Source organism: Gossypium hirsutum, chromosome A03 (genome assembly GCF_007990345.1).
Source record: "Gossypium hirsutum isolate 1008001.06 chromosome A03, Gossypium_hirsutum_v2.1, whole genome shotgun sequence".
Classification (NCBI taxonomy): Eukaryota; Viridiplantae; Streptophyta; class Magnoliopsida; order Malvales; family Malvaceae; genus Gossypium; species Gossypium hirsutum.
The window spans coordinates 12,813,647-12,885,735 of NC_053426.1; the positions used below are offsets into that span (position 1 = coordinate 12,813,647).

The following is a 72,089-nucleotide window of genomic DNA, read 5'->3' on the forward strand; positions in this document are numbered from 1 at the left end:
ATCGCTGTACACTACGAAGTCCTGACAGGCTTAGGCTGTACCAGAACTGGAGCCTAAGATAACACGGTTTTAAGCTTCTTAAAGCTCTCCTGCTGTGTATCAGTCCAAACAAAGGGAACTCCTTTACGCAGTGACTTAGTCAATGGCACTATGATCAAAGAAAACCCATGAAACATCGATAATATCCTGCCAGTCCCAGAAAACTACAGATCTCAGACTAATTCTTCGGCTGTTTCCAATCCAACACAGTCTCAATCTTACGAGGATCAACATGAATCCCCTCAGTAGACACCATATGCCCCAAAAAGGTTACTTCCTGAAGCCAAAACTCACACTTAGAGAACTTCGTATAGAGTTGTTTCTTATGAAGGATCTGCAGAACAACACTGAGATGCTCATCATGCTCGTCCTCAAGCTTAGAGTATATTAAGATATCATCGATGAACACCACTACAAACTGGTTTAAGTATGGCTGAAACACACGGTTCATGAAGTCCATGAACGTCGCTGATGCATTTTTCAACCCAAAGGGCATAACTAGGAACTCGTAATGCCCATAACGAGTCTTAAATGCCGTCTTATGCACATCAGCCTCCTTGACCCTTAACTGATGATAACCTGATCGCAGATCGATCTTTGAGAACACTGGCGCTTCTCTGAACTGGTCGAACAAGTTGTCATTTCTCGGAAGTGGGTATTTATTCTTGATCGTCAACCTATTCAACTGACGATAGTCGATATACATCCTCATCGTACCGTCCTTCTTCTTTACGAATAGAATCAATGATCCCCATGGAGACACACTAGGACGAATAAACCCACGATCCAACAGCTTCTGAATTTGAGCCTTAAGTTCTACCAGCTCCTTTGGCGCTATTCGATATGGGGCGATAGACACCGGAGCTGTACCAGAAATCAAATCGATACTAAAATTCTACCTCATGACTCGGAGGCAATCTTAGTAACTCCTTTGGAAAAATATTTGGAAAGTACATAATAGTACGGATGTTCTTAATCGAATAGTCCACAAAATTAGAAACATTGATGTAGGCCAAAAACGCCTCACCATCCTTTCTTCACCAGCTTCTCTGCCACTAACGCAGATATCACATTAGATAAATAATTCCGTCATTCCCCAATCAGGATTATCTTGTTATGCTCCTCGGTCCTCAAAAAAACCCTCTTTTCAGCACAATCCAGACTTACACGATGTTTCATCAACCAGTCCATGCCCAAAATTAGGTCGAACTCCCCAAACGAAAGTTCTACCAAATCAGCCAAAAATATCATCCCTTGGACTTCCAACGGAATGTCTCTAAACAATTTATTAACCCTAATAGACTGCTCCAACAGACTCACCACCAAAATTTCACTAGAAGTGCTATCGTGTGGAATTCCTAAAGTCTCAGACACAGAACATGCAACATAGGAATGTGTGGAGCCTATGTTTATCAATGCAACATAAGGTACATTAAGAATTAAAAATGTACCCGTGATGACGTCCAGAGCATTTCTATCCTCACGACGACGTGCAGCATAGATAAGTGCAGGCTGCCTCTCCTCAGTCGGCCCAGTACCTCTGCCTGGTGCTCTTTGGCCTCGACCAATATCGTTACCACCCCTAGCCTGTCCTCGACCCCTAGATGGTTGCTGAACTACCCTCGGCGACTGTGCAGTCTCAGTAGTCAGAACTTGCAGCCGATTAGTTCTCAATAGATAGTTTTTAACACGATGCTCATTAGACCCACATCTAAGACAGGCTCCAGTAGACCTCCAACACTCGCCCGGATGGCGTCTATTATAGAGCTGACAAATTGCTACCCTAGCTGGTGCAACAGTAGGCCCAACTCTCACGGGCCCATCAGATCTGGCCTTTTTCCTAGGCCTCTCCCCAGCATTCGAAGGCTTTACATCCCTCTTAGCCTTCCCTCGATCACGATTCTGGTGCTCAGTGCGCTTAACCTCTTCCCCTATCTTAGCTTTCTCGACCAAGGCAGAGAAATCTCGCTTCCTCTGTGGAGCTATTAGAACCCGCAGACTATCACGGAGACCATCCTCAAATTGAACACAGTGCTCACACTCGGTCACCACCATGCCCCTCGTATAATGGCTCAATCTAATAAACTTAGCCTCGTATTCAGCCACTGAACGGTCATCCTGATTGAGATTTAGGAACTCACGTCGTCTAGGATCAGTGCAGCTGGCTCCAACGTAATTACTTTGATAAATGGTCTTAAACATATAACAAGTCAGTTGATTGGGCTAAGTGCCCTCCTTAACGGTCAGCCACCACTGATACCCTCACCTCGCAGCAATGACACAGCCCCCTTGAGCTTCTGCTCATCAAAAAAGTCCAGATCATCCATGATACACTCCGTGGCCTCCATCCAATACTCGGCCACACTCGAAGCAACTCCAACGATGCCTCTGAATATCTCAGCCTCATTCGACCAGAGTTGTTCCGTAGTCGACCCACGGCCTTCAGACCCAGTATTAGCCCCAACAACCCTCTCCAGAATTCGCAGCATGGCCTAAGATAGTGCGTTGTCCCCAGCTGCACGATCTTGAGACTCAGCACCAGTCTCAGTAACAGATGACACCGGCGTCTCGCTAGTGTCCAGATTTGGGATCGTATCAGATGTGAAAGACTCAGCTCGAATCCCTCTATACCCTCTACATCGGCCACTAGTACTCCGTCCATGAGTACCACGTTTGCTCATCGTAACTATCGAATTAATCTGTATTTAGAATTTTTATGCACATCAGTTTACAGTTTCAATAATTATTAGCAGATATTTTATGCAATATAGTAATAGAGTTTCAGAGTCAGTTATCGCGAGCAGTAGTCTCACTACAGTTTCGGTCCACACTACCTATAGTATTTCAGTAAAGTACTACCTACAGTAGTCTCATAACACACAGTATTTTAGACAACATTTCAGGATGAACATGCTGTTAGACAGTACATACCAAAATTTTAGAGAACTTACAGGATCAGTGCTAAAGGCTTGGTGTACCACATACTTGTTATCAAAATTATTTCAAATAATTTTACAAAAACCAATTTTTTTTTAAACCCAAATCCACAGCCGAGTTTTACAACTTTACTCTGATACCACTAAATATAACACCCCAAACCCAACGTAGACGTTATGACCAAATCTAGCCAAGTCACACGAGAATGTATTCAAAACCGAATTTACTCTAAACCGTTTCAGTTATTATCTTTTACTTAACTCAGAAAACGTGTACTGACTGATTGATCTGCTTGAAACCATTTCATAATACGCGGAACATAAAAACAAATAAAATTATCGTTATGCATTGTAGTTTCAAAATCCATAAATAGTAGTTCAAAATCCCAAGTTAAAACCAAAAAGTTCAATTTCAGAAATTACATAAAAGCCCTCAAACATACCAGTTAAAACGGTAAATTCAATTAAACCTTAAAACCAGGGATATATGGCGGCAGTCACCGTCGAGCCCTCCTCTGCACCAATCCATCTATTGCTGGGGATTACCTGACAAATAAAACAGTAAAGGAGTGAGTTTTCGCAAACTCAGTGTGTACGTCCCTACAGTAAAGCATGCATGTAAACATATAATAGTTAAGTAGTTATAATCGAGCCTGAGCTCCTAACATAATCAGTGTAGGCTTTAGCCCACTCAGAACAGTATCAGATACATTCGGGCCTTAGCCCATGCAGATATACATGTATATCAAGCAGTATTGTACATGCCCACCAACCCTGTATACCATCTCCGTCCACTCCTACATACGATGTGGGGATAAAATCAACCCACCCAGCCCTACACACCAAGTATGGGGATAAATCAGCCCATCCAACCCTACACACCATAAGGTACCGTGTAACGGCACATATCGATAACTACAGCGAAGCTGTCAGATAAGCGGCTAAAGAGTCTTCCAGTCTTCCTTCTCTTTAATATCAAACCCAACCCAATACAATGCAACATAAATAATGTCATGGCATGCTTTCAACAGTAAACAGATTGTACATACTATACTCAGATCAGATCAATATTTATACACATGCTAAATATAACATGCTAGCATACATCTCAATATCATGTCACAGAACAGGGCCTAAGTAACGCTTACCGACCCCTTTAACAAGTCACAATCAAATAGTGCGACCCGAGCAACCTTCTAAAACAAATCAAATTATTGGGCTCACACGCCCATGTGGCCTGCCCGTGTGAGCCCACACGCTCGTGTAGCTCACACAACCCAAATTGGCTTTGCTCGTGTGGATCACACGGCTTGGTCCAGATTCCCACAAACCCGTGTGGTCCACACGGCCAAATTGTCTAGCCCGTGCCTCGCACACGACCTAGCCAGCCTCACATGCCTGTGTCCGTCGTACCCGTGTGGCACGCACACAGCCTGGATCGTCGATCACACGGTCGTGTATCGCCACACGGGCAGTCCACACGCTCGTTTGGCGTCGACAATTTCGATTTTGACTTTCGTTGAAACCCGTTTTCTGTGCAATCGAAGTACACACCTGGTTTCGATTGAAGCCTAACGTAATTTCGAACACTCCAAAACCTATTATTGTCAATCGTAGGCCAAATTTTCAGCCTCTTGATTCGAATAGTTCAGAATAGACAAATCTCGAAATGAGAGATCTATTTACCTTCAATGAATAACGATGATTATTCGCTGTTCTGAACCCTGATTAGTGATCCATAGAACCTTGATTGCCCCATAAACAGCAAATTAAATCCCTCTTAAATGATTTCCAAAAGAAACCACACAATTTAACAAAACCATACTTACCGAGCCGACGAAACCACTAGTAGCACGCTAAAACTAATCGAAAAAAAGAAAAACGGAGGAGAGGGGTAAAAGAAATAAAATTTTGGCAATAAGGAGTTTGGTAAAAGAAGAAAACGGCAGAGAGAGCAAAAAGAAAAAGGAAAACAGGTTAGGCAAACACCTGATAAACCCTACCTCCCCCCTTAGTGTTTTAGTCCAACTCAAACATCTGCACAACTTATCAGCAAAATAATGCCAGACTCATGACTCGAACTCGGGATCTCAAGTATAATCCCTTGCCACTTAACCACTAGACCAGCAGACCCATTCTGTTAAATTCCTACCAATAAATTCTTATAAGCCCATTAACCAAAAGTTAGGCTTAATTCAAATAAAAACCAAAACTTAACCCAAGTTAAGGCTCAAACTTGGGACCTCCCAAACACACCCCGGAGCACATAACCTCTTAAACCACATATATTTTATGTCAAAATGATTCAAAACAAAAGTCTCGATATCTCCAAGCTCAACAATCCCAAAAGTCGAAATTAGAGAAATTTGGGGCGTTACAGAAAAATCATGTTAAAGATAGAAATCAATAGGACAAGGTAAGAACTTTAAGACTTCAATATATTTTAAGTAGAGTTTCTCATGTAAGGTAATATCAAAAGCATGAAAATGATGTTAAGGTAGAGTTTTCCTATATAAGGTTCTATGTTCTTAATATACTAGTGAAGGGAAATAAGAGAAAATGATGGGAAATATTATAGAGAAGGGAAATAAGGGTGTTATAAACTTGGTAATCAATATGTTGCACTAAAATAGTTTTGGATAGCAGCAGTAGTTAAATTTTGAAAATTCACCAAAAATTATGAAAATCGAATTAGAGGTTGAATTGTAGATTGTGAGAAATAATAAATTTTATGAGACAAGGTCAGAATAATTTTGGGTTCCTCTGGTTTGACTTTGGAAAATCATAAAAAATTAGATAAAAATAATTAGGGGATTAAGTATATATTTTTAAATTCTTAACGAGTATATTTTCAAGAGAAACAAACAGAAACATCATCCAAATTCTGTTTAAAAGATAATTAATTTTTAGTAAGGAAAGGTCAAAGCTGTTAAACAGCAGAATAGAGGTAAGTTTGAAGATTTCCCTGTACTTATTGGATAAATTATAAATTCTAAAATTTTTATGGTAGAAATATATTTGAGTCTAGTTTCAGAAACATCAAGCGGTTCTTAATTTAGAATTCTGTAGCTTAAGATAGAAATAATTTAGTGACTATGACTCAAGTGGACAGCTTGATATGAACATATGAGAAAATAGTGGAATTATATATACATTAAGGATATGGAATGGAGAGGAGGAGGAAAATATATTTGAATATTTAGTTAGCATGGGTTACATTAAAGTTGTTAATTTGCATGTTTTAGGCTCGGGGACTAAATTGAATAAAAGTAAAACTTTAGGGGCAATAAAATTGAGTGAAATGAATTATTTTATTGTCTAAATTAATAAATTGAATGAAATTATTATTTAGATTAAGATTGGTTGAAAATCAAGGAAAATATAAAATTACCAAAATGCCCCTGAATCTTCGTATTTTTGCAATTTAGCCAGATAAGTTCTTGAAACCTAATTATGTGATATAAGGAAATATGAGTTGGTGGTACATGAAATATTGATATAATGAATTAACTGATTTATGTTTGTGAAGAAACGGTAAGAGAATGATATTTTATCATGACATGTAAATATGTGATTATTTTTGATACGTTGATACAAGAAAAATAAGTATGTTTAGGGGGCAATATGTTTGATTTTGATTGGTCCCAAATATGAATGCTAGATGAAATAAAATGTCTGATAAATAAATTTGTAACTCTGGTAATGCCTCGTACCCTGTTCCGGTAACGGATACAAGTAGGGGGTGTTACAATAAGTAAATTAACTAACAACCATGCATGTTGTTTAACAAAATATAAATCAAAATTCATCAAACATTAATGAAATGTCTTAAATAGATGTCAAGGAATACCAAAAATACTCAAACTACATAAATATCCAAAAATCAATGAGGAAAAGTATCTAAACACCTAGATATCTACCATTTATTATTCTAACATAAAAATTATTTATGTTTAATTATTGATATTAATTGCCTTTGATTTTTTCAGGTGAAGCTAGAGACATACTATTTAAATTAATAATGTTATACAAACAAAACCACAATAGTTTTTGACATAATTTTGTCCTATTTGAATAATAATATTTTCCTTTTTTTATTTTATTTTTACCAACTCTACTACCTTTTAATTTAGAAGTTACAAGTATTCAAAATTATTAATTTATGAAACTTTGATGGTTTTTGACCTTTTGTATTATATATAAATGAATAATGTTTTACAAACAAAACTTCTAACGGTTTTTTATTTTGATTTAAATAATGTTTTACGAACTAAACTCCGATATTCTATTTCTACCGACTCTCATCAAGAAGTCATCAACATCAGTATAATGGTGTGTTTGGTAAATAGAGTTTTGAGCTTTTTTAGTTGATTTGAGCATAGATGGAGGATTGGGTAGTCAAGCCCTCTAATTATAGTGTTTGGTGAGTGGAGATTTGCAAGAGCTTGTTGAGCTAAGACCTCTAAGTAAAAAACGTTAGGATGGACAACTTTTTCAACAGCTAGTTGGGAATGAGATATGTGGAATGACATATTTAACCATGCTTGCTCAAAATTTATTCCCTTTGCCATATGCTCTCAAACCTAATAGGGGCGCCAAGATATCAGTAGTTTATATTCTCTCGTTTTTACTTTCACCTCCAAAATGCAAAGTAAATATATATATAAAAATTCCATCGTGAATTTACAAAAATCAATATTGCCACAAGAAATTTTCAATTGAGCATATTCATCCTTGAATATTTATGTACTCTTAATTTATTTTCAATTTACTTGTGTAAAATAATTTCTTATGCAACTTTATATTAATTGAAATATGTTGTAGTGCCCTAATTTTTGCTTATGTATTTTATTTTGTTAAATTGTTTCAAGTAAGGTGATCTATCCTAGTGGGTGTTTGCTTTAGTGTGGAGGTTGGTGTTGAAGTTGTTGGTTCAAGTTACTGAAAGAGTATTTTGGGTATTTTTGTGATTTTCAGATAGAGGAGGTTAAGTTAAAATGTAACTCTTGGAAGGGTGTGGATATGAATGAGTTTTGGGGGTTAGTGGGTAGTTGGAGTTGGTTTAAATTTGAATTAGTGGCTAAATTGTAAGGGTTGACGGGATATAGGATTAGTTAATTGTTATTTTATTTTATTTTTTATTTTTTTTCCCAAAATTCCCTTCCCAATTTGCATGTTCCTCTTCTACTTTCCACTTCCTTCTTTCTCCATCTTTTCCTTTGTTTTCTTTTTCTTTTTCACCTACCCAAATTGCTCTACGTGAATCAAAACTTGGGATTTGGTTCTACTCTTTTTTGGGCAATTGAAATTCTCTAAGTATTCATAAGTAATGGTTTCTGTTGTTTTGGTAAGAGCTTTGTTGAATGTTTTGTTATTAGGTTTGAAGTGTAAGTTGACTCCGTGTATTATCGTTGCTAAGTGATATTCAAGAAATTTGGGATTCTCCTGTTGCGAGTTAAGTTGTTTAGGGGTTGCCATGGACGTGGGTAAGTGTTGGATAGTTACGAGTACAATCCTTTTTTTGTTGAAATTGCTTATGGATACATTGTAGTCAAGTGGTTACTCGATAAAAATTGAGGGTTTGAGATTGATTTTGGGTGTTTTATTGTTGATTTTTAGGTATTTACTCCGGGGGTGCAGTTTTAGCAAAATTGAATCAGGTCTGTAACGAGAAACTCAAAAAATGATGATCGGCGAAAGTTGAAATTGGGGCTTGTCGATGCCACACGACCGTGTGGCTGGCCGTGTGCGACCCACAACCTCAACTATTTTGGTCGTGTGGGCCACACGGGCAAGGCCAATTTGGGTCGTGTACGCCCACACAGGCAAGCCATTTTGGGGATGTGTTTAGACAAGCCTTAAAGTTTGTAATCTGATATTCTGTTTGTATGGAATTTGACGTAAACAACACCTAAATGCATGTAATGTAATGCGAAATGTCTGATCTACTATGTATCTGCATGTTTAATATCTGTTATACGAGCATGCTTGATATATTGATTCTGGTATCCGTTAATTCCGTCATATCTAGTATTCTGTTTGTATTTGACTATGGGGTGAGATATGTGTTATGTGGAGCAAGTATTCTGTGTGAGGCGATATCTCGCCAATATACTAGCAGCACTGCTGCGATTATTCTAAAAAGTGTCATATGGACACTATGCTGTGTGTTGGGCTGGGTGGGTGTTTTATACCCCACGTGGTGTGTTGGGATGGTCGGAGTTGGTGTGTAGAGGATGGGGGTAGGATTATGCATATCTGTATCTATACGATTCTGTTATAATTCTGATTCTATAAAAGTTTTATGTTTGTATCTGTTCTGCCATGTGATTGGATCTGAATTTATGTTTCTGTTGAGTTACACGTTAAGTTTTAAAACTCACTTTCTGTTTGTCTGTTACTTTCAGGTAACCCTCAGACTTAGGTGGGTTGATGCGATGAGAGCTCGGATATGCCACGATTCCATAAAACGATTTTTACATTAATTTGCTTATTAAGAATTATGTTTTGAGAGTTTTGTAGTTTTGGGATTATCTAGACTTTTGGGTTTTTATTTTGGATTTGGATTTTAATTCGAGATTTCTAGCATGACATTTGATAAAACGATATTCGAAAACAACCTTTTTTTTTCTACAATCAACTGTTTTCAAGAAAACAAACTCGGTTTTTCAAAATATAACGATTTAAGAACTTCCTTTGTAAATTATTTGGTTTATTTGAAAATGTAAATAATTGACTGTTTTTAACTAAAAAGTATGGCAACACGTTTTTAAATAAACTGGACGCGTTAGTAACAAAGATATATGATTCTTTCAAAAAGAGAAGGTTAGATTTATAACCTTCTTTAGTAACACTTCCAGATTTGGCCGTAACGTTTAGGTCGAGTTTGGGGTGTTACATATGCTACTTGATAAATTTATTTAGAGTATGACATAATTAGCACTAATTTACATACTAAGAACATGACATAATTATCACTAAGAATACAATTTACAATTACATTGATACACTATTAATATTTATCAATTTCTACAAGGTTAATATTTGCAAATATTGAACTTAAGAAATTCGTTTATTTAAATTTTCAAAAATATTTACTAATTAATTTCCATAATGGATATTTTAATTCCTTGGTAATAGTGTTTTATTCCAATAATTTCACCCAATAAAGACTAAAGTATTATAAACAAATAAATACTTAACAATAAAATGTGTCGTGCCTTTATTTGCCATTTTACACCTATTAGCTTTTAACTATCAGCTAAGTTTTACCAAACACTTTTAAATAAATAATTAATAAAATCGGTTGGTCAAACCGGCCATTACAATCAACTATCAACTATTAGCCAATTGCCAAACAGGTCCATTGCCATCCTCAGCAAATGAAACTTCAATCATATTAACTAGACGATATGATAAAGAAGAAAAAGAACAACAATTGAAACCCTTGATTTATTTATTAAATAAATTTTAAATAAAATGGAAATTTTACCATTAGTTAATTAATTATTATTCTATTTATTTTTTTATCCTTTTTAATTAAAAACTATAAAAAATTTAATTAGTTATAAAAAAATATTTTAAGCATTATTAAATTAAAATATAAAATATACTATATTCTAATATAATTATATCTTAAACATAATGTATTCAAGCCTAAGCTAATTCTTATAAAGCTCGAAAGAATATATTTAGACCTAAGTTAAAATAGATCTATATAGGACTTGTGCATGATAAATTAAAACAAATATGGGCTAAAACTCACACATTACTTACATAAAATGAGTCTCGAACCTAGGATCTTATAAGTTAATAAGGCCTTAACTTTGTCATTAAACTAATAAATTCTCATTCGCTATAAATTTATTTTTGTATGACTATTATCAATGATAATTAATCTTTTTCCCATTAAAACTGTCTAAATAATATAAATAATTAATTTTCATAAAAATAATTTAATAAATTCATCTCAATAGTAGTATATAATTGAATTAAATATAAATTTAAAATACTTAATTTTAGTTGAAATAAAATATTTTTCTAATGAAAGAAGTGAAATATATTTAATTTTATAGTACCTTCAATGTGTAATTAAATTTTTTATTATTTTTAATCATGAGGTGTAGTGTAATAGTTGTTCACCTTATCCCTTAACCATAAGATCGAGGGTTCGATCATCGCCCATGGGAATGGAGCACATTTCATGACCAGTTGTTTACCTCTTTCAAACACTACATAGGTATTGAAAACAACAAATATTTTGATTAATTACCCTATTTCGAACTGAATTAACCGATAACTGAAATTTCAAAAATTATTAACTGACTTCCAACCGAATTAAATTTAACCACTGACCGATTAACCGAATTAAATTAATTCAGTCGATTAATTCAGTTTTAAACGAACTATGAACACCTTTACTTTCAAAAACACCAATAATAAAAGAATTAATCACCGTTACGGACACTTACATTCCAACAAAATTTCATTTAATTAACAATTTACTTTTGGAAATAATATTTAGTTGTTCACGTTGAGTTAGCAATGATTTAAGGGCAATCACATTTATTAGAGTATCCAATGATATGTTAATTTATGGAATCCATCTTTCCTTGATGATTACTTGTAATCTAATTCGTATGAATTCAACTGAACTCGAATTAGTGTTTGATAATGAAAAAGCTATTTAGATTTAATATAAAATAATTTCATTTTTAATTGTTCATATACAACAAATTAATTATCGTAAAATCGAATTATAATATTTTTCTATTATCATTTTTATAAAATTACGTATTTAGCTTAATCATTAGTAGGTTTAATTATTGTAACGTCTTAATCTTACATTGAAAAACTGTGTTCACTTTACTACTATACTTTATCATAACACATGAAACTGTCAGTGACTAAAAAGCTGCCAAAAAAAGAATCTGCCAAGCTGGAGAAGCTGCGTCGCCGGCAGGAAGCCTCTCTCTCCGTCGAGGAGGGGGAAGATCCCCATTCCTCCAACTATGGCGATTACCTTTTTCATGTTCAAGGTCGATATTCGAGTTAGAAAATTGTATTGTGTGAATAAAGCCATGCCTACCTTACCCATTAACATTGAGGATGCGGCTCGAAGTGATGCTGAAATTGAAGCTGCTTTGCAAGTATGTAATAACTACCCATTGCCTTGCTTTGCAAGTATATGTGTATATGTTTATTATGAGTTTGCAAGTGTGTTCGTATGTATTTATTATCACTCATATGTCTATCATTTATTTACTACAGTGAAAAGATAAACTTCCTTGTGTGAATTAAGATATACAGTTGAACTTGAGAGTGCTTGATCTTCGAACCCCTGCTAATCGAGAGATTTTTCGCATCTAGTGCTAAGTTAGAACTGTAAGTATACGAGGCTTTTCTGTTTCCGTTGCTCTTCTTTTTTTTCTTTTTCTTTTACTATGGTTGTCACTGCCAGTGGCAAAGCTAGAGGTGCTAGCAGGCCCCGGCCCCCTTAAAATGAAAACTTTTTCATTTAAGTCCATTTATAATTTGTAAAATTTTAAATTAGTAATGACAAAATTACACTTTATCCTTTCTAAAAAATGATACAAATTTGATTTAATCCTTTAAAAATTATAGAGATATAAGCTATTAAAATAATGAAATTGCATCTTTACTATAATAAAACTATACAATTTAATTTCGACCAGAAAAAAAATTTATGACCACATGCTAATGTGCTTGCCCTTGCCTTTCACCTTTTGCTTGTTTATTAAAACTTCTAACTTAATGCATATTGATGTGTCTTGGCATTACATTTCTCACATCATATCACAAAATTGGTTTTCTTTCACTATTGTTTTATAATTATATGGTCTTTAATCGCCAAAGAATTTAACTGTTTTCTTACTTTCTCATTTCCATCTTATATCTAAACTGCTCAATGGTTTCTTAAACAAATCCACAAGTTTCACAGATATTTAGGCAATTCATGTTGTCTGAGGGTTTTGTTGAAATCCACACTCCTAAACTAATAGCAGGCTCTAGTGAGGGCGGTTCTGCTATTTTTAAGCTTGACTACAAAGGGCAACCTCAACTTGCCAAGCAGATGGCTATCTATAGGGATTTTGGACGGGTTTTCGAGATTGGCCTTAGAGTTGATAATTTTTACACAGGTATTTGTGTAAATTTACGGGTCTTGATGTTGAAATGGAGATCAAGAAGCACTACTTTGTTCTCTTGAGTCATGACTTCTAAATTTTCATTATGGTTTAATAGCTATTTCAGCCTCTATATACAAGTGATGGAAGTTGCGGACCGTGTAGAGGATATCAGCCAAAGTAAGAAAGAAATGAAGCAAAGAAAACAGATGCAAAAATTGATCAAAAATTGATCTACATAATTGATTTCATTAAGCCAAATATATGAGTTACAAAGCAATTACCTAATGTATAACTACTCCCATTAATTACATTGAAAATTACATAACTTATCTTGCACACATAGTGAAGTTGACTTATCAGCCAATATCATCACCTAAACATCACACCAATCAGCAAACTAGTCTTGGTGTTTCAGATCGACTAATTACAAAATGAACTAAGCTAGTTACAAGTTGAACAAAATAGAATTGATGCATTGGTTGAGCTTCAAAAAACTTCTCTACTGTTGCATTGCAAGCCAAAGTTCAACAGACCGACTATCTGTTACAATGTTTGAAAGTTTGAATGAGAGGTGTGGGAAGGAACTTGAAGCTGTAGAGAGGCAGTATCCCTTTGAACCTTTGAAGGTCTTTATCCATTTTTTTAGTTATGCAATACTTATATGGCTATTAAGCTTCTGTATTATTTTAGATCATTAAGTACTCTTATTGTAACACCCTTAACCCTTATCTATCACCAAAACAGGGTTACAGAGAATTACCAGACTTTTTTCGATCAAATTCAAACATTACATGTCATTTAGCATACTTATCAGAAATTAATCATAATTACTCATATTTTCCCTTATATGAGCCCTCAAGGCTCAAAATACACGTTAGAAATGCATTCAGACTAAACCAGACACTTAGAGAATTTTTTGCAAAATTTCAAAATTTTCCTAGGTGCAAGGGGCACATGCTTGTGTCTTAGGCCATGTGGGCATTCAAAATGAGGCACACGGTGTGTCCATGCTCGTGTAACTCTCTAACTTGGGTCACACGGCCAAGCCACACGTCCGCGTGCTAGGCCGTGTGCAAATGCCTAAGCATTCTATTTCTCAATTTTAAAGATGTAGGGGACACACGGCCAGACCACACGCCTATGTGCTAGGCCGTGTGTGACACACACCCGTGTGTCTGCCCGTGTAGACGAAAATAGGTCATTTTAAGGCCACATTTCTCACCCATTTTTTATTTCAACCTATACACAACATTTTGATACATCAATACATCCCAAACAAGCAATCAAAACAAGCCAAAAACATGTTGTAAACATAACATAACATAACATCACATATACTCAAATACTTAAACTTACCTATTTAATCCATCTCATTAATTTATTAAAATTTGTTACTAATTAAATACATACAAGCATATATCATTCACATCCACATTCAATTTACTTCATTTCCAAACCAACATATATATATTTAAGTTGATTAATTAGACAAAACTTCACTCCTAACATTTATATAAACCAATCTTTAGTCAAATCCATACCAACCCTATACATGCCATATAAACCATAGTATAGTTTCAAAGACTACCGGGATGAGCTGGATAGTGTGAATTGATGTGTTGATTTGATCTCCCGCCCTCACGATAATCTATAAGGACATTAAACAACACAAGTAAGCTTAATGAAATTTAGTAAGTCCAATAGGTTAAACATAAATCTTACCGAACCTAATATAACAAATCAAATAAGTAAATTATTCATGCAACCTCCCTGTCAATCACAACCTTAATCGATGAAAAAACTTATTTCAAATCAATACCAATAATAAATAATAAGTCTTTCGATTTCAATTACATAAGTCACTTACCAAATCTTACCAAATTGGAGAACGACTTACGGATAAGAGTACATCATTTTCAAAAGCCCAAAGGATGAACAGAAGCATATAAGTGCTAAACAGAAACCCATGAGGGTTAAACGGAAACTCATAAGAGCTGAACGGAAACCCATAAGAGTTAAATAGAAGCTTAAAAGAGCTAAATGGAAACTCATATAAGTTGAATAGAAGCTTGTGAGAGCTAAACGGAAAGTAAACATGAAAGTTCGTAACAAATGCTGAACCTCGGTCTACTTGGGTAATTTTTCGTCAATTCCTCATTTGCTGTCTTGCACCACACAACGATTGTACTCAAATCTCACGTTCCATTTAACTCGGATATTCACTTCAAATTTATAACTTAACAATAATTACATTTTCAAAAATATACTAAATATATAATACCATTCATCAATTTAATAGAAATATTAAAGTTTAGCCATACGAACTTACCTAGGTTAAATTGTAATATCGTAGAAGTTCAGGGACTATTCTGCTAATTTCTCTTTTTCACGAGTATCTACGAGCTCTTGATCTAAAATATAAAATTACTCATTCATTAGTATATATTCAGTTGCAATTCACTTCGCATTTAATATCCCTCAATTTTTTAAATTTATACATTACCCTAACTTTAACAACTTTTACAATTTAGTCCCTTATTAATTAGTCTATCAAATGAACTAATTTTTCTCAATTGACAATTTATCTAAATATCCTAGCTATCATACAGCCCTTGATAAACATAAATTTAATACAAAACCCTAATATTTAGTCTTTTCACAATTTAGTCTTAAAATTAATATCTATCAAAATCACTTTATAAAATCATCATACAATAAAATTAAAGCTCTAGATCCATGTTATTTCATCAAAAACATCCAGTATTCATCAATGGTAACTTTCAAAATTTCCAATAAAATAAAAAACTAATGAAATAGCTAGTTAGACCTAATTGTAAAAGTCTTAAAAACACAAAAATTTTAAGAAAAAATGCAAGAATTAAACTTACATGAAGCTAAAATATGAAAGCTAGCCTTAAAATCTCTTCAATGGTGTTTCTAGACAGAAAATTGGAGAAGAAATGGTCAAGAAACTCTTAAAATCTCATTTTAGATATTTTAATTTTATTTTATTTTCAATTTTGCCCTTAAATCACCTAATTTCATTATTTTTTTTCTGCTTATCCGCCTCAGCCATCCCATGTGTGTCTATTTGCCCTTTTAGTCTTCCTGTATTTATCATTTAGGCTATTTAATCACTATTTCTTTAATTAGCAAGCTTTTCACCTTTTTCAATTTAGTTCTTTTTGATCGATTAACTATTAAAACGTTAAAATTTTCTAACAAAGCTTTAATACTAACTTAATGACACTCCGTAAATATTTATAAAAATATTTACGGCTCGGTTTATAGAATCGAAGTCTCGATACCTCATTTTCTAAACCACTTAACCTAACGAATCCTTATCAAACACAAATTACTAATGCAAAAATCTTCTTAAAATCACATTTGACTCGTAAATACTAAATAATAAAATTTACGAGCTTATTCGTCGGATTTAGTGGTCCCAAACCACTGTTTCCGGCACCACTGAAAATCAGATTGTTACACTTGTATTTGGCTGTTAAATCTTGCTGGAATAGAAAGAAATATCCCAATTTGGAATAGTTATTGTTATCATTATTTTTTCTTGATCCATATACCCTACAGCTTACATTTGAGGAAGGAGTTCAGATGCTGAAGCTAATCTTAAAGCTTTTTTCTTATTTATATCTAAGTCACATGTTGTTGTATTTTTCCACTTTTTTCTTTTCTTTTCTAATCATGTTAAAGAGGAAATAGGTCAAATAAATGAGGTGAGTAGGAAAGAATATAAAGAGGCAAAGGAAGTAGCTTGCTTAAGTTATGCTTGGAAGGATTTCTCATAGATCCACTTTGTCCTATGAAATTGTTTTGTCATCTTTTAACTGATCTTGATTCTAGTTCACTTTCTCCCAAAGTTTATGTTTTGAACTTGTTTGATTGTTTCCTTATGTTTAGGCGAGGAGAAAATTTCAGAAGGCCAATGTGTCCATGTGTTGGGTTTTTGAACAATTTATCCGGAGGAAGTATGAAGCTCAGTGTATAACTTGAGCAACAACGTAATTAACCCGGATAAAATATGAAAGAAGCTTAAGCTTCAAAGACTTGAGACTTGAAAAAGGAAACTACCAACAAAACAGAAATTTTTGGAAGAAATGAATTTTTCTTACTTTCCATTTCATCCGGCTAAAGTATATATGTGTTACAATAAAATTGAAAGTTACCTAACATAACTGCTTCCATAAATGCTTATCAAAAGCTTAGCTAAAATTACAAACAAAATGTAGCTAACATACCAGCTATCACATTCAAATCTTGACCAAATCCTACTAACTTAAAAGTTAGATTACAAAGCAACCAAATCAAGTTACAAATAAACAAAATGATTCTGCTTCAATTAATTCAGCTCCAATGTTGGTTTGATGTTACATTTCAGGCCAAAGTTTAACACTCCTCCTTGGACTGTATGCAACAAACTCTAATTTTTCTTTTTAAAGCATCAAATCGTGTAGCACCGAGAGACTTGGTTAAAATATCAGCATACTGATTTTTTGAGCTGCAATGAACCAGATTTACCTTCCTCGATTGTTCAGCCTCTCGAACAAAATGGAATTTAATCTTAAAATGTTTTGTCTTGCCATGAAAAACAGGATTTTTAGCTATAGCAACTGCTGACTGATTATCAACCCTGATTTCAGTTGCTCCGACTTGTTCTTCATTCAAGTCACACAAAAGTTTCCTAAGCCAAATGGCTTGATTAACAGCTGCAGCAGCTGCAATGTATTCTGCTTCAGCTATAGATTAAGCAACAGTTTGTTGCTTCTTTAAACTCCAATAGAAAACTCCCAAGCCAAGAGTAAAAATGTCTCTAGAGGTGTTTTTCATGTCATCAATGGACCCTTCCCAATCACTATCTGAATACCCTATCAATTTGAGCTCTTTTGCCTTCTCAAAATTCACTCCATGATTCAAAGTTCCCTTCAAATATCTAAGAACTCTCTTTGCTGCTTTAAAATGGACAACATCACAGCAATGTATGAATCTGGACAGTAAGCTAACAACATACATAATATTAGGCCTAGTAGCTGTTAAGTAAAGCAAACAACCTACCAAGCTTCGATATTCCTTCTCATCAACCCTTTCTTGATTCCCACAACTAGTCAGCTTCTCACCTTAAGCCATAGGTTTGCTGACTGTTTTGCAATTGGACATGCAAAATCTGTTGAGAATCTTCAAAGCAAAGGTATGTTGGCTAATGAAGATGCCTTGATCAGATTGGTTCACTTCCATGCCAAGGAAGTATGTCATGACTCCCAAATCTGTCATCTCAAAAACTTCTTGTATTTGCACTTTGAACTCATCGATCAACTCTCCCTTGCTTCCAGTTACAAGTAAGTTATCCACATAAAGTGAGACAATCAGAAGAGTTTCATTTTTTGACTTCTTTATAAAAAGTGTAGGTTCACTAACACTTTTCTCGAACCCGAGCCTAGATAGGTACTCATCAACCCTATCATATTAGGCACTTGGTGCTTGCTTTAGATCATACAAGGCCTTTTTCAGCTTGTAAACTTTGTCCTCCTCACTAGGAACCTTGAACCCCTCAAGTTGTTCAATAAAAATCTCTTCCTTTAGGAAGCCATTTAAGAATGCTGACTTGACATTGAGCTGGTGAATTCTCCATTGCTTCTGTGCAGCCAACGTAAATAGAAGTTTAATTGTGTTTAGCCTTGCGACTGGAGCAAATGTTTCCATGAAATCAATGCCATATTGCTGACTATAGCCTTTCACCACAAGTCTTGCCTTGTGTTTTTTCAATGAGCCATCAGCATTGTACTTGGCTTTAACACCCACTTGACACCTATGACTTTCTTATGATCAGGTCTGTCAACCAAATCCCAAGTGTCATTTTTGTGGATCATTTCCAATTTAGCTTCCATGACCTTCTTCCAATATTTGTCCCTGGCAGCCTCTTCAATATCTGAAGGTTCAACTATTGCAACATCACATCTTTGGTAGATATCAGCAATAGTACTTGTCCCTCTCACAGTTGCTTCATCAAAATTATCATCAACTGGCCCTTCTTCAGCTAGTTCGAAGCTGCTGTCCAGTTGATCTTCTTCAATCAACCTTGCATCTGTATCATTCCAGCTCCAAACCTTCTCTTCAGCAAACCTCACATCCCTACTCACCAAAATCTTTTTAGTTGAGGGATCATACACCTTATAGACCTTATTGATGCTGCTGTAACCAACAAAGATCCCAGGCATAGATCTTTTGTCAAGTTTGGTTCTCTTTTCAGCTGGTATAAGAGTGTAGTAAACACAACCAAACACCTTTAAGTGTGACACTGTTGGTTTGAGATCATGCAAAACTTTAAAAGGAGTTTTGTCCTTGACATCAGTGGTAGGCAGCCTATTGAGCAGATACACTGAAGTGTTTGCTGCTTCAGCCCAAAATTTTCTTGGCAATTTGCTTTCAAATAACAAACATCTGGCCATATCGAGCACTGTTCGATTTTTTCTTTCACAAACTCCATTTTGCTGAAGAGTATAAATTGTTGTTAGTTGATGATGAATTCCAGCTTGCTCACACAGCTTCCGAAACTTATCTAACATGTATTCAACACCATTATCTAATCTTAGAGATTTAATCTTGCAGCCTGATTGGTTCTCAACTAGAGCTTTAAATTTGTTGAATGCTTTAAACACCTTTAATTTTTGCTTCAAAAAATAGATCCAACAGAATCTACTAAAATCGTCAATAAACAACACAAAGTATTTGTTGTCATTCAAAAAGGAAGTCTTCATTGGTCCATAAATGTCAGTGTGAACTAATTCGAGCTTGCCTCGAGCTCTCCATGCTTTATTAACTGGAAAAGGCAGTCTTGCCTGCTTACCAAGTTGGAAAACTTCACAAACATCATCACTGACCTCAATTTTGGACAAGTCTTCAACCAAATTCAATATATTCAGCAAACCAAGTGATTTGTAACTGACATGGCCTAACCTCTTGTGCCATAAACTAGCTAAGTCAGTAGTACTAGTATAGGCCTTCTTCTCTAGCTGATTTATATCCAGTGTGAAACACCTATCAGTCATAGGCACTGTAACCAGTGCTTGACCAAATGAATCCTCAACAACACAGGAGTTATTCTTGAAAACTAGTGAATAACCCTTCTCAATTAGCTGTCCAACACTAAGCAGGTTTTGGTCAATGTCAGGCACATAAAGTACATCAGAAATAACTTTGCTACCTGATTGTGTGCTGATCACTGCATCTCCTTTGCCTCTGGTCTCAATAAGGTTGCCATTTCCAACTATGACTTTGGAAGTAAACCTTTTGTTAAGATTCTTGAACAGTCTTTCATCTGAAGCCATACGGTGAGAACAACTACTGTCAACTAACCAGTTCTTACTGATTTTATTTGAGGTTTCATAACAAGATGCAGAAAAAACATGCTCTTCTTGAGCTTGAAGGTCTTCAGCAGCCTTAGCTTGCATTTTCTACTGACCTTGTACCTTCTTTTTGTTCTTGCACACTTTCTCAACATGTCCAAACTATTTACATCTCTAGCACTGAACATCTGGTCTGTGCCAACAGTTCTTCTCTAAATGTGTTGTCATTTTGTAGTGAATGCATGGTGGGAAGCTCTTTTTTTCAGCATCCCTTTTTGATTTCTCCCTTTTGTCAAGCCATGGTTTCTTGACTTTGTAGCTTGAACTTGAGCTTTCTTTAGCCTTTGCTTGGAAAGCTACTTCAAGGTGCTCTTCCTGCCTATTGGCCCTCCTTTGCTCAAGTGCATATGGGGAATTTACCAACTCAGACAATGAGATGGCTGATAAATCCCTCAAGTCCTCCAATGAAGAAATCTTTGACTCAAATTTTTCAGGGAGAGTTGTAATAACCTTTTCAACAACTCTGCTCTCACTGAAATCATCACCAAGGAGCCTAATGTTGTTGACTATGGCCATTATCCTACCAGAGTACTACTTGATGGTCTCTGACTCTTTCTTCTTCAAGTTTTCAAAATCCCTCCTAAGGTTGATAAGTTGTTACTGCCTTGTCTTGCTTGACCCCATAAACTCCTTCTTTAGCTTCTCTCATGCTTGCTTTGGTGAGTCACAAGCCATTATCCGAGTGAAGATCACATCATATACCCCATTCAGCAAGCAAGCCATTGCTTTATGCTTCTTGGCACACTCTTCACTGTGGTGCCTCATTTGAGCAATGGTTGGATTGGCCCTCAATAGAGGTGGTTTAGCATCATTCTCGATCACATTCTACAAATTATGTGCTTGAAGGTATGTCTTCATCTTAACTACCCAGATGTGGTAGTTCTCTCCAGCAAACACAGGTAGTGGTGGTGGTGGTGGTGGTGTAAAGCTCATCTTTGTAGCAAACAAACAGACCAACAAGAAAACTTCTTCTGCTTCTTTTCTCTCAAACACAAGTTACTCACAAACAGAATACAACCAAGGTCCTCAAAGACTTAGGCTCTTGATACCATTTGTTGGGTTTTTGAACAATTTATCCGGAGGAAGTATGAAGCTCAGTTTAAAACTTGAGCAACAATGTAATTAACCCGGATAAAATATGAAAGAAGCTTAAGCTTCAAAGACTTGAGGCTTGAAAAAGGAAACTACCAACAAAACAAAATTTTTTGGAAGAAATGATTTTTTCTTACTTTCCATTTCATCCGGCTAAAGTATATATGTGTTACAATAAAATTGAGAGTTACCAAACATAACTGCTCCCATAAATGCTTATCAAAAGCTTAGCTAAAATTACAAACAAAATATAGCTGACATACGAGCTATTACATTCAAATCTTGACCAAATCCTACTAACTTAAAAGTTAGATTACAAAGCAACCAAATCAAGTTACAAATAAACAAAATGATTCTGCTTCATTTGTTTCGGCTCCAATACTGGTTTGATGATTGCAGGCCAAAGTTTAACACCATGTACCAGAAATTTTGACAGAAGGTTCACAAGCATGTGGAATTGATGCCCATGCAATCTCAACCTATATTAATTCTTTCAGTTAGTAAAAAATCACATACTTGGACAGTTGTTACCTGTGATTCCGCTTTCACTCCTCCATTTGATCTAGTGGCCCCAGGAGCCTGTAACGATGACCAATGGCTTGATCCTTAACTTAAAGACTAGGGCATCAGAATATTTGTTTATAAATGTTTGTGCAACTAGTATCTACTACTGGCGAGGCATTTCTTGCTGTTAACAGGATTGAATTGCTTATAGTTAAATCTTTACAATTGTACAGATATGGTGGGTTTAGAGTAGGACTGGAGCGAGTGGTGATGCTCTTCTGCGGTCTGGGTAACATTCGAAAAAACTTCATTTTTCCCTCGTGACCCTCACAGATTGTAGCTCCGTGATGACATGATAAAGCCATTCTACTTTGAGATTATAAGTGTTATGTGGATAAAGAATCAATGGAATCTTAGTCCTGCTTTTATGTTTGGGAAATTCAACTTTTAAAATGTGAATGCATAAAATACTAATAACTATATATAATTTAGAAAAGAAGAAATGCTTTATGGAAGCATTCAATTTCCATTCTCAATTTTCGAGTTTTCCGCTCTTAATAATATTTAATTATTATTAATGAGATATAATAAGATGATTATAAATGAAGGAGAGGGTTTTATTGATAGTTGAGCTCCTTCAAATTTAACAGTACAAATTAAATTATATCAATAACGGTGATTAGTACCTATACAAAATGAGAGTATAAGAGATTTAAGTTCTATACATTTTTATCCCTTAAAATTTACAATAATTATCATGATAACTCTCTCTCTATATATAACATGTATCATATTTAGTTGTCTCATTTGGATTAAACGTAACTATTTGTCTTTCCAAGCCACTGGAACCTGGTCTTCGTGCTCCTCCCTTACCAATGGCAGGTCTATCTCATGATGCTCATCATTTCCATCTCTTGAATTAGATTTCAAGTATCCAAAGAACTCAAAGAAATTGCATTTTTCTCATCATTCCATGTGAGAAAAGTGGATACATAACATACGAAAAACTCCAATATTTTGTTTAAATTGTAAGAAGCTAACTGCAGGTGATGAACTCTCCAGCAAATGGTTATTGTAAACCCTCAACTACATGTATCACATCTTATCATAATATTGTAGAGTTAAGTGGTATTGGCATATGTTGTGTGTGCCACCTTTAAAATCCTATTGTATGCAATGAGAGTTATTTCTAGAATCCTAATAACTCCCATCCTATCCCATTCTCTTCTCTATTTCAGACCCCTGAATTTTTAATGGCTTCATTTCCAAATGTTTTTGAGTCACCAGAGGTGAACTTAGTTAAATTTCATAACAACTCTTTTTAAGCTTTTTTTTTTAATTTTATTTTTAATCTTATAATTAATATAAAAAATTATGTTTATTTTTAATTTTCTTTAATATAATTTACAAAATTTTACTATAAATTTAGTAATATTTTTAATAAAATTTAGTAAAATGTTATAAAGTAATATCTAAATATTATTTTTCTAGTGATAAAAATAATTTGGTAAAAAAAATCTAAATATTAATTTGAGTGGCTCTCATTATCCCAAATTTTAAAAAAAATCTAATTTATACAAGTATCCTATTCTTTTCATCAATATTTCTAATTCTGGCCATGCGAGTAAGGTTAAAAATTAATAAGAATTGGTTAATAAGAATTGGTTTCATTTACAAGACATAATAAGTTTAATAAAGGTAGTTAAAAGTACCATGGAAGCTCTTATACTAATAGTTGGATTGCATTTTCTCTCCTCTATTAAAAGAAATAGGCAAATTAATCCTTTTACATTATATCAAAGAGCAAGTTAATCTTGTTAAAAATTGATTATTGTACATTATATGTTGCACATTACATGTCATAGTCTAATTATTCCATTAGTCAAATCAGTTTTTAACAGTAGAAATGATTAATTTGCTCTTTGATTTAACATACAAGGACTAATTTACTCGATTTTTAAATAGAAAAGATAAAATACAATCTGACTTTTAATATGGGGAGGACATGGCACTTACGGTAAAGATATGATTAGGAAATGGTAGCTCAGTATTGGACATTCCGTATGAAAAGAAGGGCATGCTATTGCTATTGCTGCAATACTTGCTGAGATGAAATTACCTCATCTATATACTTTGAAACCTGGGATTAATTGGAACCAAACTATATTGTCTTAGATGCTTCAACATACACACATATATAGAAGATATTATACTTCATTGAACTACATATTTATAATCAGAGGCCAAGTGAGGAGAGAAATAGCAGCAACAATCCAGTAGGTTAAAGTGGTAATCCATCTTCAAACCTCCTTTGCCTGTTGACCCTGGCTATGAAATCATCAGCTCTTTTCTTCAATTCCTCACTAGCCAAAACATCCTCATTTTTTTCTTTCTTTCTGGATCCCTTCTTTACCTTTTCTTCATCACCTTTCATTTTCTTCTCTTTCTCCACTTCCAGAGTGGAACGATTGCCGAGTCTTTGACGACTCCGATCAACGTATTCATCGTAGTACATGTTCATATCACCAGAGGCTGAGGCAAAAAACTTGGATTCTCCAATCAAAACAACATCAATAAGGTTGCCTGCAATAAACAAAAGATTGGGGAGCTCATACATAAACAGAAAACATATTACAATGCAACTAAATGCTATGAACGTGTATATGAAAACCTTGTCCTGTTTCTTGGCTTTCTTTGATTTTTTGATGCCCTCAAACTCTTGCTTCAGCTTTGGATCCATGGGAGAGCATTATAGAGCTCACTCCAAAGGAAGAAAGAGTTCATATTAAGTGGATTTCCATATGAGACTGACCCCCTAAAGCATTGCAATCATATGATTATATAGCTGTGGAAAAGGTGGTAAATTTCGGCAAGATTTCCACATCTTGCTTTCATTTTCTATTTTATCATAATGGTAGATTACTTTGTGAAAAGCCATGGGAGATCCCCTAATCATTTTGAGTCTTTCTAACGCTTCTAAATTCTTAGAATAGAAGGAAATCTTATATACTATTAAAAGCTATATTTGAAGTTCATTAGTTAGTTTAAATGAATAAGTTGGTGTTTGAATAGTAGCACCAAAGGCACATTTGCAATAGTTTCTTATTTCATTTTAATATTGAGTGCCACAATAAAGAAATCACCCCCCCCCACTTAGAAAAAGCATTCATGTTTTCCTTTATATTATCAGTGGTTTTGGCTAGGTGATCTTTAGCTTTTTTTCCTTCAATAATTGTATTAGTCCACTACAGGTGGCGTAGGACATTGGGGAGTGGGTCATACATGATAAAAGAGTAGCCCCTGACTAAGCAGATGTGTTATATGATGGTCACTTAAACAATTAGCTGAATCTGAACAATGATGCTTTTAATTTGATGATAACAATTTCTCATAAAGTCTATTCATCTTTTTCAATGCAACTTTACCCACCATAAACTGAAAACCACTACTTTTAATTCACCTTATTTAAACTTTGCCATACATAATCTATCAAGATTATTTGAAGGGTTATTATTTCATTCCTTAATATTTAAATATCATATGGTAACTTCTTAAAACTCTACAGAATCCTACAAGGTCCATTCAATCAAGCACTCTCGAAGGATTTCTTGAGAATCACAAATTATGATTCATTAGCAACAGTGTTGGCTCCCAATTCTTCAAAAATGATTACAAGTTTTAAAGTTTTGCTTTTCTAGAATTTCAGTTTTAGGCAACAATAACATTAGATGATCCTATAAAAAGCTTTAACAGCATCAAAGCCTGCTCTGCTCAGCTTCTAGTGCTGGGCCCTGATATATCCTCTATCAAGCCCTTCCCATCCATGGCATCAAAGAAGAAGAAATTCTTGAGTGGATCCCCTTTGCCTGATATTGCTTTGATCACCTCCTACATCACTCAACACTCAATCACATTAAAGAAATATACTAATAACCCTGTACCTGAGTCAAATATGGATACCTCAAGAAAGATGAAGAATCAAAGCAACATAGGTATTTAATTGTTTCAAAAGAGGGACAAGAAAAAAACATCGAACCTGTCCAAGTATTCCTCCAATGATGGCACAAACTGGAGGGAACTCCCTTGTATCTGTTAGAAGTCTTTCTAGAAGTGCATCGGGTATTTGAGACTCGTCCAGTGACTGCATTAAATCAATATAGCATATGTATGAAAATGCAACACATTACTATACAAGTGTAGATTAAACTGCTCAATACTGTACATTTGTTTCACAAAGTTCCTTTCTGAGCTTCAAAACACCTGGAAGATCAGCAATGGTGGTTTCTCCGGGATTACGACCTTCAACATCTTCAAATTGCTCTATCACTGAAAGAACATAGAGAAATCATGTAATCAGTTGCACTACCAAGACAAGTTCAAAACAAAGCTAATAATAAGTAAACAAGGTCTCATGTAAAATTGGCCAAGTTTAACAAAAAAGGAAAATCGGTACAGTAAAATGGTTCATCAAGAGGCATGCCAGCATGAATGCAAAAAAAGGATACTATGTTTTGCCTAAATTCAACAGATTCAAATTTTAGTTGCTTGATTTCAACTCTGCCATTTACTCGAGTAAAAAGCAAGAACGGATTTAGCATACCTCTCATAGCAAAGTAAAGCTTTGACACTCTTCTCGGAAGTGCTCTCCAAGGTACCGAAATGGCTTCCTGCAGTGGAAAAGAATGTACACGGTTCAGATGGCACATCATTACATGATAAAATCGTAGCATATGAGGCAGCATGGCACAATATGTACTAAGGTTGATTATAAGAAAATGCCTTTAGGTGTACTTATACTTATCAACACAAATCATTGCTCGTAACAAGCATAAACCATTTCATACCTCAAAGCTCGGGTATTCTATCTGGCATTCAATGGTTTCCTCGAGCTTTTTCTGAAAAATTAAAAAGGGAAAAAGGGGAAATAAATACTTATAAACCGGAGTCCGATTAACATAGAATAAAAGTGGCTTACTAGCTTGTCTAGCAAGCATAAAAATTTACTAAAATTAGTTAAATGTTTAATATTATCACCTTTGAATATTTATAGTCCAGTAAATCGACGAACATTTCACCACATGAGCCTCTACACTCAACTGTATAAAATGCTACACGCTTTGATAATTTCCGACACTTTTGATTGATCAATTTCTGAGATAAAACTGAAGTTTCAGTAGCAAATTTGAAGCGCAAACACATCAAGGCATCAAATAATTTGAAAGATCTATTGAGAATCATTATCTAAGTACCTTTTTTCCAAGAGAGCAACAACTGATGATCACAGCATCAAACTTTTCAAAGAACTCGACACCAAATGTTGATATATCGCCTGCAGTCCTCCCAAAAGAAATAGATTTACTACTTGTAAAGGGACTGAAATCCAAAAACAAAATTTACAAGCACTGCTACTATTTTTTTTCACTGAACACTACATGAAACTACGAAGCATATGCAAAAAAAAAAACCAACGAATTAAGCGGCTAACCTGTTTCCACAGCAACATGAACCATGTGGTTGAATTCTTTCAAAGAATCACAGCAAACCTCGGCCAGAGTTTTCCCGTTGTAGTGATTTTCATGAGGCAATATCAAAAAATTCACAGATAAAGACTCATCGGTAACGATCCGATCATCCACCAATGTCACACTACCAACTCCTGCCAGTACAATGTTCTTGCAAAACTACCCATAACCACAAATTTAAATATAAGACATTGACTAAAAAATAACAAAAGACTTGTAGTAATAAAGCAAGTAAGACCCATTGTGTAAAATACCATAAAATGTTATACCTCAGCAACAGTTCCTTTCATTCCACAGATTAGAATGTGAGATTTGCTTAGTCTAAAACATAAATGGAAAACCAAAAAAAAAAAAAAAACTCATGAAGGTTAAAAGAAATTCAAAGAATAAAGAAAAATAAAGGCACGGTCAAAATAATAAATAAAATTACCTTCTTTGAGCATCAGCACCCCAAACCCTAATTTGCCTATCATAAAGAGCAGTCTCCTGCTCTGTCAACTCCTCTCCATCCATTTCAAGCTTTAAACTTTTAATCCCAAAGGCAAAAAGAATTACAAAAAGAAAAAAAAAACTAAGAACAATAAGAGAAGTGAGAACCCTAAAACCCTAAATTAAGTAAGAACTACTACAATTAGAGCTTTCAGAGCAAACCCAAGTTTTTTGCAGTGTCAAGAACATGAAAAGAGGCTACTTTTAAGAATAAGGGTCAACCTTTCATTCTTTCTCTGTTTGACTCAGCGCTAATGCGAGTTTGTGATTCGGAATTGATTGCTGTTTTTTTTTTCTTTTGGGCCATTAACTTGGCCCAAAAGAGCTGAAATATTGCTGACTTAAGATTTGAATGTATTTACAAGTAGGATGAATTTCTTATTCATCACCGTAAAGATACAGATGGACTTTTCATCAAATACCCATGATTATACAGGATTAAAACGATGAAGAACCCAATCATGAAATTCTACTGATATTAGAGTACGAATTTAAGATTATTTAATGTATGTTTGAAGGATCACTGCATTGATCAATTGTGTTAAGCTTCATGTTGTAATAAGGGAGTTTAATACTATATAGCAATAGTTTTGTTTCTCTAATCTAAGGAGCCTACACAAAGTTGCATCTGCAGGCATTAATGGCAGGTTGCAAAGAATTGAATTGTGAAAGAATATGTATGAAGGTCTTGCCTGGAAAATATTGGAATAAGAAGGTTTGTGTTCCAAAGAATCCACTGTTCTTTTGGTTGTTCAACAATCTTCAATAATTCCTTCAACCCTGCAAATTAAAAACAAGTATAAAAGTTGAAGGCAGTAGAAGAAACATGTAGGGGTTTGATTATGTTCAACACTGAAACTTAAATTACTACCATCTCCTTGATTATTCCGGTACTTGAAGTTTTCTGACATGGTGAAAAGCAGTTTGTTTGCCCCAACAATGGCTGCCAATCGAGTTTTAGAAATTGTTTCATCCAAAAGCTGGTGCTCTTCGGTTTCTACCCAAAAGAATGTGGACGGTCGGGGTCCATAAATGAATGCTAATATAATTAAGTTTCAAAGTTTTTATACTCGATGATCTTACTCAATATTTCACCCACGTTGATCGCCACTCCTGCATGTTGCCATATTATAGCTATTCATCCAAGTTTCGATCGCCTCCTAGTGCTACAATTTTGTCAATCATTTTGTCAATGTCAGCCTTTTTCTCCTTTGATTTATTTTACTAATGACAAGTGTTGAGTTCTTCCTTACATGACCTACATATAGGACATCTTTTAATTTGTCTTCATCCCACATCAAAATCTATTTAGTCATAAAAATTTATCCGTTATATTATTTTAGAATTTCGTAAAATTTAATATAAAAAATTTTGGAAGCATTACACTCTCTTGCTTCCCTAAACCAACTTGAGCTAGAAAGAAAAGAAAAGAAAATGAAAATTTTGATCCCAACCTTGTTTAATAAAAGAATTTTAACCATTAACACACTTGGAATTTGATTTGAATAGAAAATGCAAGAGAGAAAATTGGGAGGATTTTTTTTTTTTTGATTTTTGAAAAACAAACCGTGCAAAGGGAGAGAACTAACAACTAAATTTTCAAATTGGGAAATTTACCGCTTAAAAGACTCTCCACTTCTAAACTTTATTTCCTAATTTTCATACCTTTATCCCAACAATTTTACTATTCTTACAATCTAGTCCATAAGCTTAAAATTCTAAATTATCATTTTTAACTAATTAACACATCTAATTAATCAACTTCTAAACCAATACTTTATTCATTCTTGAAAATTTCCCAATTTAACTTCCTAAAATTATTTGATTTAAGAAAACCAGCTTAAAATTGAATTTTTTAAAAATCGAGGTGTTACACCTTCTTCTCTGCTTCGGTTTCCAAATAAGTAAAATAAACCACTTCATTCCTTAATGCCCAAGTTCAGAGGCGTAATCCTCACCCAGAATACCAACCAAGACAAGTTCATCCCTGGCAACATCGGCAAGATGAAAGAAAAGTTTTAAGGCATGATATTTAGGCTTTGAGACTTGATACTGAAAATATAGACTAAGCCTATTGTTTGATTAATCCTCTAGTGTCATGGGTTGCAAAGGGAAACTTGCAACTACGACGGACTTGTGCGATTTATCGCTTTTGAGGGAGGTCATTTGGCCCAATCAGACTGGTCCAGTGCTTGGAGAGATTGAAAGCCCATCTCCGGAGCTTGGCAAATATGGAAAGTAATCTTCAAAGATATGCTTGGAAAATATGGAATGGGATTTTCAAAGATATGCGATCCTAGACTTGAATGTAATCTTTAGAAGATACGATTATGTAATCTTAGAGATTTGATATCTTGATAGCTTTAGATCTTAGCCATTGATGTATTTCGATCTGTACCGTTGATATTGGGAAGGCTCAACTATAAATAGAGGCCTCTCCCCCTTATTGTATTCATTCAGTGATTAATAGAATTTTGAGAGCATTCACTCAAACTTTTCTCTCAACTTTTCTCTCAACTGTTCTTATTTTTCTGTTACTTTTGTTCATCTTTTGAGATCGTTCTTACTTCGTTCTTCTGTTGTTCTTCGTGGGTTCTTTAGAGGAGTTATATTGAATCCTCAATTGTTGCGAGATAGGCTGACTTAGGCGTTTTTGAGCGGAGAAACGCTTAAGGCCGCACGAATTGCTTGGGAAAACTTTAAGTCCGTGACACTAGTGCTTGAGATTGTAGGGTCGACCTCCTCACCACTTTTAAGTTCCCCAAAGGGTTTTTTACAAAAATAAGATAAAATAATAAAATAATATTTAAATAATACAACCAAAAAAGTATTACCAAAATGGTACATCCCAGGGTGGTGTCGCCTATGGCAGTGGCGTGACCACCCTGGTCTGACATTTTTCTGACATTTTTTGTTAATTTATGTAAATAATTTATTTATTTTAGGTGTTATTATTATTATTGTTGAATAATTTTAATTTAATTCAGATTTAATTTTTAAATTTATTTTTTTGCAAGGTGTTATTTGGTTAAAGAGAGATATTAAGGTATGTTTGTATTTATTTTATATTTTCATTCATTCCTAATTTATGTTTAATTTTTATTGAAGTAAAAAAGCATATATATGTTATGTGCAAAGAATGTTTTATTATTATTATTTTATGTAATTTATTTGTTAAGTGTGTTTTAGGTTGATTAGATATATTTTTTATAAAATTTATTTGGCATGTTATATTCTGATTATTTTAAATTTTTTCTTATGTGATGGGGTTTTAAACATTTTACAAAAATAGTATAAAAATAAAATACTAAAAAAATATCTTAATAAAAAAATAAAATACGAAAAAAAAATTTTGGGGAAAGTGGTGGTGGCGAGTTTTTTACTAAAATAATATAAAAATAAAATACGAAAATAATATATTTTAAAAAATAAAATCCAAAAATTTAAAAAATACAAACAAAGGGTCAAAATTAGGGTTATTTACTAAATTAATAAAAATACTAAAATAATACATTTGAAACATTTATGTACTAAAATAATATAAAAAATACGAAAATAGTATATTTTAAAAAATAAAATCTGAAAATAAAAAAATACCAACAAAGTGTCAAAATTAGGGTTATTTGTTAAATTAATATAAAAACACTTAAATAATACATTTGAAACATTATGTGCTAAAATAATATATAAAAAATAAAATACGAAAATAGTATATTTCAAAAAATAAAATCTAAAAATAAAAAAATATCAACAAAGTGTCAAAATTAGGGTTATTTATTAAATTAATATAAAAAACACTTAAATAATACATTTGAAACATTATGTACTAAAATAATATAAAAAATAAAAAACGAAAATAATATATTTTAAAAAATAAAATCCGAAAATAAAAAAAATACCAACAGAGTGTCAAAATCATGGTTATTTATTAAATTAATAAAAAAATTTAAATAATATATTTGAAATATTATGTACTAAAATAATATAAAAAATAAAATACGAAAATAGTATATTTTAAAAAATAAAATCCAAAAATAAAAAAATACAAATAAAGTATCAAAATCATGGTTATTTATTAAATTAATATAAAAAACACTTAAATAATATATTTAAAATATTATGTACCAAAATAATATAAAAAAATAAAATACGAAAATAAAAAAATATCAAAAAAGGGCAAAAATCATCGAACAAAAAAAATAAGAATATTGCAACATAACCCCTCCTTATTTTCCTATCTTTTTTATTTCCCAAGAAATTTAATTACATATTATAATATATTTTAAAATAATATTGAACAACTTATCATGTTATTTAATTATTATTGCATCACTCACATTATTATTAAATAAAAATTAATTTAAAATATTGAACTACATGCTGGATATATTATATATATATATTATATTTTAAACCAAAATACTTTAGTTATTATCATTTTAAAATAATAATAATATTTGTATTTAAATTGGATATATTTATTTTTTTAATGTAGCATAGCAAAAAATATGTTGTCGAAAAAATTGTTTGGTATTTTTTTGTAATTAGAAGTAATATATGAAATTTAGTTATTCTGATAAATATTTAAAATCTATCAAATATTAAAATTAATAACCGAAATTTATTTTGAAATTACAGGCATCGCAATGGCTTCATTGATTACGAAAGATCTTCACATATGTGACACAGTTAATAATATGGTAATATATTGTGATTTGTTAATCATGAGTTCCATTAAAAAAAGATCTACGTAATTTAAGGAAATAAATTATGTTATTATAACTATTTTCTGTAATTTAACACTGTCAAGACTCGTACCGCATATTAAGGGGCTGGGTGAATGGTTTAGGATATTCCACGGATGCACGACTGATGCCCTACTTGGAACTAGCTGGATTCGGGTCAACAGCATTGACTGGGACGTTTAATTTGCGGTACGATTTAATATCCGCATTGGTCGAGCATTGGCGCCCGGAGACCCACACTTTTCATTTGTCGTGTGGGGAGTGCACTGTCACTCTGGAGGATGTTGCATTGCATTTGGGTTCCTAATCGACAGGAATGTCGTAACGAGCGTAAGTGCGATAGCTGAGCCGGTTGCACTTTGTTATAGCCTACTAGGAGCCTCGCCCGACGATAATGAGTCCAATTTTTTGGAGTTGAAATTTACATGGTTGAAAGCTAATTTTGAGCATTTATCAGTTAATGCCACTGAAGAAGAGTTGATGTGCGCAGCTCGAGCGTACATTATGCATATTATAGGGGGTGCACTGATGCCCAATGCGAACAACAACAAGGTTCATCTCCAGTATTTACCTCTATCAACTGATTTGCGTAATGTTCGCTCATATAGTTGGGGTTCCACAATTCTGGCTATGTTATATCGTGAGCTTTGTCAGACGACAAAGCTTGATGCCACAGACATAAGCAGATGCCTTTTATTGTTGCAGTCATGGGCTCTTTATCGGATGCCATTCTTGGCATCGGTTAGTCACCAACAATACGTATTTCACTAGTTAACAGGTGATAAAATTTAACTTATTATTAATTGACAATTTCTTTATAATGATACTATTCTAACGATACTATATTTACTTGAAAATTATTTTTGTAGATGGAGTATTTATCCGAGTATCGGGAGGTCGTACACTGTCCAGATATATCGTTTGATGATTGAACAACATGTCAGGGAAGAGGTAAACTATTCAAATATTCGTGACATGTAATTACCTTGTATATCTTACGCGAACCGTGTTAAATTTTAACCATGGTATTAATCGTGTAGTTTATATAGATGCCATATCGTAAACCAGAAATTGTGGCTATTATACCCTCGTCTGCCTATATTCATTCTCAATTGTGGTGCACTAACGCACCAATTATTAGTTTCAATATAGTAAAGTGGTACCACGGGGATCGAGTACTACGACAGGTTGGTTGCATCCAGTATATCCCGGATCTGCCAATGCAAGTGGGGAAGGTTCACGGCATCAACAAGAAAGGGAAACATGGAATGCATTGGGGGTTGTGCACCGAAAATTTGTCGCGGTGTAGGATAATCGGATGGGTCGAAGACCTCAAATGGATATGTCTTTCGATTTGCAACCATCGTTAGAGTACATACAATGGTACTCTAGTATGGGAAAGCCATATTTATTTGGTGGGCAATCGACTGTAGTCCCCCCGCACGTGCAGCGACCTAGGGCATACGAGCTAGTGGCCAATATAGAGCCTGATCCACAGCCAGATCTCGAGCCCGAACCAAAGCTGGAGCCCGAGCCACTGCAGGAGATCGAGTCCAAGCGATCGCATTTACATTCGGCTGATACTTCTTATCATCCGAATTTGTTGGGCAATAATTATTTCTCGGGCTCGTCAGGGGGCAAATACCATTACGGGTTTGATATCTTTGGGTCGTATCCAACGCAGCACAGCACTTCTCCCGACCCATATTCGCCGCAGTATAGCACTACCTTCGGCCTGTATCCACCGCAGTATAGCACTACCCCCGGCCCGTATCCACCGCAGTACTCTACTCCTCTTAGGTTGTATCCTCCGCAGCATGGCACTCCTCCCGGCTCAAGTTCATCGATGCTATTCGAGCCATATGATTTTTCTTCCATGTATCAGACACCCTCACCTGCGACTAAAGAGGATGTTGGTCGTCGCAGTCACCCACAATGTGAACGTCGACCTCTACAGAAATATACCCCTAGGACTACACCATCGAACCATCAATTTTAGGGGTTTTTTGGGTTTTGATATTAAAAATGTTTGTATTTTTTTGTATATATTTAATTAGATTAATTGAAACTTTGAAATGTTGAACAAAATTTGACCATAACATAAATTAGATTAATTTGGACATTTTGAACATTAAAACACTAAATCTTATAACAAACTTAGTCTTGTAATATAAATTGGAACAAACTCTAAATACATTACAACATTAATCTAATTAAACACATTAATCTAATTGGAACATTAATTAAATTCATTACAACATAAATCTAATTAAATACATTAATCTAATTGGAACATTAATTAAATACATTACAACATTAATCTAATTGGAACAAACTTTGCAATATAATTTTTTTATATAAATTAAATACATTACAACATAAGCTCAATTCCTACCCGATCGTGACGATTGTCCAACATGATAGTTTCGCTGCGGGTATTTACTCCGATTATGACCAGCTAACCTGCATAATCCACAACGCGTACCGTCAGATTTCTTCGTAATGTCCATTTTATTACGTATTCTGGTTGATTGCAGATGACCTCTTGGATTCTTGCGTAACCCTCTGTCTGGGATAAACTCGAAAGTCGTCGAAGGCACCTCCTACGTAGACAGGTCAGGCAGGATAGGGAACTCATTTTTCCAGACACGTAACGTGTGCTTGAGTGTGTACACATCACCGATAAATTGTTCAACATTAAGGTTCACTTTAGCACACGCTGCCATGACATGCGCACACGAATAATGAAGTGTTTGGAATCTCCTGCAATCGCACTGTCTATTCCGGAGATCAACTCCATAGGACCTAGGTGGTATACCGGGTCGACGATCAATGGTCTCTGTAACTCGAAATGTTTCAAGGCGTCGTAAATATATTTCTACATTCATCGACCTCGCCATCCAACGGTTTGTAACCATTACATCCCTGACATCTTCGACAAACAAGTGTCCTGCCTCCATCTGGTTGACCTGTTACTGACCCATTCTTGGCATCAAAGTAGCCAACTTGTAAAATGTAGCCGAGAAGACAGATGAAATTGAAAGATGTCGTATTTTCAACAACACAGCGTTGACCTCCTCCACTAAGTTTGTGGTCATTTGACCATAATGAAAGCCCTCATCAAAACTTTGAGTCCATTGCCATGGCTCCATAGTACCCAACCACTGTCGGAAAGATATGTTCATTTGACTCTCTATGTCACTCTCAAGTCGAGTCATTCTTTGGCGAAAAATGTGTGGCTCTAGCTCGTGCGCTGTATATGTATTAAGAAAAGATAAGTTACAGTATTGCCCTAAAACATTAAAACTTATATTGAAACGATAAGGTAATCATTTACCCATTTTCACAACTTGTCTCTTCCAATCTGCATTCTTATAATCTAGATGGAAGTTAGTCATGATGTGTCGTATGTAGTAAATGGATCTCCATGGTACACCAGAACGCCTAATGGCGACAATTAATCATTTTCCTTTATCGAAGATAATGCAAAAATTATCGTTGCTAATAACATACCTCCGCAGGTTGGTAAGGAAGAATTCCCACGATTCCATATTCTCTTTATCTACGATGAAAAATGCTATCAGGAGCACGTTCCTGTTGCCGTCTTAAGCGACCGCAAGAAGTAAGATCTGTGTATATTTTCCATATAGCCAGGTCCCATCCACTTGCACAAACAATTTGCAGTGGGAAAATGCGCGCACACATAGATCAAAGGTCCAGAACATCTGATGGAATCTTTTCCCCGCCTGTAGTTGGTCATCCGGGCCATAATAAGGTCGTGTCTGTAACTCAATAATAGTCCTCTGAATGTACTTCCGCATAGTGGCTATCCATCCCTGTAGCTCGTTATACAACGCATCGAAATCCCCATACAATTGCTCCATTGCCATCTATTTAGCTATTCATGCCTTTCGATATGATACTCGATATTGAAATCGTGCCTGTATTTCGGCAATCAGTACCGAAACTTTAATGATCGGCATGTCATTCACCATTGGCATGATACACATACAGATAGTTTTAGAATCAAGTTTTTGATGATCTTTTGTCATACGTTGATGTGCATGTGTGAGGCCCAACAAATATGCGTATCTCCCACATTTGTGAATTTTGAATAAATGCAGCTCATACCCACCAATTGCAGCCTTCCATCGACTTCTAACACTCTCCAATATATAATGTCGATTTAGACACTGCAACTTTGTAATCTACTGATATATTCATGCTATACCGCTTAATAGCAAATACGCACTCTTCTTTATTTTCGAATCTCTAGCCGATGAACAACTCATCGGGGTCGAAATTTAAGGCCTGTAATAACTCAAATTTTACGGTTATCGGAAAAAGTGTATTTTCGAGTCTCCGTTACTGAAAAATGGATCCGTAAATAATTATAATTTTTTTTAAAAAAAGTTAATTGAGTGGTTAATTAGAGTTTAATTAAGTGAATTTAGCTTAATTAAGGATAATTGATAAAAGGATTAAATTGAATAAAGTGTGAAAGTTTAATTATAGATTAAAAGAAAATAAAAAGGACCAAAATGAAAATTATGCCATTTAGCATAAGTGAGGCAGCATATAAAGTAAAAATCTAAGATTTTTACTTAGATTTCAAATTATAATATATATATATTTATTAGTAATAAATGATATTAAATTAATTTATTATAATTATATTATAAGATATTTATATGATACATAAATTAGTACAAAGACAAATGTATAGTAAATAAAATATACAAGTGTATGGATGAAAATACATACATTTGTAAAACATGTATTGGATATTAAATAGATATTTATTATATTATAAAAGATATTTATTAATTAAATAATTATATTATAAGATTTTATATGATAAATATATTAAATAATGACAAATGTATGGTTATAAATGAATACAAATGTACTAATAATATACACATGAATAAATAAATAATACTTATTATTTAAGTATAAATACATATGTGTGTATATATATATGAAAAAGAAAGAAAGAAAAAAGATAGAAATGAAGAAAACAAAGCAAACGAAACAGAGAGCAGGGGAAGGAAAGAAAGAAAAAGAGAAAAGAAAGAAAAAAAGGGGAAAATTCAAGGTGTGATGCTTGGAAGTTTAATAGGTGAGCCAATTTAGCCCTTTTTACTTAATTTTGATGTTTTATAAGCTTTGGAACAAGATTATGATAAAATTCAGTTGATATTTTGAAAGTTAATAGATTTCTAGATAATGTTCATGTTGAGTAAAATGATGAAATAAGGGTTTAATTGATAGAAATTCAAGCTAGAAATGAAATAAGGATTGAATTGTAAAGTAATTCATAAGTTTTATGTTGAAGGGCTAATTTTTAAAGTTATTATGGATGAGTTCTGGAAGCATATGATGAATAAACATAGAATTGAAGCTTTAATTTTGATATATGATAATTTTATCAAGTAAAATTAATGGAAATTGATTTTAGGACCTAATTGTGAAAATGTTTGAAATTAAAGTCTAGTGCTGAAATTATGATTTCCAAAAGTTGTAAAGTAGTTTAAAGTGATATAATAAAGTGTTAATTGAGAAAAATCAGCTCAATTGAGAGGCTAATTGAGTAGGGACGAAATTGTTATTTATTAAAGCTTAAGGAAAAAATGGTAATAAATAGCTTGCACTAAAACAATATTGGACAGCAGCAGTAGAGTAACTTTGAAAAATCACCATAAATTGTATAAATATAATTAGAATATGAAAAAAATATGAAATTAAATCTTATTGAGTCTAGTTTCTCATAGAAGAAACGTGTAAGCAATGGATTTGTAAATCATGAGATATAATGAATTTTGTGAGACAAAGTCAGAATAAATTCGGGTTCCCCTGTTCTGACTTTGGAAAATCATCAAAAATTGGATAGAAATATTATGGGCTTAAATTTATAGGTTTATAATCCTTAATGAGTCTATTTTCAAGAGAAATAAACGAGAATATCATTCGAATTCTGTACAAGGAGATAATTAGTTTTTAGTGAAGAAGGTTCAGAACTGTCAGACATCAGAACATGAGTAACTTTAAAGAATAAACTGTACTTATTGGCTAAACCAAAAATTCTGAAAATTTTATGGTAAAAATATATATGATTCTAGTTTCATAGAAAATTTGCGGATCTTAATTTTGAGTTCTATAGCTCCAGATATAAATATAGATAAAAGTAAATAATAAAAATTATAGATGATGTTACTTACAAGTGTGTTATATACATTAAGGATGTGGAATGGAGAGGAAAAGGGGAGGAAAATATATATGAATATCCAGCTAGCATGGCTAATTTGCATGTTTTAGGCTTAAGGACTAAATTGAATAAAGGTAAAACTTCAGGGGTAATTTTGTAAAAATGTCAAAAATGACCAAATTGAAGGGAATGAATTGTTTTATTATCCAAATTAATAAATTGAATGAAATTGTCAATTTAAGATCAAGTGAAAATCGAAAAAATGGTAAATTACCAAAATGCCCCTGAATCTTGATATTTCTGCAATTTCGCTAGGTAAGTTCGTGTAACTTGAATTATATTCTTAAATGCTTGAAATGTATGTTTTTGATATGAATATGATTTGAATGTTTATTATATGAAAATTGATAAAACATTGATATATTTGATAAAAAAAGGGGGAAGAAATCCCGGTTGAATGAAAGGAAAATTCGATGTGTAGACACTCAATTTTGCCTGGGCCCAGAAATAATTTCAAAAAAAAAAGGTCCAAGTCTAATACAAAATTACAAACATATAATTTGGCCCAATCGAAATGGCCCATTACTTGAAAAGATTGAAGGTTCATCTATGAGCTTGACTTATATGGAAATATAATCTTTAAGGATATGCAATCTTAGATATGATATGCAATCTTAGATATGATACAATCTTAGATATGATATGCAATCTTAGATATGATGTGCAATCTTGAAGATATGATCTTGTAATCTTGGAGATTTAATTTGTAGATATCCTTTAATCTTAACCGTTGATGTAATTGATCTGTACCGTTGGATTTGGGGAGGCTCAACTATAAATAGAGGCCTCTCCCTTCGTTGTAACGGACTGAAGTTTTGGGAAGCAATAAGAATTCTTGAGAGCATTCACTCAAATTTCTCTCCCTCTTGCGTTCTTACTCTCTGTGGTTTGTTCTTATTTTATTCTTCGTCTATCTTAGTTTTTCAACCTTTTTTTATTTTAATTTCTTCATTTTTCAAATACGTATATTTATTTCTATCTTTTATACATTTGATTATGTATTTTATATATTATAATATTTAACCTTTTTATATAGTTTATTTTCAAATATATATTTTCTATGCATGTATATATATTATATTATACTACTTCATGTTTTTCTATTGTTATATTAATATATATTTTAGCATATATCATTACTTATTATTTATTATAGTATATTTTTATCACATAATGTTTATATATCTTTATACTATAATATTATTTTTACATTTTAACAATATATTATTTCATATTATTATTATTTATTATATATTATTTTTCACAAATTATTAATATTTTACATTATTATCTATATTTTTTTACTTGTATTGTATACTGATTAATTATTTATACATATTGTATATTATTTTTACATATATACACTTTCATATTATAAATTATAATTATTTTATATTATGTCATTTTTTTATACCATTATAAATTTTTTATCCATATGTTATTATCATTAAAAGTTTTAACTTGTATTATATACTTATTTTTTATTCATATGTTAATGATTACTTTACTTATATTTTATTATTATATATTTTGAAGATATTATAATATTATAATTTGTATAATACGTATATTTCATCATTAATTACTTATTTTATACTTATATTTATATATATATATATATTATATAATTATTTTATTATAAATATAAATTCTTTTACATATTTGGTATTTTATACATTATTTTTCTAAACCAATATATTTTTTATTTTTATATAATTATTATCCTTTTATAAATTTTTGTTATTATATATTATATATTGTATATTAAATACTATTTTTATTATTAAATATCATATTTTATGTGTATTATATGTATATCTTGTTAAACAATCATTCACTTTATTTTATATATAATAACTCTTTTATATTTTGATATTGTATATATCATTTGGGTATTAAATGTCATTTTTTAATTATTACTTTGTATGTTTTGCTTATTTATCTTCAATATATGCTATGTATATCTTTGTACGTATGTTGTTAAGATTTGCTATATCTATTATTTTTTTATATGTATGTATCTAATGCATGATCTTTATATTATTGCTATCATATTGTTTAAATTCATGCTTTTACTTACCTATTATGATAATATGCCATATTGTATGCCATTCCATAATGTTAATATGCTCCTTCATGCATCGGTTTTAAAAAAAAGGACTACAAAGTTTTTGAAAATAAAAAAGCAATGCTTGGTGTTTGGAAGCTTCGAGAAAAGTAGTGCCCTAACTTATTGGGTTTCAACTTTTCTCGTTGAGTTCGAATAGTCAAGCACCCTTCTAAGTTTTAAAAAGTTTTCAAAGTGCAAGCGACTGTCTTGGAATTGCAAGGCAATGTGTCCTAACTTACTGGATATGGCGCTTTGTTGTTTCAAGATAGGGATTTCCAAAAAGGCTAACTCAGTATCAATATACGAGTGAACCCCAATTTTCAAAATCAAAATATTTTAAAGAGGATTGCATCTTAAAATTTTCAAATTTCCGACATTAAAGACACTTGATAATCAATTAGGTACCAATTTTTGGGCGTTACGAGGGTGCTAATCCTTCCTCGTATGTAACCGACTCCCAAATCCGTTTTCTCGACTTTCGTAGACCAAAATTAATGTTTTAAAAGAAAAATTTTATAAGGTGATCCAATCACACCTAAAAAGATTGGTGGCGACTCCCGTTTTTGTTTTTCTTAAAGTCGATTCTCATTTTCCAAAATTCGATTTAGAAATGGTTTCGACACGATGGATCTCTGAAAAGGAATTAACGGTAAAAAGGATCTAGCCCGGACTGGTGATCCTATCCTGATATAGCCCTCCCGAAGAATATGTGGAAAATGGATTTAGCCCGGACGGGTAATCCGAATTAGGGTCTAAATTTAGCCTGGACTGGTAATTCAGATCTAAGCTCATTAGAGTAATTGTCGTTACAGGGGATTTAGCCTGGACTGGTAATCCCGACAATACTCTATGAGTTTATATTACAGGGGATTTAGCCTGGACTGGTAATCCCACTGTAAGGATGAGGTTCGCGGGAGTGTGCTCTCTGATATGAAATGTGTAAGACCATGGTTGAAAGATACCATGGCAACCTGATATGAAATGTGTAAGACCATGGTTGAAAGATACCATGGCAACCTAATATGAAATGTGTAAGACCATGGTTGGAAGATACCATGGTAACATGATAGAAAATGAATAAGACCATGGTTGAAAGATACCATGGCAGCGTGACATGAAATGAATAAGACCATGGTTGAAAGATACCATGGCAACATGACGGGAAAATGAATAAGAACATGGTTGAAAGATACCATGGCAACATGACAGAAAATGAGTAAGACCATAGTTGAAAGACACTATGGCATCATGTCAAAGATAAATAAGACCGTATATGGGAGATGCTATGACATCTATTGAACAATTGATATTCAGGTAATATATACCGGATGATGAATGGTTATATGAAATGGTTGTGTGAAATGCTTACAAGAACTGGTCATATGGAAATATATGTACAAAATAGTTGTATGAAATAATTATGAAGATAGATAAACGAAATAAGAATAAGTACATGGAATATAATTTATGTTAAGTTTGATATAAACTTTACCGGAATAAATATACATAAAATATATGGAAATGATGGAGTATGAAATATTGATATAATGAAATGATTGATATATATACTTATGAAAAAAAACAGTAAGAGAATGATATGTTTCATGACATGTACATACATGATTGTCTTTGATATGTTGATACAAGGAAATTATGTAAGTAAAGACAATTATTAAACTCAAGTGTGACATGTCGAGAAAATAAGTATATCAATGTTGAATTTATATGAAATATGTGCAAGCATACTAACAATAATGTTGTTTGACGCTTAGACAAGTACCAAGCTATTGATTGAATGGTAACATGTTTAATTATAAGGAGCATTGAAATGGTAAGTACTTAGATGAAAATAAAATTTAAGATTTTGCGAATTTTTTTTTATAATCCCGATTTAATTCCAGTTGGTTTCTAGTGTATGTTTGGGGCTTCGAGGGCCCAATAGAGAGACGTTATGATTATTTTCAAAATCTGAATAATAAATGACTCAAAATTATCTGAAAATATTCAGTAAACTCCGGTAATGCCTCGTACCCTATTCCGGCAATGGATACAGGTAGGGGGTGTTACAAGGCCAGTCGGTGAGCAAGGAGTATTTCAGGATACTCTGAGAACTCAGCTACATGTGCCGCGTCGGGGTCTATGAGTGACATGTGTGGCATAGTATTATTGTGTATCACAATACGTCGCATCTGGTTCTCGACCGAAGACGCGTTAATGTTTCCATCGTTATTCACATCTTCATCGTCAATATCATCAAGGACATCGTCCACATCGGGATCACTATCACTATCGACCTCTTGACCACAAGGATCACTACTATCGTAACCATTATCACCAACCACAATAATATCGGGTGTAACATTAAGATCGATATCGATCCCACGTATAGTTGATTCACTATCAACGTACGATATTGGAGCCATCATGCATGGTTCTTGAGATCTATGTTCTTCACCATATGTATTGAGATCTTCATTTTACTCCATACCGGCTAACTCAGCAAATAAGTGAATCGGTGCATTTTGTCACTCCCATTCCCATAGTAAAGAGCGATCATTGTCTCCACGTCTTCGTCGTCTACAAGTTCCATTTCGGTGAATTTGATTGGATCTGTCGAAACTGGAAACTTGTAGAAAAGTTTCGAGATCCTTCTTCCACAACGTTTAACAATTTTTGTGTTAATCATTCCTTTCATATCATCCAACAAGACATTTCTATTAAATCTCATTGCTATTTGTTGCCGACATTCAAATATGCATCCAATGGTTATTGTCAAGATGATTCCATTGAAATAAACGCATACGAAAAACTAATTATCCATTTTCAATGCTCAATCTGTTAAAAAATAAACAAAATTTCTCAAAATAATTTTGAATAGCAAATAAATTACTTAAATAAAAATTTTAATTAATCAATATGCAATTTTTTTCATTCATAAGCTCATACTTTTTCAGTTCTCATTTTGTACATAAACAACATTTATCTTTATATTTAACCATTTAAATTCAGTTCTACGTTTTCTTCCATCTCCGACCCTGTATCTTCCTCTGGGAAATACTATACAATCCAATTTAGATATTCTTGATTCTCTTCATATTCATCTTCTACAATCCAATTTGTTAATTCCTTGGGATCTTCTTCCTCTTCAATCTTTATAACGGGTATTAAAATTAGAAATTCTCTTGGTAATTTCCTAACATCTAATTTATCCATCCATGGTATATCAATCATGTTTTGCTTCCCAGTCAACTTTCGTGAACCTATACTTTGTCTCGCTATTTTCCTTACTCCATAAGCGATTATAGACTTTATGAAGCATATAACTAGATTCCAATAGGTTCGTGGTATCAATGTTTTCCAAAGTTGGTCTAAAATGATTTGATGATCCCGTTCTATTAATGTCCCTCTAAGGGTTAAGTATTGCACTTTATTCTTTCTAATCATTTCATGACCCTTCCACAACACTTCTTGCTTCTTTTTATTTACTGTGATAACGTGTTGAACAATGTCTTGTTCTGGTTTCATTCTGTAATCTTGCACTTCTCTCATCATCTTATCAACTTTCTCTCTTTGTGCTAAAATTATTATCTCATCAAGCAATACCAAATATGTTGTCATTTCTAACAATATCGATAACATGCCAAATAAATTTTATAAATATTATCTAATCAACCTAAAACACATATAACAAATAAATTACATAAAAGAATAAAACATCTAATCAACCTAAAACACATATAACAAATAAATTACATAAAAGAATAAAACATTCTTTACATAACATAAATAGGCTTTTTTAAGGTTTTTTTTACAAAATTAATATAAATCACCAATAATAATAACTAACAATAATTAATGTTTTTTACTAACAATAATAACCAACAATCCTAATAATAGTTTTTTTACTAACAATAATAATAACTAACAATAATGATAAGGGTTTTTTACCAACAATAATAATAAGGATTTTTTACTAACAATAATAATAAGGTTTTTTACTAATAATAATAATTACTAACAACAATAAACAATAAAAATCAACAATAATAATAACAGCAAAAACACAATAACAATATAAAATTCCATTATTTAAAAATAATAATACATTCTGTTTTCTATTTTTTCCTTCTCCTTCTTCCTCTTCTCTTCTCCTTTTTTTTCTTTTTCAATCTTCTCCTTGCTGTTGCTTCTAGTTTTCGGAGTTACTGGTTCGATATTTATACTTCTTAGGTGTCGCCTTTGCTAGAGGCATAACCGGTGCCGCCTCTGGCACCCCCTCCACCCTTTTTTTCAGATTTTTTTTTATTTTTACTTTTTTTAACAGAAAAAGTCAGAAAAATGTCAGACCAGAGTGGTCACGCTGTAGAGGCCCAAATTTGCCCGGCCCAACAAATTAAAATCAAACCTAAATCCTACCCAATTCACAAACCCAATTATAAAATCAGACCCAAAACTAAGCCCAAATAATAAAAACCCTAGCTCAATACAACCTAAACTTATTTTTTTTAAAAAAAAAAGACAAAACCCTAGCCACCTTGCTTCCCACTTGCACCTACTCCACCACCTTGTCTCCCACTTACACCTACACCATCAAATGGAGAAGAGACATAGAATGATAAGAAATGTATGTAAGATGGCTATAAAAGCAAAACCAAAAGTCCATTGTAAAAAAAAAAAGAAAGAAGAGGAAAGAATTGTATTTTTGAAAGGTTTTTTTGATACAAAAAAAGAGAAGAATGTAAAAGCAAAAGGTTTGCAAGCAAATCTGAAATAAAAAAAAGCGAGTATTGAAGAAGAAAAGATTCAAACACGTTAAGGTTTTTATTTCTTTTTTCCTTTTTATTTTCACTTTTTTTGTACATATAAACATTTTTTCTTTTTTTCTTTTCTTTCAAAAATAGTATACATATATTTAGATATAAAAATAAAAAAAAAAGAAAACAAAAATAATACATTTTTTAAATTCCGGCCACCGTGCGACGACGGCAAAGACGGCGGACGGCACCGGTCCAGCGCCTGGGTACTGATCGGACCATGGCCGGAATGGGGAAAGAGGGAGAGAGTTGAGAGCTTTGTTTTATTTTTTTTATTTTTTTTACTATTATTTATATTATTACTATTATTTCTCATGTATATATTATTATTTATATTATTATTATATTATATATACCCTCTCCATATTTATTTATATTATTACTATCATTATTGTTACTTCTATTATTTTTTATTTCTGACTATTATTATTATTATATATATATGTATGTATTATTGTTTGTATTATTATTATTATTATTATTATTATTATTATTATTATTATCACCCCTATTGTTATTACTTTACTTTTGTATTCTAATATATTATTAATATTACTCATATTTTCATTATTTTTGCTATTACTATTATTATTATATATTAGTGTATATTTTTATGTATATATATATTTATATATAGTATTATTTTTTATTACTTTAATTTAATATTTTCATTATATTTGCTTTTTGTATTTCTATATTTATTATTATTATTATTATTATTATTATATAGTAGTGTGTATTTCTATTATATACATATATATATTTTTATATATAGTATTATTATTTACTTTACTTTAATATTATTATTATCATTATATCCAACCCAATAATAATTCTTTTATAAAAGTAATATTCCGTATTTGGTAATTCGAGACAATCGTGTCCTAACTTACTGGGTTTCGATTTTTCTCCTTTAACCTAAATAACGGAATACTCTTTTAAATCGCGACATGAGTTTTGAAAAATGCTTATTCTCGAAGATACGAGATGTTGTGCCCTAACTTACCGGGTATGGCATTTTGTTACCTCGAAATAAGATTTTTGCAAGTAAAGTCAATATTCGGTGTTCAGAAATTCGAGGAAACGTGCCCTAACTTATTGGGTTTCGGTTTTCCTCGTTCACCTTAACTAACTGAATAACCTTTTGAAATACACAAATTTTTATATAAAAGGCAAGCTCGCTCTCGAAAATTCAAGATGTCGTGTCCTAACTTACTGGATGTGACATTTTATATTGTGAGACGAGAAGGTCTTTAACATTTGAGCATTTTCTTTACAAAGAGTGGTCGTATTTTAAATTTTTTCAAGTTTTCAAATTTTCGACACTAAGACACTAATTAATCAACTAGGTACCAATTTTGGGCGTATTGAGGGTGCTAATCCTTCCTCGTGCGTAACCGACTACCGAACTCATTTTCTGATTTTCGTAGACCAAAAATTATCGTTTTAGTAAATCTTAACTTTTATTAAAATAATTAATTTAAGGTGATCCGATCACACCTCATCAAAAAAGATTGGTGGCGGCTCCTCTATTCATTTTCATTTCCAAAAATCTAAGTCGATTCCCGTTTTTTCAAAAAAAATGGTTACGACAGCTTGGCGACTCTACTGGGGACACCAAATAAGAGAGTTAAGCCACAAGTTGATTAACTTTTGTCTTTTTGTCGAAAATTGAGAATTTGGTTTTGATATATGATCCCTTCATTGTATTTCACCCGTTTTACGTACGGTTTTCATCATTTTATTCCCATTTTCTTTAATCGCTTCAAGTTTTTATGCATATATCCTCGCACATTGTATTGTATGACCGTTGTGGTCATACCTTTTAAGTGGGAGTGAGAAACTATTCCTTCGTGAGGTTTTCACCTCCGTGCAGGATAGCGGATCGCTTTCGGGATACATCCGTACCTATGTTTTCGTGAGATTTTCATCTCCGTGCAGCCATAGGGAAATGTATTCCCCTGAACTGAACTCGGTCCATAAGAACCTATAATGGGTGAGGATCGAGGAATCTGCTGGTTCACGTACCCTTACTCTAGAACCAAACCACATATAGAAAGACCTAGGAGCCCACCCTAGGTAGAGCCACTTTAAACCCTTAGTGGTCACCCGAATTGCTTTATTTGTTATTTATTTATCTTGTACTAACATGTTTTATTTTTGTTTTGTTTTACAATTGCATTGCATTACATCATCATAGGAAGGAGGTGTTGATTCATATTTGATTGCTAAATAGAACAGTTTTTCATAAGAAAACGAATTTTTTTGATAAAGTGGATTATAACACGGTTATCTAAGTATGGTCCAAGTAAACACAATGAAAGAAGGCTGATAGTCTGTGAAGAAATACAAGACTTTGCTTCATTGCCTGAGGATACAAGCCGTCAAAGATTGTTCAAGAGTCGTCACGTCTTAAAGGAGCTGACGAGTATCGCAGGGACAAGTGATCAATGAGTCGCGGCCTAGATCAAGCAAAAAGGAGTTAATATAGACATCTCTTAGGGAATTTGCAAGACTCGACCATAAGATCCGGATGTGAAGAGGAAGATAGGTGTCTTCGCTTGGAATATGAGAGAAAGGTCGTATATGTAGTCCATTTTATGTAAAGGAATTTGTTTTCTAGAAAAGTTGTTCTAATGAAATTGAATTCAGAATCAATGCCTTCCTTTCTTTTGCATTCATTTCCTGCATTTGCATTGCATTATTTGCATTAGGCTTTCCCTAAAAAAACCTAAAAATCAAGGCAGTTACCCTGGAACATCGTTATGGTACAAGGGGAAGAACAAGAGCAATGGATCAAAGGTTAGAGAGATTGGAACAAATGAAAAAAGAGATGCAGGATCAATTACAAACACGTATGCAAGAACAGCTTGCCAAAATCCAGCAAGATATGAGGGACCAGATGCTGGAGTCCCAGAAAAGCATGATGGACCAACTAACGCGTTTATTGGCTGGCGGGTTAGAAAATGGAAAAAGCCCCTTGATCAATGCGAGAGATGATAATGAAGATCCTACCTACCCTCCGGGTTTTGCCCCAACGGACGTTCAGACACAACCTGATATGTACCCAAGAAGGCCATCGGTCACAATTAGGCCCCAACCATTTCAGGCCAGTGTTTCGGCATCGATGAATTATCAGGCCGGCTCGGGCTCTAATCCGGGGGACAACCCAACCAACCCTATGGTCCTCAATCTCGATGAAGTAACAGAAGCTGAAAAGACAAGGGTAGAACTCCCGAGAGAGCTTGAAGAAAGGTGTAGATGGTTGGAAGAAAAATTTAAAGAAATGGAAAGCACAGATTATCGCGGTGGAATCAACGCTAAGGAATTAAGTTTGGTTCCAGATCTGGTACTCCCTCTCAAGTTCAAAACTCCGGAATTTGAGAAATACAACGGGACTAGCTGTCCCGAAGCTCACATTACTATGTTCTGCAGACGAATGGCAGGCCATGTCAATAATGACCAACTATTAATTCACTACTTCTAAGAAAGTCTGGTTGGGGCCACTTCTAGATGGTACAACCAGCTGAGTCGCGCCCAGATCAGTTCATGGAAAGATTTAGCACAAGCCTTCATGAAGCAGTACGGTCATGTGGCAGACATAGCCATTGATAGAATCACTTTACAGAATATGGAGAAAAAGCATAATGAGAGCTTTAGGCAATACGCCCAGCGATGGAGAGAAGTGGCCACACAGGTCCAACCCCCTCTATTGGAAAAGGAAACCACTATGCTCTTCATCAATACCCTGAAGGCACCTTTTATTAACCACATGCTGGGTAGCGCAACCAAGAGTTTTTCAGACATAGTAATGTCTGGAGAAATGATAGAAAATGCCATAAGATATGGGAAATAGAGGCTGGGGAAAACACTAAGAGGTCAGGGCTGAGAAAGAAAGAGCACGAGGTGAATAATGTGAGCTTATATTCGAAATCGATCACCGTAAGCCAACCAAGGTCGACAACTACTGGACAACAAGGCCCACCCAAACAAGAGCCCAGCACAAAACAAAATAGGGAGAAACTTTAATTTACGCCTATTCCAATGACGTACAAGAAGTTATACCAGATTTTATTTGATGCACATGTCGTGTCTCCCTTCTATCTGAAGCCAATGCAACCTTCATACTCCAAATGGTATGACGCAAATGCCCAATGTGAATACCATGCGGGAGCCACAGGATACTCGATAGAAAATTGCACCACTTTCAAGAAATTGGTTGAAAAACTCATCAACATGAGGATTGTGAAATTTGATGAAGCATCCAATACAGAGAACCCATTACCTAACCATGGGGATAAGGGAATAAATGCGATAATCGAGAGTTCGAGGAAAGAAATTAAGATGAGTATTGCAGAAGTGAATACCCCGTTGCAGGAAGTTTGGAAGAAAATGGTGGAAAGAGGGTTGATAGCATAGAATTCAAGGGTCAGACCTCGAGAAGCGAAGAATTATTGTGAGTTCCACGATCAAGATCACGAGATTCAGAAATGCATCCAATTTAGGGATTTAGTACAAGGATTGATGGATAATAAGGAGCTGGAATTCTTTGAATATGTCGGGAGCCCGGAAGAAGCAGATGTGTGTGCCTCCAAAGAGGGGTCGATGAAAGATGTTTACAAAGTCAACCACCCAGTGGTTATCATATCACGTCCGAGAATGAATGAAGCCGGGGCACAAGTTGCGCCAAAGGTCGTAATCCGGAAGCCTATTGCTTTCTCTTACAATGATAGCAAAAGAGTACCATGGAACTATAGCTACAATGTGACATTCCCGGGAGAGGAGACCCTGATTAATACATCAGAGGAAGTTTAAGACAAAGGTTTTTATACGCGCAGCGGAAGGCGTTATACCCCAAATACAAAAGTCGAGCAGGTTAAAGAAAAATGATTAGCAATTGATCAAAAGAAAGAGAAGCCAGCGGGGTCTGAACCAACTGTTAATGAATCAGTGACTAAAAAAGAAGCCAAGGAATTCTTAAAATTTCTAAAGCACAGCGAATATAGTGTCGTAGAACAGTTGCACAAATAGCTAGCACGTATATCGGTACTAGCCTTACTTTTAAGCTCCGAAACCCATCGCAGTGCATTGATGAAGGTGCTGAATGAAACTTATGTTGCTAACGATATCTCTGTAAACAAACTAGACCGCTTAGTCAATAATATAAGTGCCGGCAACTTTCTATTCTTCAATGACGATGAGGTTCTGCCAGGGGGCCGAGGATCGACTAAAGCTTTACACATCACGACTCGCTGTAAAGGATACACATTACCGGGGTATTGATTGACAATGGGTCTGCACTGAATGTCCTACCCCTATCTACGCTGAGTAGGTTGCCAATGGATAGTTCTCATATGAAGACATGCCAAAGTGTAGTGAGAGCATTTGATGGCACGGAAAGGAAGGTAATGGGGAGAATTGAAGTACCCCTCTTAATCGGGCCGAGCACGTACGAAGTAGATTTCCTGGTCATGGACATTAAGCCTTCGTATAATTGCCTATTGGGGAGGCCATGGATACACTCAGCAGGGGCAGTCCCTTCATCGCTACATCAGAAGTTGAAATTAGTGACCGAAGGTCGGTTAGTAACGATCAATGCTTAAGAGGACATCATCGCGGCAATAACCAGTGACGCCCCATATCTAGAGGCAAATGATGAAGCAACCGAGTGCTCTTTTCGATCTTTGGAGTTTGTGAACGTGACGTTCATCACCGAAGGAAATAAGATTCCAATGCCCAGGTTATCTGAGACTACAAGAATGGGACTACGGCTAACTGTTAGAAAAGGGACTCTACTAGGAAAAGGACTCAGGAGATACCTCCAGGGAAGGATTAATGCACCAATGGTGAAGGACAAACAAGACCATTTTGGGTTAGGATTTAAGCCAGACACGAAACAAAGAAAGAAAGAGCTAGAAAATAAGCAAGAAAGAAGGATAGCGCGATTGAGCAGGGGAGAAATCGAATGGGAACCAATGATCTTCCCCCATATATCAAAGACTTTTGTATCTAGAGGGGTCATTCACTCCGAACGGAAGATGTCCAGAAAAGAAATCGTGGAAGGATTGATGGAGAGTTTGGACATCAACGCCACATATGAAGAAGGAACTAGGGTAGAGAATTTATCGGGCATTCGCCCCTATGAGCCGGGAAGCGTTCTGAATAATTGGACTGTGGAAGAGATTCCTGTAGTCTTTAGAACTAACTCAGAGTCTCCAGATATCAATGATGTGAGTGACGTTGCTACTAATTCAGAATCTCCTTTTGAGCAGGATATGTGTCTAGAGGGATCTCAGGACTTTGAGGATAACGAAGACTGTAACTTATCCCCTGATTTGTTAAGGATGATAGAACACGATGAGAAATAGATTCTACTTACAAAGAGACCGTAGAAGTCGTGAACTTAGGAGATGAACTAGAAAGGAAAGAAGTAAAGATCGGAGCTTGCATTACCACGGAGACAAAGCGAGACCTTATTGAGTTACTCTAAGAGTTCAAGGATGTCTTTGCATGGTCATATCAAGATATGCCTGGGCTAAGTACTGACATTGTAGTACACAGGCTCCCCATCAAAGAAGAATGCAAGCCAGTTCAGCAAAAGCTTCGAAGGATGCGGCCCGATGTTTTGTTGAAAATAAAAGAGGAGGTCAAGAAGCAATTTGATGCTGGCTTCTTACAAGTAGTTAAGTACTCGGAATGGGTAGCCAACATCGTCCCCATCCCTAAAAAAGATGGAAAGGTACGGATGTCTGTGGACTATAGAGACTTAAACAAAGCTAGCCCAAAGGATAATTTCTCGTTGCCTCATATTGACACCTTAGTGGATAACGCGGTAGGCTACTCACTCTTCTCCTTCATGGATGGTTTCTCGGGGTACAATCAGATCAAGATGCATCCTGAAGACATGAAGAAAACCATATTCGTGACCATGTGGGGAACCTTTTGCTATAAGGTGATGCCGTTCGGATTGAAAAATGCGGGAGCAACATATCAGAGAGCCATGGTAACCCTATTTCATGATATGATGCATAAAGAAATTGAAGTCTACGTCGATGACATGATCGCCAAATCTCGGACCGAAGAAGAGCATGTGCAAGTCTTGAGGAAATTATTTTTGAGATTGAGGAAATTCCAGCTGAAACTTAATCTAGCAAAATGTACCTTCGGGGCCAGGTTAGGAAAACTGCTAGGATTCATGGTCAGTGAAAAAGGGGTTGAGATTGACCCAGATAAAGTCAAAACCATACAAGAGTTACCTCCACCACGTACTCAGAAGGAAGTTCGGAGATTCCTAGGAAGACTAAATTATATCGCTCGGTTTATTTCACAACTAACCGAGAAATGTGACCCCATATTCCGTCTTCTTAAGAAATACAACCCTGGTGTTTGGGATGACGAATGCCAGAAAACTTTCGACAAAGTTAAACAATATTTGTCTAATGCCTCAGTGTTAACACCACCTAGTCCAGATAAGCCACGGATACTGTATTTGACGGTATTTAAAAATTCTATGGGATGCGTGCTTGGCCAACACGATGAATCGGGAAGGAAAGAAAGAGCGATATATTACCTCAGTAAAAAGCTCACTGAGTGCAAGACGAGATACTCGTTCATTGAAAAGTTGTGTTGTGCCTTAATCTGGACAACCCGAAGACTGAGACAATAAATGTTGTATTACACAACTTGGCTAATCTCTAAAATAGACCCTCTGAAGTATTTGATGGAGTCGACTGCCTAGAATAGGAGAATGGCCCGATGGTAAATTCTACTTTCTGAATTCGATATAGTCTATGTGAACCAGAAGGCCGTAAAAGGGAGTGCGATAGTAGATTTTCTAGCCAACAGAGCCCTAGAGAACTACGAGCCTCTAAACTTTAACTTTCCAAATGAAGATCTAATGTACATAGCAATCACTGAAGAAGACCCTCAAGAAGGTCATCCTTGGAAGCTAAACTTTGACGGAGCATCTAATGCCGTGGGCAATGGAATCGAGGCAGCCTGGTATCCCCGAACGGAGATCATTATCCCTTCACTAGTAAATTGGATTTTGACTGTACGAACAATATGGCAGAATACGAAGCATGCATCATGAGAATACGTGCGGCCATAGAACGTAAAATCAAGGTGTTAGAGGTATATGGAGATTCTGCCCTAGTGATTTATCAACTCAAAGGTTAATGAGAGACGAGAGACTCCAAGTTGATCAATTATCGAAGGCTGATCCTTAAATTAATTAAAGAGTTTGATGATATTGTCTTCTGCTACCTCCCGCGAGAGAAAAATCAGATGGCTGACGCCCTAGCAACTTTAGCTTTTATGATTAAGGTGAACCAACCAGAGGATGTGAAACCACTCCAAATGAGCATTTACGAGTCCCCAGCTCATTGTTACAACCTCGAAGAAGAAGAAGAAAATGATGATCACCCTTGGTACCACGATATCTTGCTATATGTGAAGAATTGTGAGTACCCCGACCAAGCTACTGAGAACGACAAAAGAACGTTGAGAAGACTGGCCCATGACTATATCTTAGATAGGGAGATCCTATACAAAAGAAGGAAGAATCAAGTACTGTTGAGATGTGTAGATGCTATAGAGGCTAAGAAAATCTTAGAGGAAGTCCATGAGGGCGTCTGCGGGACACATGCTAATGGTTTTACAATGGCCAGGCAAATTATGAGGTTCAGTTATTATTGGTCCACCATGGAAGGAGACTATATTAACTACGCCAAAAGATGTCATAAGTGCCAAATCTATGGAGACAAGATTAATGTACCTCCCTCACCTCTGCATGTCATGACTTCGCCATGGCCTTTCTCGATGTGGAGCATGGATGTGATTGGGCCAATTTCGCCAAAATCTTCAAATGGGCATCGTTTCATCTTTGTGGTCATCAATTATTTCACCAAATGGGTGGAGGCCGCTTTATATGCCAGTGTCACTAAATCAGTAGTTAGCAAGTTCCTGAAAAAGGAAATCATCTGTCGATATGGAATACCGGAAAGGATTATATCTGACAACACATTGAATTTGAACAATAGCACGATAGCGGATGTCTGCAGTCAGTTCAAGATCAGACACCACAACTCGTCACCGTATCGCCCGAAGATGAACGGTGCAGTCGAAGCAGCCAATAAGAACATCAAGAAGATTGTAGGAAAGATGACAGAAACTTATAAAGATTGGCATGAGAAGCTACCATTCGCCCTCTATGCTTATCGAACGTCTATCAGAACTTCTACTGGGGTAACGCCTTTCTCATTAGTCTATGGAATAGAGGTAGTTTTACCTATCGAGGTCGAGATTCCTTCCCTCAGAATTTTGTCAGAAGTAAAGTTGGATGAAGCAGAATGGATCCAGTCCCGATACGATCAGTTGAATTTGATTGAAGAAAAGAGGCTACGGGTTATTCGCCATGGTCAGATGTACCAAAAGCGAATGATGCGAGCTTACAACAAAAAGGTCCGTCCCAGAGAGTTCCACGAGGGAGACCTAGTACTGAAAAAGATCCTGCCCATACAAAAGGACTTCAGAGGAAAATGGATCCGAATTGGGAAGGGCCTTATGTGGTGAAGAAAGCCTTTTCTAGTGGAGCATTGATATTGGCTGAAATGGATGGCAAGATTTTACCCAATCCTGTGAATTCAGATTTGGTTAAGAAATACTTCGCCTAAAAAAAAGGGAGAGGCCAGGGTGAAAACTCGCAAAGAGCACCTTGAAACCAAAGGGATTTTGAATTGAAAACCCGTAAAGGACGATTCAAATTTTGATCGAAGATGATGGGCCTTAAACCAGGCTGAATTTATAGATCTTAACCCCCTAAGCAGTAGGGAAACAGATCAAAGACGATAAGCCTTAAACCCCTAAGCAGTAGGGTAACAGGTTAAATTTACAGACCCTAAACAGTAGGGAAACAGATCAAATGTGACAAGCCTTAAACCCCTAAGCAGTAGGATAACAGGCTGAAGATTTACAGATCTTAAACCCCCTAAGCAGTAGGGAAACAGATCGAAGGTGACAAGCCTTAACCCCTAAACAGTAGGGTAACGGGCTAAATTTATAGATCTTAACACCCTAAGCAGTAGGGAAACAGATCAAAGACGATGGGCCTTAAACCCCTATGCAGTAGGGTACCAAGCTGAAAATTACAACTTTTTTCTCCCTGAAATGGCATTGGAGAGGCTCGAAGCCACTATTCGTACCCCCTTGAAGTTTCAGTGGATCTCTTCTCCTTGAAATGGCTTGGAGCGGTTAAAAGCCACAGCAGATCTCCTTGAAGTTTCGGCGGAGAAGATTGAAGTCACAAGTCTTATTTTTCTGAAGTTACAGTGGAATGGATCGGAGCATCAAGATGTAATAGACTGAAGTGAGGCTACATGAAGAAGTGGAGCACAGAAGAAGTTGAGACCGGGTGAGACCAGACAAATTTGGCCCTTTTTAAGTCTTTGCTCCATTCTCGTTACGCGACAATGAGCAAAGAGCGGCAGCTGTAGAGGCCCAAATTTGCTCGGCCCAACAAATTAAAATCAAACCTAAATCCTACCCAATTCACAAACCCAATTATAAAATCAGACCCAAAACTAAGCCCAAATAATAAAAACCCTAGCCCAATACAACCTAAACTTATTTAAAAAAAAAAAAGACAAAACCCTAGCCGCCTTGCTTCCCACTTGCACCTACTCCACCACTTTGCCTCCCACTTGCACCTACTCCACCACCTTGTCTCCCACTTGCACCTACACCATCAAATGGAGAAGAGACATAGAATGATAATAAATATATGTAAGATGGCTATAAAAGCAAAACCAAAAGTCCATTATAAAAAAAAAAAGAAAGAGGAGGAAAGAATTGTATTTTTGAAAGGTTTTTTTGATACAAAAAAAAGAGAAGAATGTAAAAGCAAAAGGTTTGCAAGCAAATCTGAAATAAAAAAAAAGCGAGTATTGAAGAAGAAAAGATTCAAACGCGTTAAGGTTTTTATTTATTTTTTCCTTTTTATTTTCACTTTTTTTGTACATATAAACATTTTTCTTTTTTTCTTTTCTTTCAAATAGTATACATATATTTAGATATAAAAATAAAAAAGAAAACAAAAAATAATACATTTTTTAAATTCCGGCCACCGCACACGGTGGCCGGTGACGATGACAAAGACGGCGGACGGCGCCGGTCTGGCGCCTGGGTACTGACCGGACCATGGCCGGAATGGGGAAAGAGGGAGAGAGTTGAGAGCTTTGTTTTATTTTTTTTTATTTTATTATTTTTACTATTATTTATATTATTACTATTATTTCTCATGTATATATTATTATTTATATTATTATTATATTATATATACCTTCTCCATATTTATTTATATTATTACTATCATTATTGTTACTTCTATTATTTTTTATTTCTGACTACTATTATTATATATATATGTATGTATTATTGTTTGTATTATTATTATTATCACCCCTATTGTTATTAATTTACTTTTATATTCTAATATATTATTAATATTACTCATATTTTCATTATTTTTGCTATTACTATTATTATTATTATATATTAGTGTATATTTTTATGTATATATATATTTATATATAGTATTGTTTTTTATTACTTTAATTTAATATTTTTATTATATTTGCTTTTTGTATTTCTATATTTATTATTATTATATAGTAGTGTGTATTTCTATTATATACATATATATATTTTTATATATAGTATTATTATTTACTTTACTTTAATATTATTATTATTATCATTATATCCAACCCAATAATAATTCTTTCATAAAAGTAATATTCCGTATTTGGTAATTCGAGACAATCGTGCCCTAACTTACTGGGTTTCGATTTTTCTCCTTTAACCTAAATAACGGAATACTCTTTTAAATCGCGACATGAGTTTTGAAAAATGCTTATTCTCGGAGATACGAGGTGTTGTGCCCTAACTTACCGGGTATGGCATTTTGTTACCTCGAAATAAGATTTTTGCAAGTAAAGGCAATATTCGGTGTTCGGAAATTCGAAGAAACGTGCCCTAACTTACTGGGTTTCGGTTTTCCTCGTTCACCTTAACTAACTGAATAACCTTTTGAAATACACGAATTTTTATATAAAAGGCAAGCTCGCTCTCGAAAATTCAAGATGTCGTGTCCTAACTTACTAGATGTGGCATTTTATATTGTGAGACGAGAATGTCTTTAACATTTGAGCATTTTCTTTACAAAGAGGGATCGTATTTTAAATTCTTTCAAGTTTTCAAATTTTCGACACTAAGACACTAATTAATCAACTAGGTACCAATTTTGGGCGTATCGAGGGTGCTAATCCTTCCTCGTGCGTAATCGACTCCCGAACTCATTTTCTGATTTTCGTAGACCAAAAATTATCGTTTTAGTAAATCTTAACTTTTATTAACATGATTAATTTAAGGTGATCCGATCACACCTCATCAAAAAAGATTGGTGGCGGCTCCTCTATTCGTTTTCATTTCCAAAAATCTAAGTCAATTCCCGTTTTTTCAAAAAAAATGGTTACGACACACGCCACTGCCATAGGCAGCACCACCCTGAGATGTACCATTTTGGTACATACTTTTTTTGTTGTATTATTTAAATATTGTTTTATTTTTTTTATCTTATTTTTGTAAAAAAACCCTTCCAAAAAAAAAGGAATAAGGACTCGACTGCTCATTTAATACAATATAATGATTACATGTACATATTGGGAGCTTTTAATACTTGCAAGTGTAACACTTTTCAGGGTATTGGCTTTGTACCCCTAAAATAAATGTTTTTATTTAGACTTTTTTTATAATTTATAAAATTTTAAATTAATAATGATAAAATTATACTTTGACTTTTCAAAAATAATTAAATCAAAATATTTATTATTTAAATAATAAAATTATATTTTTACTATAATAAAAATATACAATTTAATTCTAGAAAAAAAAATTCTAGCTTCACCCTATTTATAACTACTGCGAGAGACACTGACGAAGAATAAGAATTGGTATTGTCTCGTACTGAAGGCCGTAATCGTAAATTCGACCAGTTACATCGCCAGTTCTTAAGAGAAATCCAAGCATACAAAACCATTATGAGTACACATATAAGTCTTTTGTCCATCAAATAGAGTTCTGGTGATCATTTATGAGATTATCTCAGGCGTTTTCACACGGCGACCCTTAACGCTAGAGACTTGACAGATCAGTGGGTTGCAGACTTGTCTGTCAAATAGCTATTACTAATGGTAATCCCAGTGGACCCCGTGACAGCATCAACAAACCCATCAATGCAATAACTCAACAAGCAATGATCAACTCCAATCTTCTTCTGAGACCCAAAAATGGAGATTCTATCACCATCGAATCTCCCTCTCCTTCCCGCACGTGTTGGAGATGAAGCAAAGTCTGTGTTCCCCCGAAGGTCTATAATGGCGGACATGGATGTTAAGGATTATAATATGCGACACAGACTACAACGATAAACACCCATTTTCCGGTTATATGAACGTTGTCCCCTCGACCGTTGATGGTTTTGTAGAAGTCGAAAATGAGTTCTTGTTTGAGGTTGATGATGATGTTGGTTGGGAAGACGATCCGAAGGGGTTCATTTTGGATGACGTCATGCCAGAGCGTGCTCAATTTTCAGTTAAGAGTGTCATGGTCGGAGGAACCGGTGACGGTGTAGTATATCCAACAGCCTTTATCATCGAGGGTGCCTTGAAACAGATGGAGCTGTAAACCAAGGGTTGGCGGTTGTTCAAGTACTTGGGGTCGCATCTTTAGCAATCATCAATGGGCTTTATTGTTGGACATTGATCTTTGTCATTCACAAACAATGCTTCCATTCTTGATAAGGATGCATTTTATAGCATTTTAAAGAATAATTCTTAAATATTAAATTGCCTAATTTTATAGGAAAAAGAAAAGACTGTCAAGGTAGAAAAAGAAACAAAATTCCAAAACCAGACAAAGACATTATCTTATTATTAAATTCATAAAATTGAAGTGTTAGAAGAGGAAAATGGATGACCGCCATAAGGCTACTTTCTCTAAAATCTATAAGGCTTCGGCTACAACCATAGTCAGGGTAATGACATCCCATGGTGAAGAACAGCACAGAAGTTGAACTAAATCTTCTTCTTTACAATAGGCAGATATCAAGATATTAAAGATAACAATGTATCAAGCTTCTGCTTCTCCAAACTTTGGCAGTCAGAGAGCATGGATCAAAGTGTTAGAAAGCACAGCATTTGGCTTTACACTGCTAGACTTGGTAAGTTGCAGAAGCTTAAAGACATCAGCAATTCTATCTTACAGCAAACAACTTACAGCACCTGGCATCATCTTCTTGCCTTTCTTAACAAGAATGTCCAGTATTGAATTAAAAATCTTCCAGGAAGGGGGTTTAACATTAAATCCATTTATGTCTCTGTTCTCAAAGTTGCCAACTTCACCAGTAAAATTTGATATATTTCGCTAAATAAGTTAGTATATCACCTATTCTTATAAATTTCTTTTGTATTTGGTATATATGAAAAATAAAAACAAATCAACTAAGTACTAAATCCACAATTGAAGTTTGAGAAGGCAACTTCAATCAGAAGAGCTTAGGACCAGCACTTTCATTTAATAAAACTGTACAACAAAAAGTGGAATTGCATTGGCAGATTTATACACCAAATCATTGGATTGTGGGGTGGATTATACACAGACCTATTGATCAGATACAGACAAATGTGGGAAAATATATAGGAAAATTGCATATTAAGTTTCAGGGAGAGAATGAATGCCTCATGGAAAAGGAAAAAAATAATATAAACTTGTAATACGAAAATCAAGTTTGGCTCCAGAAAACCTCAGATTTACCTCTAAATAGCATATCCATGGATATACCTATTGAGGATGGTTTGAAACCGCGGATGAACTTTTGTGACAGCACTTCGGCGGTCTCTATTTGTTTTCCTTCTTGAAGGACCACCTGCCTGTCTGGAACATTTGGAGGATCCGGATGATTTAGAGTTGAAAATCGATGAGTTGAAAGAAGAGTCACTTGCACCAAAAGATACAGGCCCTTTGTTTGATGCATCAACTGGATGCCCAACAGCTCCATCTTGATGAGGAGGCGGGAATTTCTCACTCTTGCACTTAGCATTTCTTTGCGTCAACACTCTCCATTTCTAGAAAACAGTAAAAACACTAGTATCCGCATCATATTTGAAAAAGACATCATACAAAAACCACGAGAAAAAATAAATAATGACAGATGCAATCAGACATAATATTTGAGAAAGGTACTTCAAAGTTCAGAGTTCAGCCTTATATACCAATTACGTTACTCAAACTTAGGTGCAAATTTCAGATACGAGTAGGTCCGGCATGGGTTTGTTTAAGTTTTTTTTCAATTTTTTCAATGTATTTTGAGGATCGTATCCAATATCTTTGTCCAAATATGCATCAGACACGAGTACCATCAAGAAACAAAGAGCCACAGCAACATAGGCTACCAAAGCCTTTAACTGATGACAGTAGGTTTAATGCTAAGCAACAGTGCTTACAAAGTTACTAGTGACTAGCAATACATCTAAAGCTCGACACCTGAGAACTAAGTATAATGCTAATATTCATGACTGAACTAACTTACATCACAAGAAATATGCAGCTTGGAAACTTTATCAACTTGAACCTAATAAGGTGCAATTGACAATTGGAAGTAGAGCAAAGTCTCACACTCACATCTAAGTTTGCTTGAATCTCTGCATTTGCTTCAGGGGCTGGAACTGCTCGAGTAGGGCGTTCATGACCCTTACTTCTCCTGGTACCATCAACTGCATTAACTTTGCCGGCTATATTTCTTTGTCTGTACAGGAAAAATGTTTATCAGCAATCAACATGTAGCCAAATGAGGCAAAGAAAACAAAAGGTGAAAAGGGAAAGCTGGCCAACCGTCTTGCTTCTTCGTCTCTCAATTTTACATCAATTTCTTTACTGGGAGGATATTTTGGTAAACTTGATGGATTACAAGCATATGGTTCAGTCATAAAGAACTGCAAACACAGAAACCAAATATTTCACAAACTGGTTTAAAGATAAGGCAGCAAGCCAATGGTGAGAACAGAATATCAAGTATTCCATAGTGGATATATGATAACGCAAACGATAAACATCATGTAAGTCCCTGGCATGCACAACATGTTCTTGGTCTGGCTATCTAGCAAAGTAAATCCACAAAAGCTATTTTCAAATACTATAAATAGAGATTACAGGTACAGTAAAATACTGATTTTCTTGAGAGTTGCATTAACTAAGGTGATACAACTCACTTCATTATTAAGAGCTGCAGTAGCAGTATTCCGCTCTTCAGGGTCTATCGAAAGCAGAGTTTCAATTAAAGGTAATGAAGAAGATGGAACATCCTTGAAGGTTTCAGCTATACAGCGTTTGTATGGCTGCTGTGGCTTAAAGAGCGTTTCATTTGGCAATTTGGATTTCTTCCAATATTCCTCAGAAGGGGATCCGCATAACTTGAATATCTTATGCAGTTGTTCAACCTATAAATAGGACGTTAGCCCAATAAAAGGAAAGAAAATTTTTATCAACAAATTGAAAATATTACATTACATAACTAAACCAATTAGAAGAAGCTCTAGTTATGGAACAAACACCTGATAGTTAGATTTTAGACATCATAACCACGTAATATATTCATCTGACTTGACACTGGCGGCTCCACAACAAATACAATAAGCAACAAACAGGAAGACCAAATATTTCTAATCGTAATTACATGGCCGATACCACTTGCATTCCATCAGATTCACAGAAAAGAAAAGATAGGAAGAATTCAAAAACTCAGAAAAGAAGAAAAGAAAAAGAGAAAAATTAATACCTCTGTCCTTCCTGGCATTATAGGCTTCCCTGAAAGCAGTTCTGCCAGAATGCAGCCAGCACTCCAGAGGTCAACCCCAACACCATAATGAGTTGCCCCAAGAAGTAGTTCAGGTGGACGGTACCAGAGAGTGACTACTCGACTAGTCAGGGGTTTCTTCTGCTCAGGGTCATAAGAAGTAGCCAACCCAAAATCTGCAATTTTTAAAATGCCTTCACTGTCAATAAGCAGATTAGAACCCTTGATATCACGATGCAAAACACCTTGTTTGTGGCAATGCTCTAACCCTGATAGTAACTGCTTCATATAGCATTTCACCTGCCAGAGGGAAGATACATCCAATAAATGGATAATCCAAATTTAAAATCTTCAGCCACGTAAACCTCATCATGAAACACAGACAATGACAGGTGCATCATGCCACAATCCATAGCCGGCCCTGCATTTGAATTCCTATCTTCCTTTCTAAACTCAATTCTGTCTTTAAGTTAAGCTTTTAATTTGAGATGATCATTCCAAGGCTCAACTATTTCTAATTCACTCCTATAATACCTTCATATATATCACCATAAATATAACCTAATGTCATTTCTCTGGACTTTTCTACATCATGCAACAAAAATCTGACTTCATGATTAACCAACCTTCTAAAAAAAAAAAACGAATCTTTTATATGCTTCTAAATTTCTCTGATTGGAAATATTTATTTCAAAGGAATTTGGTTTCAAAATGGTGGCAAATTATCACAAAGGAACAACAGACATGATTATAGCCTTGCATGAAGTGATCACTGATCTTTACCATAATTATCAGAAAAGCCTAGATATTCTCCCATAGAATCAATTATGGCAAATAATTATCATTTCCCATTTGCCGCCAATGGAGAATGATATGAGCAAACGGTGGTTAATCATCTGTTTACAAGTCTACCACCTTGTTCAGTTTCAAAGAATTAACCAGAAGATAGCTAAGTAGCTATACTGTCAGCCAACTTTAAAAAATAAAAATGCGTAGAGGTTTTAGTTTCCTTAGGCATCTAAAATGTAGCTTCTTTTTTTCCTTTTCTTGTCATTTCTCGTTCATTCCATCTAGAAACTGTTCAAATAAAGATATGACAGAATTTCAACTTCCAACGCCAGAAATTTACATTAAGCAAGAAATTTCCATGAATTTGCATACCAAAAAAATAGTACAAAAACAAAGATATGAAAAAACTCAAAAAGAGAAATTTGGATTAGAAACCACTAGGTATGGGACCCAAGTAGCTAAAGAAATACATAAGAGTAACATCAAAAGCCCACAACAACTAGAGCAAAAGTAGTGCAAGAATCATATAATCCCAAAATCTCAGTTAGGTAAGCAAGAACAAAATAAGGAATGAACCCAAGCGCCAAAAAACCCAACCAAAAGCAATAGTAGCAGTAAAATATATATATATATATATATATACAGAACAAGTAAGAATCCATTTGAAGAAAGAATGTTACCTGAGGCTCCGTGAACTTGATTCCTTGGGAGGCAGCTAAGCCAGCAAGATCATGCTCCATGTATTCAAAAACCAAGTAAAGACTAGAAGACATTCTTGAGGTAACTAAACCTTCAAGCTTGATTACATTGGGATGGTCAAGCTTTCTTAAAACAAGAATCTCTCTAGCCATAAACTTTAGACTTTCTGGCTCCAAATTGTCAAACCTAACCTTCTTTAATGCCACTATTTTCCCTGTTAGTAGATCCCTGGCTTTGTACACATTGCTATAAGTCCCTTGCCCAATCTTTAAAACCCAAGGAAGAAAAAAGCTCAAATTTGTTAAATGACATGATTATAAAAACGGAAGCATGAAAGAAAAAGTTGATACCTTGTCAAGCTTTTGAAAAGTGTTGGCACGTCTCGGGGTCCAGTCACGGATGGCTTCACCAGCGACGGCCATCAACCACGAAGGCCACCCTTTCTGGTTCAAGTCCAGTGTCATCCGCCATGTCTCCGGCGCCGGAACGCTCACCGGGAAATCACTGGTATGTCTAGCTTTTCGCTGCTGTTGTCTTCTCCCCTCCAGTCCTTTGACATCCATGGCACCGTCAACAGCATCGATGACTGAAACAACTGATGATGACTCGTCAGAGCTCCGGCGACGACGAGCACGTGAAGGATTTGGTGGAGCTTCGCTGTTTCTCCGCCGCCGGCGATCCGATGAAGACGATTGTGATTGCTTTCCTAAGACGCAACCCATTCTCTCAAAACAAATGCATGGGGACAATGTATTCAGAAAAACGGAAACCCAGTAGAGAGGTTTTTAGCTAAACGACAGGCCCTGACGGTTAGACGACACCGTTTGGCTGAGTGGGAAGAGAAAAAAGAATGGCGTTTTTGCGGGTTGAAGTTTCAGGGAAGTTTGAGAGAGAGAGAGAGAGGGAAGAGCGACTGAAGTAGGTAAAGGTAAGCTTAAGCTTAGATGAGAGGCGAGTGAGGCGACTGTGAAAGTGATTTGATTTTTAGCTGTTTTTTTGGTTTAATTTTGAATGATTTATTATGGGTTTTGAAACAGGGCGCTGACTTTAACAACAACTACGGAATTACAATGGACAGGTAAGAAAGGGTGACGTCATGGGATTCAAAAGTCAAAGTAAACTCCACAAAAGATGAAAGCTTTTGAGTTCAAATTATTAATTATTACACTATATCATTCTAAGGAAAAAAAACACACTTTTGTAAGTTGGAAAGTTGAATTTTATTTTTCAACACTTAGGGTGCGTTTGGTTCGCTGTATTGGATTAGAGGTGTATTGGATTAGAGATGTATTGGATTAGAGGTGTATTGGATTAGAGGTGTAATAGCAAATCAACTGTTTGGTTGAATGTAATGGAATAGAGGCGTAATAGTAATCTTGTGTTTGGTTGAATGGAATAGAGGTGTAATAGCATAATGGAAAAAACTAAAATGACTAGAATACCCTTAGCATAAATTTATTTTGGTAAATGATTATTGTTATTGTTATTTAAATTTTAATAAGATTATTATTATCAATAATAAATGATTAGGGTTTTTCATCAGTAATTTTCTGTCCATTGACAAATTAGGATTCTATTGTTTGTGCATCAACAATTTCGAATTCTAAAATTTAGAACGTAAATTTAATTATATAAGCTTAAATAAAATTTAATTATTTTTTGTTTTGTCCTCCGATTGAGAATTGCGAGTGAATGACGTGAAAATTCTATTAATATAAACTTGATTTGTTAATTTCGACTCTTAATTTGGATAAATAGAGTTCAAATCCAACAATCTTAAACACCAAAAACGTAGTGAAAATTCATTCTTATAGAGGACCTTCCTGATCCAACCACAAAGTACAAACTAAACATTTTCCCTTTTCAAGTTAATGTCCCACATATACAGCATTTAGGACTTTAAGGAAAAGAAAAAATAAACCAAAATTTAACCTGATATTTATAGAACAAGAATCAGCAGGAAGAAGTAAAATGTAGAATTTGAAACCAAAAGAAAAAAGAGCGATGAATATCCAAACTTAGATCAGAAATTAGTGTAGTTAAGAGAGGTAACATCGTGGTATTCACATGTGATGTCATTTGTCTACGTGCATGACACTCTATATATACACTTCTACACCATGCTTTGGGTGTCAAACTTATCAAAACTCAATTACGTTGTTTATCGGAACAGAAAAGGATGGACGTCCCACACTGGACAACGGTGTGTCAACTCTTACTACTATCCCCGAGTTCCCAACATTTCCGTTCCACTTAGAACGCCCGAACTCTGTAATTGGTAAACACAACAGAAGCATTAAGATCATGCAACTCAGGTTCAATTTACAAGAAATTCATGCAATTTGTAAGAAGGCTTAATGAAGATCTTGAAAGGCAGTGTATGAAAGGTAATATCCTCAACATGAATTGTAAGTGCAGGCAAGGAGACATAGATTTACAAACTCTAAACCGTTGCAAATGAACACAGATAAGGAGAATCTCACCTAAATTGAATGGATAGCTTCATCATGAGCCCAGACCGCTTCCAAGCCAAGGCTTGTGAAAGACCCAGTGCAAATGATTTGTCAGGCCATAGAACCATTGGTGTGATACGAGTTCCCCATTTATTCTGATGAAATATCCAAACAAAAAGTTTCAGCACTCTTACAGAAAGCACCCCAAAATAGAATAGTGAATCCTTACGCCAAAGTTGTTTCAGAAAAACTAATTAACTACAACTTCTGATGCCTGTCATGTTGGCAGGCAGTAAAAGCTCAAGACTGACCTTGCATGAGAAACTATATCTCATTTCCCCTGGGTATAGGCCCTGAGCCTGAAGAAGGCCCCCACAAAGAGGAAGGAAAGCACTTGTTGTCAGCCCCTCATAAGATACGTAGGTCAACTGTCCATTTGGAAATTGCAAATCTATAAATGACTGAATAAAAGAAAGGAGAGTAAACATGGCAAAGAGATTGTCTATGTTAGAAAGTCACCTCAAGCAGATAAAACTTTCTTGAATATTTAGTGCAGAAAGCTAAAAATAATTATAAACCATAGCATGGTAGATCACATCTGCCATTTCTGAGGCAGTACATGAACTGTCCTCTTTCTCCTCCAGCGTTCAGCACAACTCATCTGCTTCTTCCCTACATTAGTAAACTGATCACTTAAAAATAGGAACAGACATCATAATTGTTCCAAGATAGGAACTCAAATATGTCTGAAACTTGAGAGAACCTCTAATCTGCTAGTACTGATATAAGTTCAACCCACCCAAAAATAGGCCTTAGTTAACCTATTAAAAATTGAATAAATATACTGGTTAACAAATACCCAAAGTTCCCTGATAAACTTGCAGCATCTAACCAATAAAATTATATACACAGTCAAAATATAAATTTAACACCACACACAAACAGACACATATGTATATACATGTATACATATATGTAAACTCTGGCTAAAGAAACATAGATGAAGTAATCAAAAAATTAAACAGATCAAAACTCAATAGACAATCAAAATCTCAACTTTTTTTTTCTTTTCAAATCAATAGCAAAAAAAGAAGAAGACCAAGCCAAGGCAATCAAAACTTCAACTTTATTTTTGGCCAAAGAAAACCCTTAACTTCATCAACAAATAATCAAAACCCAAATCAGAAAATTAGCTGAAAACCCCTTTCCATGCAATCAAAACTCAGGTTCAAAATGAAATCAATCCTTGAATTTATGGACCAATGATAAAAAACCCATATAAAATAAGCTACATAAAGATCCACACCAGAAGAACTTACCAGGAAAAACCCCATCTTTTGGCATACTCCACAAAACGAGTAAATTCTACAACAGAAAAAGGATTTTGAGAGGATAAAAAAGAAGAAAAAGAAAAAAAGAGGGAGAAATGGATGGACAGAGAAAGAGGGTAAACAAGGTATAAAACTTGAAGCAGCACCTAAACTGAACAAAAGAAACGGATTAGAAATCGGTAGATTTTGAGCATTAGATCAGTAATGTATTAGACCCGTAATAGCAATATCCTGAACCAAACAAAGGATTAAAAGGGATTAAGTGGGACCCTACTGATTAGGGGTATATTGACAGCCAATACACCCAACCAAACATGCTGTTAATTTTTAAAAAAATATTTTTCCAATAACATTACGTAAATATAAATTTACTTACTACATCATTCTTAAGATGAAAAGTGTGAAAGTTTTTTTTTACTTTTATACTATAAAATTTATTATTTATCATGCGTAGGGGAAAATTATTTTTTAGAATATGTTTTTTTTTTAAAAATACATTGACATCCACATGTGTTAATTTTGATGTGTATGTAAAGCCACCACAGTAATTTGTGTCATGGATATAAGAAGTCAAGATTTAAAGTAGATACACACTACCTTCGTACACGTCAAACTTGAGTTTTGAATTGAAAGGTTTGGTTAAAGAATTTATTTAATTATTAATTTAACCAGTCAAATTAAAAACACTAGAAGTTTTTTACATTTATTTGTGGATTTGCCTGAATGCATAATATAAAAAACGCAAAAGTTTAGATAAAATATAAGACTCGAAAATAAATTTAAATAAAATTTAAAGTTTATTTTCTATATTGATTTTGTCTTGGATAAATTTGTTTTTTTTTGCTTAAGCTTGACCCGGCCCGACCCGAATATATTATGTCATAAAAAACATTATATATGTTAAATAATAATTATGTATATATTTATATTAAATCACTAACATAATAACAATTAAATTTATTACCCAAAATTTAAAAAAAAATAAGATTATCCAACTAAATAACCCAACCAAAAATATAAAATTTTAAAATTTATATTTTATACAATAAATTATTTATTATATCTTTTTTTTGAAAAATTTGACTGGATTAAATACTTAAAATCTGAAACAAATGACAGTCCATTAGGTTAAACCCAGCTAATTGGTCCTAAGAGAACAAATAATGAAATTGGGCTACCATCAGCTTGGCCCATAAACTCAAAAGCAAAAGCAGACAGAAATTAAATCTCTATCTTCACTCCAGTCAAACAGGTACAGCTGACCTTCATTAATGATTCTGTCATTTCATCTGCCCAAGACATCTGTAAAGTTATAGCAGATCTTCTGAAAAAATCTTTTGCTTTTCTGCATTCTTTTGAAATGGCACCATTCTTTCATTTCAAAAGTCACAAACTCATTTTCCCTCTTTCATGCCAATAATCTTAGTCGTTTTATCTTTTCTTTTACTCTGAAAATCCCGGGTGATTTTACTCCAGTTCTTCTCTAAACGATCTTGAAATCCCTCACTCTAGGAATTGTTCCTCACAATTCTTGAGTGCTTCTTTTGCTAATTGATGGGCTTCTGTATTTTCTGACCTTGGGATGAAGTAGAATCTGATTTATTGGAAGTGTATCTTTAAGCTTTGAATGTCACTGATAATTGCTCCTATTATTGATCTGTCGCGATTTGCATTTTGACATTTTGTTATTACCGTTTTCGAGTCACCTATTATGTCCAGAATATGAAAACCCATATGAATCCCTAATTTTGATGTTTGAAATCTTGCATATGCTTCCGCCGCGAACGGAGATGCAACGTTAACATGCAGAATCGATTTTGCTGCTACGGTTCTACCCCTCATCTTTAGCCACTAGGCCTGATGCAGATCTGAAGTTTTGTGGGTCAAATACAGCATCGAAATAGATAACCACATTCGCCCTTTGTATGTTTTGTTTAAGTCTCGCATTTGCTTCTAAGATAAGTACCTTGTCCTTTATACCGTCCAATTCTGAAATGTAACTATTAATTTGTTTGGAGATATCCCAACTGGTGCTTGATTTGCCTTCATATATTAACTTGTTCCTGTTTGTCCAGATTAGCCAAAGTCTGCAACAAAAGATTCTACATTGTTCATTAACCCAAGTAAACCAATTCCAAAGATCTGGATTGCTATTGTTGAGAACCCAAGAAAAATTTAACAACTCCATATTTCCTTTGTTGTAGGGCACAATCGGAAGATGTGGTTGCTATCTTCTTCTCCTTGACGGCATTCTTATACATCGATCCTCAACTATCACTCTTCTCAGCTTCATATTAGAGAAAGTGGGAATGTAATTCCATGAAATTTTCCACATTGTAATTTTGATTTCCGAAGGCATGTATAAGTTCCGCAGTTTCCTGTAAAAAAATTTAGTACAGCCTGTATATAATTACTAGGATTCATTGTAGTATCCTGTAATAGTTTATAGGCACTTCTTACTGAGAAATTTCCAGATGACTCCCTTATCCACACCTGAAAGTCTTCATGGGCTGACTTTGTTAACGGGATTTGCAATATTTTTCTAGCAATATCTGTATAAAAGGTACGGACAATCAAGTCGCTCTTCCAAGTTCTGTTTTCTTCTTCAATTAAGTCCGACACTAATTTGATATTTTCATTATTGCTGTTGTTCTATATTCTATCTTCAGTCTTTCCCGACACCCAGAGATCATTACATACTGAGATATGGTCTCCCTTACTAACCCTCCAGCATAATTAAGTCTTTTTGCTGACCAAATACTCCTCCAGGTAAGTGAAGGTAAGTTACTTAAAATGAACATTTAAGAAATTCGTATTTGGATAATATTTAGCTTTTAAAACATGGGCTAACAAAGAATTCGGATAATTAATAACACGTCATCCCTGTTTAGCTAATAATGCTATATAATATCCTTCCAAGCACACCAATGAATCTCCTTTTTCCCTCTATTCTTTTGCCTCCAAAATTTTACTATTATACCCTTCAATTCCATGCATAAAGATTTAGGAAGCAAAAAACACATCATTGAATAAGTTGGTATAGACTGTAAAACGGTTTTAATAAAAACCTCCTTACCACCTTGTGATAAATATTTGATACTCCAATTATCAATTCGTTGCTTTAGTCTATCCTTTAAAATCTGAAACGCTTACTTCTTTCTTCTACCCACTAGATTAGGTAACTCTAGGTATCTTTCCAGATCATTTGAGCTTCTTACCCCGAGAACTTTAGTAATTGTTCTTCTTCCTCCCTCATGCGTATTATTACTGAAAAAATTTGTAGATTTTGAATAATTAACTTTCTGGCTCGAGCAGACTTCATATTCATGCAGAATTCGTTTCAAAGAACTTGCACTTCTCTTAGTAGCTTCCCCAAACAACATGCAGTCATCTACAAAAAGTAAATGTGAAACCTGAGACCCATTTCTACTTGCCTTGACACCTCTCACTTTTTTCTCCTGTATTCCTAACTTCATAAGACTAGAAAGACCTTCTCCACAGAATAAAAATAAGAACGGGCTCAACGGGTCCCCCTATCTTAATCCTCTAGAAGGGAAAAAGGTTTCTCCACTGTACCCATTTAGAACCACCGAATAAGAAACTGTAGTTACACAATTCATTAGTAAGGCCACCCATTCAGAATCAAATCCTATTTTCTTCATTATTGCCTCCACAAAATTCCATTCAACCCTATCATATGCCTTACTCATATCTAGCTTTACTGCCAAAAATATTTTTTTCCCTGCTCTCTTATGTCTCAATGTGTGAAGTAATTCATAAGCAAGCAAAATGTTGTCTGAAATCAATCTCCCAGGGGAAAAAG

General features: G+C 34.5%; 2 protein-coding genes, 2 long non-coding RNA genes and 2 pseudogenes across 8 annotated transcripts; 2 read left to right on the plus strand and 4 right to left on the minus strand.

Annotated features, from left to right (window-relative positions):
- Positions 1-11,901: 11,901 nt before the first annotated feature.
- On the plus strand, positions 11,902-13,579 carry LOC107888026 (aspartate--tRNA ligase 1, cytoplasmic-like; annotated as a pseudogene).
- A 10,704-nt stretch (positions 13,580-24,283) lies between these two features.
- Positions 24,284-25,271, minus strand: LOC107886223 (uncharacterized). The gene is made up of 2 exons (XR_001680667.2): positions 24,809-25,271; positions 24,284-24,720 (listed from the first exon to the last, which is right to left on the minus strand). It is a non-coding gene; the product is annotated as an uncharacterized lncRNA (long non-coding RNA).
- Positions 25,272-25,741: 470 nt separating this feature from the next.
- LOC107886222 (SUMO-activating enzyme subunit 1B-1) lies at positions 25,742-28,424 on the minus strand. The gene is made up of 10 exons (XM_016810090.2): positions 28,090-28,424; positions 27,929-27,980; positions 27,623-27,818; positions 27,387-27,466; positions 27,172-27,288; positions 26,982-27,032; positions 26,738-26,804; positions 26,360-26,463; positions 26,174-26,278; positions 25,742-26,025 (listed from the first exon to the last, which is right to left on the minus strand). The coding sequence occupies exons 1-10, from the start codon at positions 28,170-28,172 to the stop codon at positions 25,909-25,911; spliced, it is 972 nt and encodes a 323-aa protein (XP_016665579.1). The 5' UTR covers positions 28,173-28,424; the 3' UTR covers positions 25,742-25,908.
- Positions 28,425-60,682: 32,258 nt separating this feature from the next.
- LOC121224982 (probable serine/threonine-protein kinase At1g54610) lies at positions 60,683-65,492 on the minus strand (annotated as a pseudogene).
- A 906-nt stretch (positions 65,493-66,398) lies between these two features.
- Positions 66,399-68,791, minus strand: LOC107886190 (uncharacterized). Of its 5 annotated transcripts, none has more exons than XR_001680661.2 (5): positions 68,255-68,791; positions 67,455-67,607; positions 67,247-67,363; positions 66,966-67,090; positions 66,399-66,751 (listed from the first exon to the last, which is right to left on the minus strand). XR_001680661.2 is itself a non-coding variant. In XM_016810056.2 (5 exons), exons 2-5 carry the CDS (start codon positions 67,538-67,540, stop codon positions 66,736-66,738), a joined length of 318 nt encoding a protein of 105 aa, XP_016665545.1. In that variant the 5' UTR covers positions 67,541-67,607; positions 68,255-68,471; the 3' UTR covers positions 66,399-66,735. The 5 variants fall into 5 exon arrangements, 2 of the variants coding, with proteins under 2 accessions (XP_016665545.1, XP_040964580.1); XR_005922669.1 differs by having other exon boundaries at positions 67,455-67,756; positions 68,255-68,473; XM_016810056.2 differs by having other exon boundaries at positions 67,247-67,396; positions 67,514-67,607; positions 68,255-68,471.
- Positions 68,792-69,504: 713 nt separating this feature from the next.
- On the plus strand, positions 69,505-71,356 carry LOC107886189 (uncharacterized). The gene is made up of 3 exons (XR_001680658.2): positions 69,505-70,389; positions 70,471-70,829; positions 70,936-71,356. It is a non-coding gene; the product is annotated as an uncharacterized lncRNA (long non-coding RNA).
- Positions 71,357-72,089: the final 733 nt, after the last annotated feature.

Excerpts from the sequence above, each read along its gene's own strand:
- LOC107886222 (XM_016810090.2), bottom strand. The coding sequence starts at position 28,172 with ATGGATGGAGAGGAGTTGACAGAGCAGGAGACTGCTCTTTATGATAGG. Across the intron at positions 27,819-27,928 it reads TGAAAGGAACTGTTGCTGAG|TTTTGCAAGAACATTGTACT; the intron begins GTATAACATTTT and ends GGTTATGGGTAG. Across the intron at positions 27,289-27,386 it reads GTTGCTCTCTTGGAAAAAAG|AAATTGATCAATCAAAAGTG; the intron begins GTACTTAGATAA and ends GTTTTATCTCAG.
- LOC107886190 (XM_041108646.1), bottom strand. The coding sequence starts at position 67,423 with ATGTTTACTCTCCTTTCTTTTATTCAGTCATTTATAGATTTGCAATTT. Across the intron at positions 67,091-67,246 it reads GATATAGTTTCTCATGCAAG|AATAAATGGGGAACTCGTAT; the intron begins GTCAGTCTTGAG and ends ATATTTCATCAG.